This window comes from Dendrobates tinctorius, unplaced genomic scaffold, assembly GCF_039654945.1.
Source record: "Dendrobates tinctorius isolate UK_male_01 unplaced genomic scaffold, ASM3965494v1 ptg000086l, whole genome shotgun sequence".
NCBI lineage: Eukaryota > Metazoa > Chordata > Amphibia > Anura > Dendrobatidae > Dendrobates > Dendrobates tinctorius.
The window spans coordinates 15,119,539-15,191,627 of record NW_027361754.1 but is presented as its reverse complement, the minus strand read 5'-3'; the positions used below and the strand labels follow the sequence as shown (position 1 = coordinate 15,191,627).

At 46.2% G+C, this 72,089-nt stretch overlaps 1 protein-coding gene across 1 annotated transcript; it reads left to right on the top strand.

Moving 5' to 3' along the window:
• The first annotated feature begins 25,336 nt into the window (after window positions 1-25,336).
• On the top strand, window positions 25,337-54,443 carry LOC141097709 (indolethylamine N-methyltransferase-like). Its single transcript, XM_073585086.1, has 3 exons — window positions 25,337-25,532; window positions 44,069-44,276; window positions 53,585-54,443. The coding sequence occupies exons 1-3, from the start codon at window positions 25,382-25,384 to the stop codon at window positions 54,006-54,008; spliced, it is 783 nt and encodes a 260-aa protein (XP_073441187.1). The 5' UTR covers window positions 25,337-25,381; the 3' UTR covers window positions 54,009-54,443.
• The last annotated feature ends 17,646 nt before the right edge of the window (window positions 54,444-72,089 follow it).

The following is a 72,089-nucleotide window of genomic DNA, read 5'->3' as shown; positions in this document are numbered from 1 at the left end:
TGGACAGCCTTTGAAAGTTTCCTCCCGTGCCGAGGCCAGGCTTGTCCGAAGAGTCAAGGCTAACCCAAGGACAACAAGGAAGGAGCTCCGGGAAGATCTCATGGCAGTGGGGACATTGGTTTCAGTCAATACCATAAGTAACGTACTCCACCGCAATGGTCTCCGTTCCAGACGAGCCCCTAAGGTACCTTTACTTTCAAAGCGTCATGTCAGGGCTTGTCTACAGTTTGCTCATGATCACTTGGAGGACTCTGAGACAGACTGGTTCAAGGTTCTCTGGTCTGATGAGACCAAGATCGAGATCTTTGGTGCCAACCACACACGTGACGTTTGGAGACTGGATGGCACTGCATACGACCCCAAGAATACCATCCCTACAGTCAAGCATGGTGGTGGCAGCATCATGCTGTGGGGCTGTTTCTCAGCCAAGGGGCCTGGCCATCTGGTCCGCGTCCATGGGAAGATGGATAGCACGGCCTACCTGGAGATTTTGGCCAAGAACCTCCGCTCCTCCATCAAGGATCTTAAGATGGGTCGTCATTTCATCTTCCAACAAGACAACGACCCAAAGCACGCAGCCAACAAAACCAAGGCCTGGTTCAAGAGGCAAAAAATCAAGGTGTTGGAGTGGCCTAGTCAGTCTCCTGACCTTAACCCAATTGAAAACTTGTGGAAGGAGCTCAAGATTAAAGTCCACATGAGACACCCAAAGAACCTAGATAACTTGGAGAAGATCTGCATGGAGGAGTGGGCCAAGATAACTCCAGAGACCTGTGCCGGCCTGATCAGGTCTTATAAAAGACGATTATTAGCTGTAATTGCAAACAAGGGTTATTCCACAAAATATTAAACCTAGGGGTTGAATAATAATTGACCCACACTTGTGTGTTTAAAATTTATTAAAATTTAACTGAGCAACATAACTTTTTGGTTTGTAAGATTTATGCATCTGTTAATAAATCCTGCTCTTGTGTGAAGTTTGAAGGCTCTAACTTATTTGCATCTTATCAAACCTGCTAAATCTGCAGGGGGTTGAATACTACTTGTAGGCACTGTACATAATTGATAACATACATAAAAACACATTCATAAAAACACAAAAAGCAGCAGCCCAGAGATCCCCCAAAAAGGAACTACTCTACTCAACCGATTTTTATAAAAAACTGGAAAATCCCCATTGGTCATTAAGACCATGTGGTTTCATTGTTCTAAGGGTGGTGATCCAACGACATTCCCTTTGGGCCAATTTATTCATAAGGTTTCCCCCTCGAATACCTAAATGTATCACATCAATGCCTCGAACCTGAAGATCTATAGTTCCTGATGGATGGAATTCCCGATAATGAGCTGGTAAGGTCTTCAATTTAGTTACATCCTCCTTATATAATCCATCCAAATCAGTAAGTCTGGCAGATTTAATGTCCTTGATATGTTCCAATATCCGTACTCGAAGTTGACGTGATGTAAGCCCAATGTAAATGAGTCCACATGGGCATGTGAGATAATATATAACTGATGTAGTCTTACAATTAATCATATGAGTGATCTTGAAATCACGTGTTTTAGATGAGTTACAAAAAAATTCAGTTTTTAGCATATATTTACATGCACTACAGTCTCCACATGATCGAGAACCCCATTTAGGACCTTTTGAATTAAAAATGAAATTTGATTTGGGGGCAACATAATGACTGTGTGTAATGGTTTCTCCTATCGTTCTACTTCTTCTTGCGACAACCAAAGGTTTCTCTTCAATATACTTATTTAAGGCTGAATCTTGTTTTAAAATAGGCCAGAAACGATTAAACACATCCATCATATCGTTCCATCTACCATGATAATTTGTAATAATTCGTAATCGAGAATCCTCCTTTCTTATTCGTCTGCCTTGAAGGAGCATCTCACGATCCAGGTTCTTCACCTGTAGGTATCCTCGATCAATATCCGAATATTTATACCCACGATTCAAAAATCTTGATGTGATGTCTCTGGCCTGTACTTCAAATTCTTCATTAGAATTACAGATCCTTCTAGCTCTAATAAATTGACCCTTGGGAATTGCTCTAATTGTATGTTTCGGATGGGCCGATCTTGCATGCAGTACTGAATTTGTACTTGTCTCCTTTCGAAAAATACTACTATGAATATTCCCTTCTTGATCAACCAGAAGCTGAAGGTCCAAAAATTCAATCTTCTCAATAGAAACCTTAAAAGACAGTTTGATATTCCAGTCATTGGTATTTAAATAAACCAAAAATTTTTCCAAATCAGATCTCTTGCCCTGCCAAATAAATAGGAGGTCATCAATAAAACGCATCCAGCTAACTACAGATGGACTTGGAACATCATATAAATATGCAAGCATATGTTCTCGTTCCCATTGGCCCATAAAGAGGTTGGCATATGAAGGTGCAAAAGACGCCCCCATAGCCACACCCCTCTGCTGTACAAAAAAACGGTCCTTAAATGTAAAGTAATTATGAGTTAGTGCATATTCCAATAACTCAATAAGAAGCTGCATAAGTTCTTTGTCCATTCCTTTATTAGTCAGAAAAAATCTCACTGCTGAGATGCCTTGCTTGTGATCTATACATGTGTACAAGGACTCGACATCTCCAGTTATGAGAAACATATCTGATTCTAAATTGATCCCTTGTAGTCTCTGTAAAACATCCCCAGAATCTTTTACATATGATGGTAGTTCTTCCACACAAGGTTTCAAATAATAATCCAAAAATTTACAAACTGGTTCATTCAAACTGCCACATCCCGACACAATCGGCCTGCCAGGAGGATTAGTCAAGTCCTTATGTATTTTGGGTAGGAAATAAATCGAGGCGGAAAATTCCAAGAGGCGGAAGATGAAATAAGGCCTCTTTCACACATCAGGTTTTCGGCGTCAGGCGCGATCCGGCGCTTTTGACTAAAACCGGATCCGGCGAAATGCAATGCCGGATCCGGTTTCCCCCCCATTGACTTGCATTAGAGCCGGATCGAGCCGGATGGCCATGCGTTTCATCCGATTTTCGCCGGATCCGGCAATGTGACGCGATCCAGCGTCTGGAAAAAACGGCTACTGTAACGTTTTTTGTCTCCGGCGAAAAAGCCGGACACGCCGGATCCGGCGTGTCCGGCTTTTTCATACAATGAAAGCCTATGAGCGTCGCAATGCGCCTGATCCGGCGACAGCCGGATCCGGCGGCCGGATCCGGTTTCTTTGGTCTGAGCATGCTCAGTAGCTCTGCCCACAGGACATATATAAAAGCAAGACAATGGGACCCTCAGCCACACCCAACATGCCACCCAAGCCAAGAACCAGGAGCAGGAGAAGGCAGCAGACATCTGCAGCAGCAGCACCATCAGCACCACCCCAAATGGAGCAGCATGCTGAACAACGGGAGGGGAGTCCAGCAGCAGATGAGAGACGGTAATTATCAAATCCCCCATTCCTCCAAACTAGGGCTATGGAATATCAAGATATTCATTGGCCCTTTGTTTCTCTTTATTCAACAGCCGCCCAATAGATGCAGCAGCAGCAGCAGCAGCAATGGCAGCAGCAGAAACACCACCCACAGCCATGGAGTCTGGCCATGAGGAAGACAGCACATCTTCTGGGAGCCCTCCCTCGCATCATCAGCGTTTGACGGTAAGTTTTTATTTCCAAAATCCATCATCTCTGTAATATATGTCTATTCATTGCCTTTTATTTCAAAACAGGAATCACAAGATGAAGAGGAGCTCCCAGAAGAAGAAGGAAGGGGTGGACAGACACTTGGAGTGGGCTCACAATTGGTAAGTTTTTTGCATCAAACGCAGAAACACAACATCACACTACACACAACACATAGAAAACAATGTTCTGCAGAGCACACACAGCAAACAAATGCCTACATCCAAAGACATAACATTTTTTGTTTTCTTCTCTAGTCTTCCCAATCTGGTGCTCGGCCAAGAGGTCCTCGCAGTGCCTCCCAGGGTCGTCGGCGACAGCAACGCGGCGGTCACCAGCGTGTAAGTATAAATATTTTTGCTTTGTTTTTTTTGCACTTTTTATTTCATTTCTTTTGTGGAGGCTAATTATGTTATTTTTGTCTTTTTCTTTAACAGCCTTCACAGCGTGCTACCGACTCTGACGGTGAGGATGGAGGGATTGATGTGGACCGCCTCATCGATCTCGTCAGAGATAGGGAGCCGCTCTGGAATATGGCTGACCGCCGCCACGCTGACCTGATCGTTACCCGACGACTCTGGGAGGAAATCTGTTCGCTCCTTGTGGACCGCTGGGAGGACCTCGAAGCTCGGGCCCAGATTAAAGAGCGTAAGTATATACAGTACCGGTTGCTTGATTTAAACCAGTGTTTCCCGAACTCCAGTCCTCGTGGTCCCCACGGATCATGTGTTCAGGATTTCTATTTACTTTGGAAATCCTGAAAACATGACCCCTGGGGACCATGAGGACTGGAGTTTGGGAAACACTGATGTTGTATACTAACCACTTTGTCCTTTCTCGTTTCAGGGGAGAGAATTGTGAAGCGGTGGCGGTCTGTGAGGGATCGTTTCAAGAAGGAGTTCAATAAAGAGATGCGGGCCCCGAGTGGATCTGGAGGACGCAGGAGCAAGTACAAGTACGCACGAGCCCTGTCATTCCTCCGGGAGACAATGCTCACCAGAAGGTAAATATTACACACCACATGTGACAAAAAAATGTTTAGATGTAACTTTTTTTTTTCAGCCAGGGCCATACCTTGTCACTATTTTAATTGTTTTTTTTTCTCTTTATTCCACAGCACGGTGAGCAGCACTCGGGAGCCTGCACGATTGGACCCTTCTGAGGCGATCCCTGAGGAGACCGGCACCGAGGGACACTTCGACCGCCCCGGTACATCTGCACCTTCCCAGCCTTCCCACACATTCGACCCATCTGTCCCATCCACCAGCACAGGAGCATCGTGGCCGCCTACATTACATGAAGCTGCTGGTGAGGAGATCGCTTTCCCTTTACCCCACCCTTCTGCCCCTGCCACCTCTAGTACACCTGCGGGTACTGGGCGGCAGCGGCAGAGGGGTCAGGAAAAGACTTATGCGCCAGAGTTCTTGCATCTGAATGCATCTTTCCAGAACTGTCTAAAAGTCTTGTCAGAGCAAATCTCCGCAGGCTATCAGCAGATCAACTCCAGCATTCTGGAGGTGAAGACACTTCTGCAAACCATGCATTCAGAAGCAAGATCTTCGCCAAACCACACCTTTTTCAGGTCTGTTGTGGAGCGCATGGCAACACTATCTCCTACCCAGCAGATGCATGTAATGCATTCATGCCACGCTGCTCTCCAGCAAGTTACCTCCCAACCTCCTCCTCCCACCACAGTAGTTCCTCCACCTGCACCCCCTCCAGCCACTTTCCATCCTCCCCCTCCTATTACATCTACACCCCCTCCAGCCACTTTCCATCCTCCCCCTCCTATTACATACCATCCACCTCCCCAGCACCAGCAATCTCCCCAGCACCAGCAACCTCCCCAGCACCAGCAACCTCCCCAGCACCAGCAACCTCCCCAGTACCAGCAACCTCCCCAGTACCTGCAAACTCCCCAGTACCAGCAACCTCCCCAGTACCAGACATCTCCCCACTTCCAGCAACCTGCCCCGTACCAGACATCTCCCCACTACCAGCAACCTGCCCCATACCAGACATCTCCCCACTTCCAGCAACCTGCCCCGTACCAGACATCTCCCCACTTCCAGCAACCTGCCCCGTACCAAACTCCTTCCCCATACAACTTGCCATCAACATCATCTGCTCCTACAGTCCCTGCCCAACCCTCCACTCCACCACCCACCACCTCTTCTGCTTCCCACATGTCCACCCATTCTGTAGTTTTTTCCACACCTTCACCTCTAACTGTTCCTTCCCCACCACGATCCCAGTCCTCTCTCCACACTCCCAGTGTCGAAGTGTCCCGCAGCCCCTCCAGCAGTATTTCCACCACACACTACACAGATTTATAATGTGTGTATTTAAATAAAAATGACCAGTTTTATGGTTTCAAAGCTTTATTAAACAAGTTTATTAAAATTTTAAAAAAGTTTACTAAAAAAAACATTTTTCAATAAAAGTTAAATTATTTTACACTGGTTGTCTGTCATTTCTTTCTGCTGCGAAAAAGGTTAAATACAGGGTATTTAAAAGGTGAAATGGTATTCAAAACTAGGTATATAACTGTGGGTAAATTTTAGCTTTTTGCCACAGTTGTGTTCCTGGTTGTATTTGAAGCAAAGTATTTCACCTAAAAAGTTGTGTTTATTGTTGGTGATTTCCTAACAATGTACACAACTTTTGTTAAAAGGTGAAATACTTTGCATAAAACACAACCAGGTACACACCTGTGGCCTAAAGCTAAAAATAGAGACCATGACAAGATAGCCAACTTTGGTTGGCAAAGGTATATACTGTTGGTACAGAAGGTACACAAGTTCGGTTAGGGCACAAATCTTTCACACTCTGTCATCCTGCCAGTGTACTCTGCCTTGAGGTGACATAAAGTATAGTGCAAAATTGTCCCTCATTACTGAAACCGTCACAGAACTTCTAGTGGTAATGTCATGGTAATCTTGCAAGGTGGTTTCTTCAGAGGTGTCCTCAATGGAAATGGGTTCCTTGCAGATAACAAAATTGTGGAGTACCACGCACGCTTTGATCACCTCGTCCACAGTTTCTGTCTTGAGGTTGATCGCAGTCAATAGGACCCGCCATTTGGCTGTCAGAATACCAAAGGTACATTCAACCATTCTTCTTGCTCTTGTGAGGCGGTAATTAAAAATGCGTTTTGGTCTTGTCAATCCTCTGCTAGAGTACGGTTTCAAAAGGTGTTCTGACAGCTGGAAGGCTTCATCCCCTACACAGACAAATGGCATAGGTGGACCAGATGTTTGCGGCAGCGGTCTAGGTGGTGGGAACTGGAAGGTGTTTCCATACAGTTTACGCCCCATGGCAGACAGTTTGAAAACTTGAGAGTCATTGGAGCGGCCATAGGCCCCAATATCAACCGCAATAAATTTGTATTCCGCGTCAGCGATGGCCATGAGGACAATTGAAAAATATTTCTTGTAATTGAAATATTCCGATCCCGATCCAGCTGGCTTTACAATGCGGATATGTTTCCCGTCCACAGCGCCCAAGCAGTTGGGAAACTGACATATCTGTTGAAACTTGTCAGCAATTTCAATCCACCTCTCTGTTGTGGGCTCTGGTAAAAACTCTTCAGCTAAGGAGTCCCACAGTGCACAGCATGTGTACTTCACAATTCCAGATATGGTGGAAATCCCGAGTCTGTACTGGAAATGCAGTGACGAAAGGGATTCTCCAGTTGCAAGAAATCTGTGGGGAATTAAAAAACAATAAATTAGTTTTAAATCACAGCATTACATACCAAAACTGAGCTATAACACTTGGAGATACAAACTACCACCAACAAGATTGCAGTGAAAGTGTGCTCTGATGCGATCACATCCAATAAATGTGGCTTACCTTAAAGTCACCATCAGACGCTCTGCGGGTGAAACAGAGAAGCGGCAATAGGTGTCCGCTTTTCTTATGAGGTGTGCAATGCGCTCCACCAAGTAATCAAAATTCTCCATTTTCATCCTAACATATCCAAAAAATTTATCCGGGTTTCGTCGAAGGTCCATGCAGAGTGTAGAATAGACCCCACGCGTCATTCTCTTGGCTGTGATGGGGTGGATCCACAAACGTCGTCTACGATGCCTGATGCGCTGCTGTCTCGCTCTCTCCTTCTCCAGAACAATCACCCTCAAACGATTCGCCTCCGCTATAAAATCCGCCAAATTCTTCAAAATATTTCCAATGACAACATCCATCTTCGCCAGTAACTTGCTCTTCTCTCCAACCTGCACTTTCTCCTCTACAACCTGTCAAAGAAGGGCTGTAGGAACATGCTATATATAGTTTTCCAGTAGCCAATCCCGTTCGGAAGGCCACAAGGGTCAATTTTAAAAACCGGATCCGGCGTAATCCGTCGAAAAACGGATAGAAAAACGGATGAACCGGATGAGACGGATCCGGTTTTGTCTGTCAAGAAAAAGACGGATCCGGCAGAAAACCGGATCCGTCACATCCGGTTTTACTAAACATTTGCTGCCGGATCGCGCCTGACGCCGAAAACCTGATGTGTGAAAGTAGCCTAATAAGAAGAAACACTATTTTATTTTATTTTTATTTTATATATTGCACTTTATATATTACACTTAATATTGTGATATTGTGATATAATATATTCACTGCTTTATGCACTTTGTGCACTATATCGTGTTGGTATTTTTTGCACAATTATGGAGAAATAAATTCCTTTTTTTACATATAAAAATTATTTTATTTATAATTTTTTTATGTTTGATAATATTGTGATTTAATTACGTTTATTATGCATACTTATTGGTTTATGCACATTGTGTATTAATGATGTGTTGGTAGTATAATTTGCACAATTTCGGCACTTTAGTATTTTATTTTTCTTTTTTTGTTAGTTTATGTAATTATGAGTGATTTATATGCACTCATTATAATGATTCTTCTTTGTATGTTTTTCATTAATGGTGTACGTCTAATTTGGAGTTCCATTTGCAATGCATCTGTGATAAATTTGCCCTTAAACGTGCCCATTGTTAATATGGCCACATTGGTACTGTGCGCATCGCTTCCTTCCACTGGTGGCGCATGCCCAGTCGGAGGCCTCGCTTGTGGCGTCATGGGCGGCGCGATCGCGCCTTCTAGTGACGTGACCGCGAGACAGCCGGCGGGAGCGCCGCAGGTGGCAGTTTGCGATGCGCCGTATGGCGCCTATGATTGGTCTGCAAACTAATTATGTTCATTATATAAAGACGCTTTGCTAATCTAGCTCATCACTCCCTGAGGAAGCAAACGTGTGAAACGCGCGTTGGAGTGTGGGGTCACAGCGTTCACATACAGAACATGAATCCAGGTTGGTTAAAGTAACTCTTGCGTATCATGATTGAGACTTATTTTATGTTATAATTATGATTTAGATTTACTTTATACTTAGAAATGCACTATGCACTTTATGGAATTGTTTATAATCAGTATATAATGACACTTGATATATTATTTGTATAGTATGTTTATAATAGTTTGCACATGAGCATTGGATATTTTTGGAGAAACTATATTGCCTGGTCATGGATTATTACAATCTAATAGTGTATGTTGGCCTGTTTCCTCTTATATGCTTTTTTTAATATGATTGTCTTTTATATTTTTTGTTGGTGTCTCCAACTAATAATAATAAAAAAAATTTCAATTTAACAATATCTTGGTAAGATTGATTTTTAAGTGGTCTATTTTGGGTATATATTCTATTGTGTCTACTTAAATAAGTTATGATTATAGTAATTGTAGGGTGAATATAATTGCCTCTTTTTTGCTTGGAATCAACCTGCTTAATGGCCCGCAGCGCCTCCTGAAGGTTAAGTGCACAGTCCCATATACTGTCCTGCACCCTTTGTTCACACCCAAAGAATCTCATTTTTATCTCTACTGCAGTGCGAGTGTCAAAGGTGTCCTTCAGCCTGGCCAAAATTTGCTTGATAGTTATTTTATCGGTGTCTGGCAAGGACTTTACCTCCCTCTGGGCCGCATCAGTTAACTGGCCAGTGAGGATGCTGACCTTTTGACTCTCAGACAAGGGGTACACTTCAAACTAAATAGTTTCTACTTGAAATCGCTCTGGGTCTGTGAATCTCCTGAGTATTGTGGCAACCAGGCCACTCCCGGTATATACGGCATGGATAGTGGCACTATGAGGACTGCGGCTGCAGCCGCCGCTAGATCTCCACCTGGGTTGGACATTTTCTTCCCCCTAGTGAATCTTAGCCGGGTTCTGTGTTTCTGCTGGCTTATCAGTCTGCTGCTCTGTAGGCGGGGTGAATCGAGCGCACAGGGGTTCCGGGTCAGGGCCTCCTGCTTTCCGCACGCTGCGCGGCATGATAATGACGGATACCAAACAATTCAATAAAGTTTATAGCACACAGGACCCGGTGGTTCTGGGATGAAAAATCCTGTTTGTGACGCCAAATTAACACGCCCGTCAAGGCCGGGGGGTACATGGAATGGGGCAGGACAGTTCTTTGGGGAAGGTCACGAGGCTGTGATCCATTTCCATGGTCTTGGCTGTGTCATAAAATGGGGATAGGTATATGGTATAGAGCGGGCCCCCAGAGCAAATATTTTTGACTGTTCAGGTGGTGGTAAACGTTGAGGTGCATAGAATAAGTAAGGGACACAGAGAAGTGCAGTTTTCTTTACCTTTTACTTCTTGGTAGATGAAAATGCAATCCAGGGTACCAGTTACAGATGACAGAAGGAGTCTGGCTAGCCTAGAGGCATTCAGGGGGTCCACCCTGCCAGGTGGGGTTGGGGACCTTTCTGCTGCGCTCTCTTTTCAGGTCCCTGCTGCCTGCATCTAAGCTGCAGCCCTCTCCTGCATGTTGAGTTTAACCTGTATGGCAGACAGCATGAGCCTAACACGGGCTCTGCCTTTTCACTGTCAGCCCCGTGCTCTTGGTCTGCTGCCATGCCTCCTGGTGTTAGGTGTGACCAGGGAGCTTGCCTTCCCCTGCTCTCCAGATTCGGCTAATGGGGCATACAGCACCCGCCCAGCCAAAGATTCTGGCATCTTATTATTATTATTATTATTATTATACATTTATATAGCCCCATTTATTCCATTGCGCTTTACAGGGAAAAGGGGAAATATAGAAAAGTACAATAAACATGTGCAAGACAAGGGACACACGAGTACATAGAGAGAGGACCCTGCCCGCGAGGGCTCATAGTCTACAGGGATGGGTGAGGATACACTAGGAGAGGGTAGAGCTGGTTGTGCAGTGGTTCAGTAGACTGAGGATCATTGCAGGCTGTAGGCTTGTCGGAACAGGTGGGTCTTCAGGTTCTTCTTGAAGGTTTTTGTTGTTGGTGAGAGTCTGATGTGTTGCAGCAGAGAGTTCCAGAGTATGGGGGAAGCACGGGAGAAGTCTTGTATGCGGTTGTGGGAAGAAGAGATGAGGGGGGAGTAGCGAAGGAGATCTTGAGAGGATTGAAGGTTGCGTGCGGGTAGGTATCGGGAGACCATGTCACAGATGTATGGGGGATACAGGTTGTGGGTGGCTTTGTATGTCATGGTTAGGGTTTTGAACTGGAGCCTCTGGACAATAGGAAGCCAGTGAAGGGCCTCGCATAGGGGGGAGGCAGGGGAATAGCGGCGAGACAGGTGGATTAGTCGGGCAGCAGAGTGTAGGATAGACTGGAGTGGTGCCAGAGTGCTGGAGGGGAGGCCAGAGAATAGGATGTTGCAGTAGTCGAGGTGGGAGATGATAAGGGTGTGCATTAGTGTTTTTGTGGTTTCATGGTTGAGGAATGCGCTGATCCAGGAAATATTTTTGAGTTTGAGGCGGCAGGAGGAGACAAAGGCTTGGATATGGGGTTTGAAAGAGAGGACAAAGTCGAGGATCACTTCAAGGCACCAAGCGTGCGAGACTGGGGAAAGAGAGCAGCCATTGACATTGATGGATAGGTCTGGTGGAGGGGTAGTGAGATGGGGGAAAGATGATGAATTCTGTTTTGTCCATGTTCAGTTTGAGAAAGCTAGCAAAAAAGAAGGCTGAAATAGCAGATAGACATTGTGGGATTTTGGTCAGTAAGGAGGTGAGGTCAGGTCCAGATAGGTAGATTTGCGTGTCATCGGCGTAGAGGTGGTACTGCAAGCCGTGGGATTCTATTAGCTGTCCCAGCCCAAAGGTGTAGATGGAGAAGAGTAAGGTTCCGAGGACTGAGCCTTGAGGAACACCGACAGACAGGGGGCGAGGTAAGGAGGTGGTGTGTGAGAGGGAGACACTAAATGTTCAGTCTGTTAGGTATGATGAGATCCAGGATAGGGACAAGTCTGTGATGCCAAGAGATGAGAGAATCTGCAGCAGGAGGGAATGGTCCACGAAGTCGAAGGCAGAAGACAGGTTCAGGAGAAGGAGGACAGAGTAGTGTCACTTGCTCTTGGCGGTTAGTAGGTCGTTAGTGACTTTAGTTAGGGCAGTTTCAGTTGAATGATGCGGTCGGAAGCCAGATTGTAACCAGTCAAAGAAGGAACAGGAGGAGAGGTGGGAGGACAGTTCAAGATATACATGCCGTTCCAGTAGTTTTGAGGCATAAGGGAGAAGAGATATCGGGCGATAGTTAGACACAGAGGATGGGTCGAGGGAGGGATTTTTGAGGATGGGTGTGATTGAGGCATGATTGAAGGATGAGGGAAAGACACCATTTGTAATTGAAAGTTTGAAGAGGTGTGATAGAGTTGGGATGAAGACTGTGGCAAAGTTAGGGATGAGGTGGGATGGGAGCCGGTCAAGCGCACAAGTGGTGAGGTGTGATCTTGACAGGAGGGTGGAGAGCTAATCTTCTGTCATTGTGAAGAAGCTGGTTTTGGAAGAACAGGGCTGAGCGGCTAAGAGGGGCATGGGGGGCTGTGGGCCAAAGCTTTCTCTGATCATATCGATCTTCTGCTTAAAGAAGGAGGCAAAGTCTTCAGCAGAAATGAGAGGAGGAGGTGCTGTGGGACGGAGTAGAGAGTTGAAAGTGTTGAAAAGCTGTTTAGGGTTGTGAGACAGTGAGGATATGAGGGATGCAAAGTAAGTTTGTTTTGCGGCAGAGAGCATGTATTTGAAGCTGGCAAGGGACTGCTTGTATGCGTTGAAGTGCTCGGTAGAATGGGCTCTCTTCCATCGCCGCTCAGCAGCCCTGGAACTCTGTCTCAGTTCTTTGGTCAGGCTGGTCAGCCAGGGCTGCCTGTTGATTTTATGAGTTTTGCTCTGAGTGAGGGGAGCGGCCGAATCAAGCGTTGCTGTTATTGTGGTGTTGTGAATGTCAGTAGGTTGTGGTCGGACAGGGGGAGGGGCGAGTTAGTGAGATTAGTGAGGGAACAGAAATGGGTGAAGATAAGGTTCAGTGTGTGACCATCTTTGTGAGTGGCCGCCGAGGACCACTCACAAAGAAGAGTCTTGAGGAGATCATTTGCATATTCCCAGTGCCTTCTGGGATAAGTGAAGAGTCTCCGCGAGCTCAACGATCACTGGGTTTTGGCTGTTGCAGCTGAAAAGAGGAAATCGTAAAACCGCGCGCCGATATTTTGGCTCATCTTTCATCGTTTTTAAGAAATCTCAATATGGAAGAGGCCAGGAGCCATTTGGTGAGCTGCATTTCTTGCTACATGTTCACAGACTTACCAGTGGAAAAGCCAAACTTCACATGCCACAAATGCAAGCTTGTGTCCCTGTTGGAGGAAAAGTTGCAAAATCTCGAAGAGAGGTTAGCTACATTGAAGATCATTAAGGAAGGTGAAGAGTTCTTGGACAGAGCAGAATTATCTCTTCATGTTACAGAAAGAGAAGAAATTCGAAGTGCACCTGAAGAAACAGAGGAATGGAGACATGTGACCCAGAGAAGCAGGAGGATCAGGAGGCAGTCAGCACCCATACTTTTCAGGAACCAGTACCAGGCTCTCACGCAGGAAAACGATGAAGAAATACATCAGGATAAGACTTTGCCAACAAACAGCAACCTTGTATGCCTTCAGAGTCCTCCTGGATGGAGAAAGAAAAATGTTGTGAAGAAGAAACGGAGAGTGGTGGTCATGGGGGATTCCCTGTTGAGAGGAACAGAGGCCGCTATCTGCAGACCGGATATAACTTCAAGAGAAATGTGCTGTCTTCCAGGTGCAAAAATTAAAGATGTGTCTGACAGGATATCAGGACTCATCAGACCTACAGATGACTACCCATTCCTGCTACTATATGTGGGGACAAATGACACCGCAAGAAATGACCTGGAAACCATCTGCAGAGACTTTGAAGACTTAGGCAAGAAAGTGAAAGAACTGGGAGCGCAGGTGGTCTTCTCTTCCATCCTCCCAGTGGATGGCCATGGAACAAGGAGGTGGAATAAGATTCTGCAGGTGAACAACTGGCTACGTCGATGGTGCCGTCAGCAACAATTTGGATTTATGGATCACGGAGTGAATTACTTTTATGATGGACGATGGGGTGCACCTTACGAAGACTGGAAAACATGTATTTGGAAGTCGCCTTGCTACACTTGTAAGGAGAGCTTTAAACTAGAACAACATGGGAAGGGAAGCAAAAGACCAGAACAAGCCATACACCTGACAAATGCTATTGAGAAGTCTGCTATTAGAAGTGGAAAGGAAGAACAAAGACAAAAGAATCTAATTAATAAAAAAATTGGAGAAAGAGAAATCAATCACAAATAGAGTTGAGCGATACCGTCCGATACTTCAAAGTATCGGATCGGAATGGATCGGCCGATCTTAAAAAAAAGTATCGGTATCGCCGATTCCGATACCGGAAGTCCCATTCAAGTCTATGGGACTTCCGGTATCGAAATAAGAAAAACCCTGTTTTTGCCTTGTACAGCCTCTCTGGGGTCTGTACGGGCCTTTCGGGGGGCTGTGCCGGCCTGCCGGGGGGGCTGTGCAGGCTCCGGTGGGCTGTGCCGGCCTGCCGGGGGGCTGTGCAGGCTCCGGGGGGCTGTGCCGGCCTGCCGGGGGGCTGTGCCGGCCTGCCGGTGGTCTGTGCAGGCTCCGGTGGGCTGTGCCGGCCTGCCGGGAGGCTGTGCCGGCCTGCCGGTGGTCTGTGCAGGCTTCGGGGGTCTGTGCAGGCATCGTCCGATGGGACTACAAGTCCCATCGGGCGATGCCTGCTACCATGACAGTGATTGACACATTAGCCAATGATGGGACAGTAGTAGTCCCATCATCCGGCTAATGTGTTGAATGTAAAAAAAAAAAAAAAAAAATTACATGCTACATACATACAACATGCATACTACATACATGCTACATTCATACTACATACTACATACATGCTACATTCATACTACATATATACTACATGCATGCAACATGCATACTACTTATATACTACATGCTACATACATACTACATATATGCTACATACATACTACATATATACTACATGCATGCAACATGCATACTACATGCTACATACATACTACATATATGCTACATACATACTACATATATACTACATGCATGCTACATACATACTACATGCTACATACATACCACATACATACTACATACATACTACATGCATGCTACATACATACCACATACATACTACATGCATGCTACATACATACTACATGCTACATACATACTACATATATACTACATGCATGCTACATACATACTACATGCTACATACATACCACATGCTACATACATACCACATACATACTACATACATACTACATGCATGCTACATACATACTACATGCTACATACATACCACATACATACTACATGCATGCTACATACATACTGCATGCTACATGCATGCTACATACATACTACATACATACTACATGCTACATACATACCACATATATACTACATACATACTACATACAATACATTCATACAATACATACATAGACATACAGTACATATAACATAGAGTAACATACTTACCAATACTTGTCACATTGTTCCCCGAAGCCATTGTCTTTTACGGAATAAATATTAACATAACAAACCACAAAAATACTCACCCACGATCCGAAGCAGTCCACGAGTGTGTCCCACGATGATCTTGGGTAGAGAACTGCAGCATCAGTTGATGCTGCCGTTCTCTACGGGCTGCAGGAATCCAATGACGGAAGGTAGGTATCCTTCCGCACTGTATTCCTCCGCCACTTAAAAAAAAAAAGTCCCTAGTCTCACTTTATGCCATTGCTGTGTGGGAATTTCCCACGCAGCAATGGCATAAAGTGAGACTAGGGACTTTTTTTTTTTAAGTGGCGGAGGAATACAGTGCGGAAGGATACCTACCTTCCGTCATTGGATTCCTGCAGCCCGTAGAGAACGGCAGCATCAGCTGATGCTGCAGTTCTCTACCCAAGATCGTCGTGGGACACACTCGTGGACTGCTTCGGATCGTGGGTGAGTATTTTTGTGGTTTGTTATGTTAATATTTATTCCGTAAAAGACAATGGCTTCGGGGAACAATGTGACAAGTATTGGTAAGTATGTTACTCTATGTTATATGTACTGTATGTCTATGTATGTATTGTATGAATGTATTGTATGTAGTATGTATGTAGTATATATGTGGTATGTATGTAGCATGTAGTATGTATGTAGTATGTATGTAGCATGCATGTAGCATGCAGTATGTATGTAGCATGCATGTAGTATATATGTAGTATGTATGTAGTATGTATGTGGTATGTATGTAGCATGCATGTAGTATGTATGTAGTATATATGTAGTATGTATGTAGCATGTAGTATGTATGTAGCATGCATGTAGTATATATGTAGTATGTATGTAGCATGTAGTATGTATGTAGCATGCATGTAGTATGTATGTAGTATGTATGTGGTATGTATGTAGTATGTATGTAGTATGTATGTGGTATGTATGTAGCATGTATTATGTATGTAGCATGCATGTAGTATATATGTGTTATGTATGTAGCATGTATGTAGTATGTATGTAGTATATATGTGGTATGTATGTAGTATGTATGTAGTATGTAGTATGTATGTAGTATGTATGTAGCATGCATGTAGTATGTATGTAGTATATATGTGGTATGTATGTAGTATGTAGTATGTATGTAGTATATATGTGGTATGTATGTAGTATGTATGTAGTATGTAGTATATATGTAGTATGTATGTAGCATGCATGTAGTATATATGTAGTATGTATGTAGCATGTAGTATGTATGTAGCATGCATGTAGTATATATGTAGTATGTATGTAGCATGTAGTATGTATGTAGCATGCATGTAGTATGTATGTAGTATGTATGTAGTATTTTTTTTTTTTTTTAAACATTTAACACATTAGCCGGATGATGGGACTACTACTGTCCCATCATTGGCTAATGTGTCAATCACTGTCATGGTAGCAGGCATCGTCCGATGGGACTTATAGTCCCATCGGACGATGCTTGCACAGACCCCCGGACATCAGCACAGCCCCCCGGCAGGCCGGCACAGCCCCCCGGCAGGCCGGTACAGACCCCCACAGGGTGCACAGACCACCGGCAGGCCGGCACAGCCCCCCGGCAGGCCGGTACAGACCCCCACAGGGTGCACAGACCACTGGCAGGCCGGCACAGCCCCCCGGCAGGCCGGTACAGACCCCGGGCAGTCCACACAGCCCCCCGGCAGGCCGGCAGAGACCCCCGGAAGGCCCGAAATGACGGCGCATCATGATGCGCACACACCGCGCATCATGATGACGTCAGGCTGTCAATCAACTTTGAACTTCCGACTCCGATGCCGACTTCCGATATTGAAAAAAATATCGGAAGTCGGTATCGGAATTCCGATACAGCAAGTATCGGCCGATACCCGATACTTGCGGTATCGGAATGCTCAACACTAATCACAAACTAAAATGTTTCTATACTAATGCACAAAGCATGGGCAACAAGCAAGGAGAATTGGAACTACTAACACAGGAAAAGAAATAAGATGTCATTGGAATCACTGAAACTTGGTGGGACGATACACATGATTGGAATACAAGACTTGAAGGATACAACTTATTTGCAAGAAACAGACTTGATAAACGAGGAGGAGGTGTCGCATTGTATGTTAGAAACGCGTATATCTGCACAGAGATTGAAGCTTCAGAGACTGGGAGTTCTGTGGAAACTGTTTGGGTAAGAATACAAGGACAGAACAATGGAAAGGACACCATTGTAGGCATTTATTACAGGCTGCCTGTGCAAGCTGAAGATATGGATGAACTCTTTATGCATCAAATGGCCAAGTTCTCCAAAAAATATGACATAGATTTCAACTATCCAGACATTTGTTGGGAATCTCTCTCAGGCAAAACTAACAGGTCAAGGAAATTCTTATCCTCTCTTGCTGACAACTTTATCTTCCAAAAGGTAGGGGAGAAAACAAGGGGAACTGCTACCTTGGATCTAATCCTTATAAACAGGGAGGAAATGGTTGAGGAGGTAAAAGTGGCTGGGACCCTAGAAGGTAGCGACCATGCTATTTTAGAATTTTGGATAACTAGAGGAGGAAGACCTGTGAAGACTCAGACGTCAAGGTTAGATTTCAGAAAGGCAGATTTTAAGGGATTCAGAAAGAGAATTGGAGGAATCCAATGGCTGGATATCCTTAAGGACAAAAATGTCCAGGAAGGATGGGAAATCTTGAAAAACGAAATTCTCACAGCACAATTGTTAACAATTCCGAAAAGAGGGAAGAATAGGAAGCATTTAAGGAAACCAGGATGGATGAACACAGAACTTAAGCACATGCTAAAAAGGAAGAAAAAAATGTTTATAAAATGGAAAGAGGGAGGCATATCTAAAGAAGAATATAATGCTGTCTGCAGAACTTGCAGGGCACAAATCAGATTAGCTAAAGCTGAAAATGAATTGAGGTTTGCAAGAGATGTCAAAAGCAATAATAAAGAATTTTGGGGATATGTCAAAAGTAAAAGAAAAGTCAAAGATGCTATAGGATTTTTACAGGATGAAAATGATGAAATGGTAAGACAGGATGTTGAGAAGGCCGAACTTTTAAATTCCTATTTTGCATCTGTTTTCTCTCAGAAAGGAAATGTAACATCAACTGTTCTTCACTGTCCTATTAAGGGAATAGAAGAATCCAGGCTATCTATAAACAGAAAGATAGTGAGGAAACACTTAGCTAACCTAAATAAATTCAAGTCTCTGGGTCCAGATGAATTACACCCCAGAGTACTGAAGGAGATAGCAGAAGAAATTTTTGAACCCCTCTCCATAATCTTTGAAAATTCTTGGAGAACAGGAGAAGTGCCAGAAGACTGGAGAAGAGCAAATGTTGTTCCTATCTTCAAAAAGGGGAAGAAGGTGGACCCAGGCAACTATAGGCCGGTGAGTCTGACTTCTATACCAGGAAAGATCTTTGAACAAATTATTAAACAACATGTATGTCAGTACCTGGATAAGAATGAAGTGATTAAACAGAGTCAGCATGGGTTTGTAACTAATAAGTCATGTCAGACTAACTTAATTTCCTTCTATGAAGGAATCACTGATTGGGTGGATCAAGGAAATGCTGTAGATATAGTATATCTTGACTTCAGCAAAGCATTTGACAAAGTATCTCACACAATCCTTATTGAAAAAATGACTAAGTATGGAATGGACAAGGCAACTGTTAGGTGGATTCATAACTGGCTTAGTGATCGGACCCAAAGAGTGGTCGTAAATGGCTGCACATCCAGTTGGAAGAATGTCTCAAGTGGGGTACCACAGGGCTCTGTCCTGGGCCCTGTATTGTTCAACATCTTTATCAATGATTTAGATGAAGGAATTGAGGGTAAACTGATTAAATTTGCTGATGACACAAAGCTAGGAGGGATAGCTAATACTAGAGAAGAGAGAGAGAGGATTCAAAAAGATATAAATAAACTGGAGAAGTGGGCAGCAACTAACAGAATGGTTTTTAACAGGGAAAAATGCAAAGTACTACATCTGGGCAATAAAAATAAAAAAAGCATATACAGAATGGGAGGAATAGGGCTAAGCAACAGCACATGTGAAAAAGACTTGGGTATACTAATAGATAACAGACTGAATATGAGTCAACAGTGTGATGCAGCAGCAAAAAAGGAAAATGCAATTCTAGGATGTATTAACAGAAGCATACAGTCTAGATCACATGAAGTCATTATTTCCCTCTACTCCTCTTTGGTCAGACCTCATCTGGAATATTGTGTCCAGTTTTGGGCACCACATTTTAAAAAAGACATCAACAAACTGGAGCAAGTTCAGAAAAGAGCGACCAGAATGGTGACTGGTCTGCAAACCCTGTCTTATGAGGAAAGGTTGCAGGATTTGGGAATGTTTAGTTTGCAAAAGAGAAGACTGAGAGGAGACTTAATAGCTGTCTACAAATATCTAAAGGGCTGTCACATTGTAGAAGGATCAACTTTATTCTCATTTGCACAAGGAAAGACTAGAAGCAATGGGATGAAACTGAATGGGAGGAGACAAAGATTAGATATTAGAAAAAACTTTTTGACAGTTAGAGTGATCAATGAGTGGAACAAGCTGCCACGAGAAGTGGTGAGTTCTCCTTCAATGGAAGTCTTCAAACAGAGGCTGGACAGACATCTGACTGGGATGATTTAGCGAATCCTGCTTTGAGCAGGGGGTTGGACCAGATGGCCCAGGAGGTCCCTTCAAACTCTACGATTCTATGATTCTATGACCATTGAGTGAGGCCAAAGGATGCAGTCAGTGATAAAAGTTTAGAGGCAGCTGAGGTGGAAGTGTCAATGGGGATGTTAAAGTTGCCCATGATGATGGTGGGGATGTCAGCAAAGAGGAAATGGAGTAGCCAGGTGGTGAAGTGGTCGAGAAAGGTGGAGATGGCTAGTTCTGGGGGGCGGTAGATGACAGCCAATTGGGGGTTGGAGGGGGAATAGATGCGGATGGAGTGCACCTCGAACGAGGGAAGAGTAGCGGAGGGTGGAAGTTGAATTGGGGTAAAGGAGCAGGTATCAGACAGGAGCAAGCCAACTCCTCCACCACGTTTGTTGCTGGGGCAAGGGGTGTGAGAGAGATGGAATACGCCATAGGAAAGCGCAGCTGGAGAGGCTGTGTCAGAAGGAGTGAGCCAGGTTTCAGTGATGGCAAGGAAGGAGAGTTTGTTGGTGATAAAGAGGTCATGGATAAACGACAGCTTATTGCAGACAGACCGTACGTTCCATAAGGCACCAGGTAAGAGAACCGGGGGAGTAGGGGCTGGATGAATAGGTATGAGGTTATCATGGTTGCAAAAACGTGTAGAGGATCATGGGAGGGTGTTAGAAATGAGTGTGGGGATGTGTTGAGGAGGGCCAGGATTTGGGGATACGTCGCCAGCAATGAGGAGTAGCAGACAGAGCGTTAGAAGGTGGGAGCAGGATAGGACATGATGTGGCCATGTGTGTCTGGAGAAAAAGGATTGTATGTGGAGGAACAGTTCTGAGGAAAAGGTTAGGTGGCTGGGGAGGATGGAGGGGGAAATGACAAGTTCCTTACTAGGTGGGGGATTACAGTAGATCGGACAAAATAGAGAAGTATGGGGGTGAAAGTGAGAAGAAATCGAAACATTGTTGTGGTTATCTATTCTGTTACCTTTCAGTCAAATTCCAGTACAATTCTAGTCCAATTCAGAGTAGTGTAATAATTAGAAAGTTGTAATTTGAAAGATTGATTTTGAAAGATGCATGGTCAGACACGTCTGGTCAGACGTATGGCCCTGAATATATGTGCAAGTGAGAGGGGTCAGCTGTGAGGAGGTTGTGGGAGTGATTGCCCAGACTATATGTTCTGACTCAAAGAGAGGTGATAAAAAAGGGGGGAGGGATTGACTACTCAGGTATGCATGGAAAACACAAGAGGAATGAATACATTATGGATACAAAACAGTGCAATACCAGGGTAACATAGTAACATAGTTAGTAAGGCCGAAAAAAGACATTAGTCCATCCAGTTCAGCCTATAAAATTCTGTCAGAATAAATCCCCAGATCTACGTCCTTCTAAAGAACCTAACAATAACTGTAAGGTACAATATTGTTACGCTCCAGGAAGACATCCAGGCCTCTCTTGAACCCTTCGACTGAGTTCGCCATCACCACCTCCTCAGGCAGGGAATTCCAGATTCTCACTGCCCTAACAGTAAAGAATCCTCTTCTATGTTGGTAGGAAAACCTTTCTCCTCCAGACGCAGAGAATGCCCCATGTGACCGTCACCTTCCTTGGTATAAACAGATCCTTGGAGAGATATTTGTATTGTCCCCTTATATACTTATACATGGTTATTAGATCGCCCCTCAGTCGTCTTTTTTCTAGACTAAATAAACCTAATTTTGCTTATCTCTCTGGGTATTGTAGTTCCCCCATCCCCTTTATTAATTTTGTTGCCCTCCTTTGTACTCGCTCTAGTTCCATTATATCCTTCCTGAGCATCGGTGCCCAAAACTGTACACAGTACTCCATGTGCGGTCTAACCAGGGATTTGTACAGAGGCAGTATCATGCTCTCATCATGTGTATCCAGACCTCTTTTAATGCACCCCATGATCCTGTTTGCCTTGGCAGCCGCTGCCTGGCACTGGCTGCTCCAGGTAAGTTTATCATTAACTAGGATCCCCAAGTCCTTCTCCATGTCAGATTTACCCAGTGGTTTACCATTCAGTGTGTAATGGTGATATTGATTCCTTCTTCCCATGTCTATAACCTTACATTTATCATTGTTAAACTGCATCTGCCAACTTTCGGCCCAAGTTCCCAACTTATCCAGATCCATCTGTAGCAGAATACTATCTTCTCTTGTATTGACTGCTTTACATAGTTTTGTATCATCTGCAAATATCGATATTTTTCTGTGCAAACCTTCTACCAAGGGTAGGATTATGTGCAATTCATATACACAGACAAGGCAAGAAAGTTGAATGGATGAGTGAGCATACCAAAGCAGGATTATATGCAATTCATATACACAGACAAGGCTGGAAAGTTGAATGGATGAGAGAGCATACCTGTGGGTAGACAAAACAACTCAATTAGATGACACAGGTGGTGGTGAGGATGAAGATAATACAGCAGTGATGAATGGGTAAGTGCATCATGGAATTCTAGTCTAATTCACAGTAGTGTAATAATTAGAAAGCTGTAATTTGAAAGATGGATTTTGAAAGATGCATGGTCAGACACGTCTGGTAAGACGTATGGCCCTGAATATATGTGCAAGTGAGAGTGGTCAGCTGTGAGGGGGTTGTGGACGTGATTGTCCAGACCACATGTTCTGACTCAAAGAGAGGTGATAAAAAAGGGGGGGAGGGATTGACTACTCAGGTATGCATGGAAAACACAAGAGGAATGAATACATTATGGATACAAAAGCAGTGCAATACCAGGGTAGGATTATGTGCAATTCATATACACAGACAAGGCAGGAAAGTTGAATAGATGAGTGCGCATACCAAAGCAGGATTATATGCAATTCATATACACAGACAAGGCAGGAAAGTTGAATGGATGAGTGAGCATACCTCTGGGTTGACAAAACAACTTGATTAGATGATGCAGGTGGTGGTGAGGATGAAGATAATACAGCAGTGATGAATGGGTAAGTGCATCATGGAATTCTAGTCTAATTCACAGTAGTGTAATAATTCTAAACCTGTAATTTGAAAGATGGATTTTGGAAGATTCATGGTCAGACACGTCTGGTAAGACGCATCTTATTTGTCAGCGCTCCGCTCCGGGGTCAACTCCACGCAGCTTCAATTTCCCAGAGCCCTTTACTCCACTCCTCTCCCTTCCCTCTCCACAGACCAACCGCTCAACAGAATTAACTGACTCCTCCTCCCAACTAGAGCTCCCCCCTCTGGCCTGGAGCAGGAATTGTGATGCATGCTGTGTATTACCTGGCATGGGGACCCCCCCTGCCTCCAGGCATGAACCCTAAGAGGGAGGCAATGTCACTGTGACAACCAGACTCTGGGGTGCCACATCCAGCATGTCCGGGCCCTGATTAGGTGAGTGAACTCTCACTCACCAAACTGACAGCTCAGCACACAACCCCAGATGGGATGACTGACCTGTCTATCATGATACTGACAGCTCAGCACACCCATACCCGAGAATGGATAACTTAGCTGCCACACATCACACTGAGTGGAGGAATCTTAACACAGTAGTTATAAATATTAAAGAGGGTTTGTCAGCACAAAATAACAGATCAAACCAGGTTCAGCACCTTGTTGCGGACACAGCCCTTTTAAAAACTTATTGTGCTTTTAGTGTCTAAATCCATGGCTGAGTTTGTGAAAAAATTTTCTCTATTCATTTATGTTAATGAGATGTTCGGTGCATGTTGGGAGTGAGCAAACAGTTCAGTGATTACAAGAAATGAGAAGATCATTCTCTAGGCATTTTCTGCTCCGAAGCAAGTCAATAGCAAGGTTCAATAGACATCCATAAGATGTCGGGCATATTTTTAGCATTTCAACAACATTTTTGTTTAAAAAGTTGAAAGCGTTTTTTTCATTGTTGGATGAAGTAAAAAAATATCATCTGGAAAAGGCAAGTAAAAAAAGCCCCCAAAAATATGGAAAATATCTCAAAATAACCAGAATATAGTAAAAAAAGACAATTCAGGAAAAAAAAGCATTCTGGTATCCTGAAGTGTCTTTGAAAAATGTCACAGTGTCTGCAAATGGAGATTCTGGCTTGGCTTTTATCCTAAGTCATGTAACTAGGCTCGTTAAAGGGTCAACATTGACTTTTAGGATTGCTACCTCCAATAGGTGGCACTAGAGTTCTAGTCCTCTTCCTCTCTGAAGAGACAATTTGCATAATTAGCATATTTCCCAGAGGAGCATTGCGGCTTTAAGTGTCCTCACCTCGACATGCTTAGCATGTTATTCTCCGCAAGGAGAAATGATACTTCTTGGATATCGGTCAGACGCCTCTCTCACAGCCAAACCAGATCTTCTCCCACTTTGCACTGATGAGGGGCAGCACCCCGATACACAGTGTCTGCAAATGGAGATTCTGGCTTGGCTTTTATCCTAAGTCATGTAACTAGGCTCGTTAAAGGGTCAACATTGACTTTTAGGATTGCTACCTCCTATAGGTGGCACTAGAGTTCTAGTCCTCTTCCTCTCTGAAGAGACAATTTGCATAATTAGCATATTTCCCAGAGGAGCATTGCGGCTTTAAGTCTCCTCACCTCGACATGCTTAGCATGTTATTCTCCGCAAGGAGAAATGATACTTCTTGGATATCGGTCAGACGCCTCTCTCACAGCCAAACCAGATCTTCTCCCACTTTGCACTGATGAGGGGCAGTACCCCGAAACACAGTGTCTGCAAATGGAGATTCTGGCTTGGCTTTTATCCTAAGTCATGTAACTAGGCTCGTTAAAGGGTCAACATTGACTTTTAGGATTGCTACCTCCAATAGGTGGCACTAGAGTTCTAGTCCTCTTCCTCTCTGAAGAGACAATTTGCATAATTAGCATCCTGCCTGAATAAAACATTGTTTGCACATACTCTAAAACCAACTTGTTTATAGAAAGATCATACAAATTCCACGTGAATATACGGTAATCCCATGACTCTTACGTTAAGATGCAAGACTCATCACCTGATAATTAATTCTTAGAAGCGTTGCAAATTATATAAAGACCTCAACAGACATTTAGAGACAAGCAACTCATCCGTGACATAAGACTACACAATGGATTCCTCTAACTATAAGATCTACCATGAAGATGGCTTTGATGCCAGACTAGATCTGGAAACTTATTTTTCAGATAAACCTGAAATGAATTTTGGTGATGATTCCATAATATTTCCCCTTGAAAATCTTACAAAAACTTTTGCAGAGGGTACGTGGTTTATTAATCTTTCTAAACTGAACAAAAATGTAAATGTAACACTTTTGTTTTTGCTCCCATTTTTCATGAGCTGAACTCAAAGATCTAAGACTTTTTATATGTACACAAAAGGTCTTTGTGGAGGGAAGGGGCAGAAAACTAGTGAGTATCTGGTGTGACCACCATTTGCCTGATGCAGTACAGGAAATCTCCTTTGCATAGAGTTGATAAGGTTATTAATTGTGGCCTCTGGAATGTTGGTCCTCTCCTCTTTAATGGCTGTGTGAAGTTGGTGAATATTGGTCGGAACTTCAACACGCTGTTGTATCCAGAGTGTAAAAATAACTCTGCAATATGATTCTCCAGGTCAGTTCAATTATTGTGACTCTAAACTGGTCTTTTTTTCTATATTTGAAATGGTGACAAAAATGACGAAATTTGTAAAAAAAAAAAATAATATTCGCTTGTGTTGACAATTTCCAAGACTCGTAACGTTTTCATTTTCTGGCCGATTGAGCTAGGTGAGGGATTGTTTTTTACATAATCATCTGATGTTTTTAATTTTGTAGATATGACATTTTGATTGCTTCTTTCTGAATTTATTTTTGTAGAGTTCCAACAACTGGAAAGCTGTAATTCTGTTATTTAGATTTTGCTTTTAATTTTTAGAGGTATTATGGCCATATTTCAATAGATAGGACTTTTGCAGATGTGGTGATGTAGAATATGTATATATATATATTTTTTTTCTTATACAAATAAATATGTATATATTCAGCAGATGAGGCCATGCTGTACGTTATAGATCCTGAGCCCGTACCATGAAAGTGCAGTAAATGTGTAGGTAACAGGAACCAGATGGCTGTCCCCTTGGTTCCGACCCAGACACTCTTCGGGGGTCCTCCTCCCTATACTCCCCAATCCTGTAAGCTCGCCAGTCCTTGGGCGAGGGTCTCAATATATTGGGATTGGTCTGTGGGGGTATCAATTTTTGTTGCCATATGAACTGGTCTTGTTCGTATCGCTCGGGAGGTTTGCTGGCTGTTGACCGCTCTGAGAGTCTTAGTTCGACTGGGGTGGGGCCTTCTGGGGTGGTGGACGGTGGTGGGTTAACTGGTTCGGGTGGGCTAATTGTGTCAGTTGGCTCATCATTGAGTGGAGGGCCTCTGGTTGTTGGGGGAAAGTCTTCGTCGTCGTCCGGGTCCCAAAACACGGGCAGCGGTTCAGAGGCCGGAGGGGCAGGTTCAGGTTGCTTCGGGTCAGTGGAAATACATGGGCGTAACATATTACGATGCACAATGCGGGTAGGCAGCGTTTCATCTTTTTCAGGTCGCGTTTCGTACACAGGTCCTTCAGGATTGATACTGTCATGGTTTGAACAGGGTTCTTGCCCTGCACTCACAGGGTTAAGTGTTCGTGGCCTCTTTCTGGATCTGGGAGGGGTATTTATACTCACTCTTTACCAGGGTTCTCTGTCAGCTATACTGTTGTTCTGGTGTGTCTGATCCCTGGTGTGCGTGTATTCTGCATTGCTTGTTTGCTTCCCGTGTATGACCCGGCCTGTTCCCTCACTCTGTACTCCGTCTCTCGCTTTGGTACTATTGTCTTCTCCGGTTCTGACCTCCTGGCTTGGCTATCGTTACTCCGTTACAGTTTGTCCCTATTGTACCGTCTATTGCCCGTTCTGGTTTTCTGACCTATTGCTACGTCCTGACTATCCTTTCTGTCTAAACCCTGTGGTACTGTATTTCTATCTTGTTCTTTGACCCTGGCTTCATCTGGTTTCTGTCTCTGTCTATGCCCCTTGGTAACATTGTCCTGTAGTTACCTTTCTAGGAGTTTCCCTGCAGCTCCTAGATCTGTGGAGCTTAGGCCACGCCCCCATCAGTCATGTGCTTCAGGTCCTGATACTCTGAAGCACGCATCGTCACCGCTGCTGCCCTGCTCCACAGGTATCTTTGAGTACTGTCTTTGTACTCAGGACATCCGCACTGGCTCAGTGAGCAAGTGCAGTGCGGTGTTCCTGACATTATAGCTGACCATTTCAGTTCTTTTTTTTTCCCCCTCTGAAGGAAAAAAAAAAAAGTGTGTTATCCTCATGGATCCCATACAAGCTCTGGCTGATCAGGTCATGCACCTGACCCAAATGTTCCACAAACTTAATGTGGAACAGTGCACGATGGCCCAGACCCAGCAACAGTTGGTGGATACTGTGCAGGGGGCCTTCGCTGCAGGGGCTCCTAGTGCTGGGGATAGAGATGTGTCATTGGCATTCCCAGAATCTCCAGTCAAATTGCCAGACCTTTTTTCAGGGGATAAAAAGGAGTTCAGGTCTTTTAGAGAAGGATGCAAGCTTTTTTTTTCTCTGAGGCCCCGCTCTTCCGGGGATGAGTTCCAGAGGGTGGGGGTCGTCATTTCCCTACTTTGGGGGGCTCCACAGGCATGGGCTTTCTCTCTCTCTTCCTCTGCTCCTGAACGCATGTCTGTGAATTTGTTCTTTGAAGCTCTGGGGCACATTTATGATGAGCCTGATAGAGTGCGTCTGGCAGAGGATATGGTGATGAGTGTGACACAGGGAAGGAACTCTGCTGAATGGTTCTGCTCTGAGTTCAGACGCTGGGCAGCGGAGGTCTCCTGGGATGATGCTGCCCTCCGGGGTTTGTTCTGTAGAGGCCTGTCCGAACGTTTGAAAGATGCCCTAGCCCTTCATCCTCCACCGGATTCTTTGGAGAACGCTATGAACCAGGCTGTCCGCATGGACCGTAGGCTGCAGGCAAGAGGGGTCATGCTGCAGGAGACCCCTTTATTCTCCAATCTGAGAGACTCTGCATCTAGTCCTGAACCCATGGAGGTTGGTGCCACGTCATTGGAGGAAAAAGAGAGGAGACACCGAAGAAACAACCAATTGTGCTTTTACTGTGGATCTGCTGGACATTGGAGAAGGAACTGTCCTTCTTGCCCTTCTTCAGTGAAGCCGTCAGGAAAATGACTGAGTCTGGGTTACAATCGAGGAGGTTGCCCAGACTCCCAGGTACCCTTTTACTCACTTACTAAAATTCTGCTTCCGGTGGAACTGGAACTTACAGGCGGTCCGGTTGGGACTACCGCCTTTGTTGACTGTGGTTCTTCTATTAATCTGATCGATGCCAAAGTTGTGACTTTTCATAAGATAGGGACAGTCAGGTTAAAAGATCCTGTTAAGATCGTGGCAATTGATTCTTCTCCTATCACCCAGGAGGGAATTTGTTTCATGACTGATACCTTTTCTCTGAAAGTGGGTTCCACTCACGTGGAAAAATTAAGATGTTTTGTCATAAATAATCTGCCAGCTGGACTGATACTGGGTATGCCTTGGCTTCAACGTCACAATCCTACTATTGACTGGGTCACAGGGGAGATCATTCAGTGGGGTTGTATGGCTAACGGTCTATGTTGTAACTTGACAACCCTTGTCACCCCAGTAAAATCTGTGTCAGTGTCGTCTGTCGATCTGGAAGGTATTCCGGAGTACCTGAAAGATTTTGAAGACGTATTTTCTGAAAGTGAGGCTGAGGCGCTACCACCACATAGACCCTTTGATTGTGCCATTAATCTAGTCCCTGGAGCCAAGTTACCCAAGGCTCGCCTGTTCAATTTATCCGGGCCCGAACATCTAGCCATGAAGGAGTACATTACTGAGAGTCTCCGCAAAGGGCATATCAGGCCTTCTGTTTCACCTGTGGCAGCGGGCTTCTTTTTTGTTAAGAAAAAAAATGGTGGTTTGCGGCCGTGCCTCGACTTTCGGGAATTAAACAAAATTACTGTGAAAAATACATACCCTCTCCCCCTAATTCCTGATCTATGTAACCAACTCACCGGGGCCAAGTGGTTCTCTAAACTGGATTTACGTGGGGCATATAACCTTATAAGAGTCCGTGAAGGGGACGAATGGAAAACAGCATTCCTGACGACTGAAGGGCTGTTCGAAAACTTGGTTATGCCCTTTGGTCTCACCAATGCTCCTGCTGTTTTTCAGAATTTTATTAATGTAATTTTCTCTGATTTAATCGGTCGTTTTGTGGTTATCTATTTGAATGACATTCTGGTGTACTCGGTGGACAGTCAATCTCACTTGCACCATTTGCGGATGGTTCTCTTGAGACTGAGGGAGAATCATTTGTATGCCAAGCTGGAAAAATGCTCATTTTTCATGCAAGAAGTATCCTTTCTGGGGTTGATTGTGTCAGGGGAGGGGTTCCGCATGGATCCTAAGAAAGTCCAGGCTGTTACGGAGTGGGTGCAACCTCATGACTTGAAAGGGTTGCAACGAATTTTGGGCTTTGCCAACTTTTATAGGAAATTTATTAAGGGCTTCTCGCAGGTGGTAAAGCCGCTAACGGACCTCACTCTCCAGGGAGCTGATGTAAAAAATTGGTCTGTAGCTGCAAAAAACTCTTTCATGACATTAAAAAAGTGCTTTTCTTCAGCCCCTGTATTGGTACAACCCGACCCGTCAAGACCTTTTGTCGTGGAGGTTGACGCCTCAGAAGTGGGGGTGGGGGCAGTTTTGTCTCAGGGCCCTCCTACCCTTACTAACCTGAGGCCTTGCACCTTCTTCTCTAAAAAATTTTCCTCTGCCGAGAGAAATTACGATGTCAGCAATAGAGAGTTGTTGGCGGTAAAGTTGGCTTTTGAAGAATGGAGGCATTTCCTGGAGGGGTCTGTTCATCCCATTACAGTCATCACTGATCACAAAAATTTGGCCTATATCGAGTCTGCCAAGAGATTGACCCCCAGACAGGCTCGGTGGGCGCTTTTTTTTTCTCGATTTCAGTTTACCATCACATTCCGCCCGGGATCTAAAAACATCAAGGCTGATGCCTTATCCCGAAGCTTTGATTCGGTGTCCCCTCCAGAACCTCCCTCCTTCATTCTTCAGCCAGGAGTAGTGGTGGCCGAAATCTCATCTGAGTTACAGAGAGGGATTTTGGAGGCCCAGGCTCGGGCTCCTGGTGGTAAACCCCCAGGTAAATTGTTTGTACCGGAACGTTTCCGTCTCGGACTTATGCAGGAATTTCACGATTCGGTGTTGAGTGCTCATCCTGGGATTGCAGCTACCCGGGGGGCAATTGCGAGGGATTTCTGGTGGCCCTCTATGGTAACAGATATTAAAAAGTTTGTGACTGCATGTGGGGTGTGCGCTCGTTCTAAAAGTTCTCAGGTCCGGCCGGCCGGGGAATTGGTGCCTTTGCCAATTCCGGATAGACCATGGACACATTTGTCCATGGATTTTATCACAAATCTTCCTCCTTCCAGGGGCAACTCGGTGATATGGGTGGTGGTGGATAGGTTTTCAAAACAAGCTCACTTTGTACCTCTCCCCACGTTACCATCTGCTGAAACCCTGGCCCGCTTATTTATGCAGCATATAATTAGGTTACATGGAGTGCCTATGAATGTGGTGTCAGACAGAGGGGTACAGTTTGTTGCCAGGTTCTGGAGGGCTTTTTGCAAAAAGCTGGGGATTTCGTTGTCCTTCTCCTCTGCCTACCACCCAGAGTCTAATAGACAGACGGAGCGCACGAACCAATCGTTGGAGCAGATTCTGAGATGCTTGGCCTCTTCCAGGCAGGAGGACTGGTGTGAGGTATTGCCCATGGCAGAGTTTGCATTCAACGGTCGTGTGAGTCAGTCTACTGGGAAGTCTCCTTTTCAGGTCAACTATGGGTTTAACCCACATTTTGGAGAGTTTTCCCGTATGAATTCAGGTTGTCCTGGTGCTGAGGATGTGACACAACGTCTTAGAATTCTTTGGAGGGAGGTTCAGAGGAATATTTCCAAGGTCCAGGAAAACTATAAGCGGTTTGCTGACAGGAGGAGGGGGCCAGGTCCAGCATTTGCAGTAGGGGAGAAGGTGTGGCTATCCACCCGCAATATCAAGCTTAAGATACCTTCTATAAAGCTGGGCCCCAAGTTTATTGGCCCATACAAAGTTGTGGAGGTTGTTAACCCAGTAGCCTACCGACTGCAGCTGCCCACCTCTTTTAAAATTTCTAATGTCTTCCACAGGTCCCTGTTAAAGCCTGTGGGGATGGTGAGAGAGGATCCCTCATCAAATGCTCCGCCAGTGCTGGTAGAGGGGCAGCTGGAGTATGAAGTAGGGCGCATTGTTGACTCCCGGTGGGTGCGCCGGAGACTCCAGTATCTGATACACTGGAAGGGGTACTCTCTGGAGGATCGGTCATGGGTTCCGGCCAGTTCGGTGCATGCCGATCGTCTGGTGCGGGCTTTCCACGCCAGATACCCAGACAAGCCTGGGGGTCCAGTGGCCCCCCATTAAGAGGGGGGTACTGTCATGGTTTGAACAGGGTTCTTGCCCTGCACTCACAGGGTTAATTGTTCGTGGCCTCTTTCTGGATCTGGGAGGGGTATTTATACTCACTCTTTACCAGGGTTCTCTGTCAGCTATACTGTTGTTCTGGTGTGTCTGATCCCTGGTGTGCGTGTATTCTGCATTGCTTGTTTGCTTCCCGTGTATGACCCGGCCTGTTCCCTCACTCTGTACTCCGTCTCTCGCTTTGGTACTATTGTCTTCTCCAGTTCTGACCTCCTGGCTTGGCTATCGTTACTCCGTTACAGTTTGTCCCTATTGTACCGTCTATTGCCCGTTCTGGTTTTCTGACCTATTGCTACGTCCTGACTATCCTTTCTGTCTAAACCCTGTGGTACTGTATTTCTATCTTGTTCTTTGACCCTGGCTTCATCTGGTTTCTGTCTCTGTCTATGCCCCTTGGTAACATTGTCCTGTAGTTACCTTTCTAGGAGTTTCCCTGCAGCTCCTAGATCTGTGGAGCTTAGGCCACGCCCCCAGCAGTCATGTGCTTCAGGTCCTGATACTCTGAAGCACGCATCATCACCGCTGCTGCCCTGCTCCACAGGTATCTTTGAGTACTGTCTTTGTACTCAGGACATCCGCACTGGCTCAGTGAGCAAGTGCAGTGCGGTGTTCCTGACATTTACGATGTAGGACCCGATAGGGACTCTCTTCCCAGCGTGGCTCCAGTTTGTTCTGGGGGCGTTGATCTAGTACAAGTACATGGTCCCCGCTTTGGAGGTGGGGAGGTGGAGTTGCATTCTTTCCTGGGTGTTCCAAGTCTCGGAGTTTGGTATGTGTGATTCGATGAAGAGTTTCCAGCTGGTGCCGATGATTTTGGACCCATGATGATACTCGGGTGCAGGTCCCAAAAAACATGCTCCCTGATCAGAATGTATTTGTTGGGGGCAGCCGTAGACTTGTATGAAGTTTCTGCAAATTGCGGAGGCAGCCGACTCCGCGGTCTGGTCTCGAGTGGGGATGACCACAGCGAACTTAGTGAAATGGTCCACCATGACGAGGCATTGTTCTTACCCCTGGAATGTGGGACCAATGGTCAGGTAATCCACCGTCAGGAGCTCGAGGGGTGCTGAGGTCACGATTGTCTGTACTGAGGCTCGCTGTGTGGGCGATTTGGCTAACTCACATAGGCGACAGGTCCGGCAAATTTCGTCCACAATAGCCGGCAAGTGTGGGTGGTAAACTCTCTGTTGCAACCATTGCAAGGTCTTTTTAGCTCCGAAATGAGCCCCTTTTTCGTGGGCCTCTCAAGCCAGTTCGTGGAGTTGGGCTCCGGGCGTAGCTGCCTGCCAAAGCGTCATGAAAGTTGTTTGTGATGTTATTTTATGAAACAATAGTCCCTTTCGGATAACCAGCTTCTCTTATTGTCACAACATCAGCGACATGTCTTGAGTCAAAGTTTGTCTTTGGGGATCAGTGGGCGGTTGGCCAGCGGCCACCCACGTCTGGAGAAGTCTGACTTCTTCGTCTTCTTGTTGCTGTTGGATCCACTTATCCCGAGATTGTTCCAGCAAGCCCCTTGGGGTCTCTGGGGGAGATACTTTTTGGGTGGTAGCTGTGAGCACGGCAGCGGTGAGGGCGAACGATATCTCTACCCCTTCTAATTCGTCGTCTCGACTCTTCCCTGGGGTTGTATGTTGAATCCTGGAGAGGGCGTCAGCATGGACATTCTCGGCCCCTCTTTTTTAAATAATTTTATAGTTGAACTTCGCCATACGGGCCACCCATCGTTGTTCCAGAGCCCCCAAATTGGCATTTTCCAAATGGGCCAGCGGGTTGTTGTCGGTCCGCACCACTACCTCGGAGCCCGCTAGGTACTCTGCAAACCGCTCCATCATGGCCCACACCACTGCGAGGAGCTCGAGTTTAAAGGAGCTGTAATTATCAGGGTTGCGCTCGGAATCATGGAGTGAGCGGCTTCCATACGCGATCACTCTCTCCCGGCCATCTTGAACTTGTGACAACACAGCCCCCAGCCCGTGAAGACTCCCGTCAGTGTGTAGGATGAACGGTTGCGAGAAATCCGCATAGGCCAACACCGGAGCATCCGAGAGCGCAGCCTTGACGTTTTGGAAGGCCTCTTCCTGAGGTTGTTGCCACTGGATTTTTTGTCCATTTGCCCCAGCCGGAGCCCCCTTCAGCAGGCCATGCAGGGCTCGAGCTCGACATGCAAAATTCTTTACGAAATGACAGTAGTATCCGGCCAACCCCAGGAAGGCCCGCACGTCTTTTATCGTCTCGGGGGTAGGACATCACTGAATAACAGCAACCTTTTCCCGGGACAGCCTCACACCCTCTGCTGTTGTGAGTTCATTTTCCCCTTCACCGTCGATGTCTGATGAACTCCCTCTTCTGGTGAAGGAAGGTAGTGAGGCTGATTACCAAACACCTGATCTGGTAGATGATGACTGGGTAACAGGAATTTCTGACTGGATATAAGGCAGCCGATGCCCTTCTGAGTCGCTGGTGATTTCTCTGCTGGATTCTTGGAGACCAGTCTGATTCCTGCTTCCCAAAGATAAGTTTTTGCTCTGCTATTGAACTTATTAGTTTTGCTTTGTTTTCCTTGTTTTTTGCAGTTCAGCCTTCCCCGTTCGGGGGTGTGCTGAGTTCCATTTTTGTCTCTGATCAGTTTGTCTCTTTGCTCTGTCTTCAGAATTTACCTGAGTGCTGATATAGTCTTTTTGAAGTCCAAGCGACTTCAGGGCCTGTTTTTCCTATCAGACGGTTGGGACATTTTTTGGTAGGGTTTTTTACGGATTGCAGACAGCAGCTTTTCTATCCTGTCCTTTTTAGCTAGCTTGGGCCCCATCGTTTGCTCAACCTATCTTTCTATCTGTGTTAGTGTTTTCCTCTTGCTTCACCGTCATTATATGTTGGGGGCTGCCTATTGCTTTGGGGTCTGCTCTGGGGCAGTTTAGATTTCCCCTTTCTTTCTTTAGGCCTTTTTAGTTCTCCGGCTGTGATCGAGGGGTCTAGGGCATCGCAGGAACCCCCCACGGCTACTGTTAGTTGTTGTGGATAGGATCAGGGGTCTGCAATCCGATAGCTACCAACCTCTCCGGTTTTCTGGACTTAGCTTGTATTTTTGTTTTTTCCTCCTTCGGTGACTCATTCATAACAGAATCACCATCCATACCGCAGATCCTAGGGTACTCAATAGCAGGAAAGAATTGTAAAAAAAAGAGTTTGTCAGAATTTTTTTTTTATTTTTGTGTATATTTTTTCCTCTATGTCTCTGAGGCCGTAGGGGGAATTTTTTTTTTTCCTTTCTCAATGGAGATGAAGCAATTGTCAGATCGTGTGGAGCAGCTCACTGCTGAAGTGCGGGGAATTTCCGCCTATCTTGCTCATTCACATGCTGCTGAACCAAAGATCCCTACTCCTGATGTGTTTTTTGGGGATCGGTCTAAATTTTTGAATTTTAAGAATAATTGTAAATTATTTTTTGCCTTGAAGCCTAACTCGTCGGGGAGCTCCGCGCAGCAGGTTAAAATTGTCATCTCTTTGCTGCGCGGCGATCCCCAGGATTGGGCGTTTTCTTTGAAACCTGATGATCCTATTCTTACTAATGTGAATACATTTTTTCAAGCCTTGGGGTTGTTGTATGATGAACCTAATGCTATTGATCAGGCATCAGGCTGAAAAGGCCCTGTTGGCATTGAGCCAGGGTCGGGATTCTGCAGAGTTGTACTGTCAAAAATTCCGAAAGTGGGCGGTCCTTACTACCTGGAATGATGGTGCCTTGGCAGCTCTCTTTCGGAAGGGTTTGTCAGAGACCGTATAGGATACTATGGTGGGATTTCCTGTTCCCTCTGGTCTTGACGATTCTGTGTCATTAGCCATTCAGGTTGATCGGCGTTTGCATGAACGCAAAACCGCACAAGAGGTGTTGCCACCTGTTGAACAAATGTCTGAACATATGCAATGTGATAGAGTTTTGTCTAGGGCGCAACATCAGGAGTTCAGAAGGCATAATGAGCTGTGTTTCTTCTGTGGTAATGCCTCGCATATTATTTATGTCTGCCCTAAACGAGAGAAACGTTTTGCACACACATTTGCTGTGGGTGGTGTTCAACCTAAGTTTCTTCTGGCAATTACTCTGATCTGCTCCCTGTCCACATTTTCCGCTAAGGCTTTTGTGGATTCGGGAGCAGCTCTGAACCTGATGGACTTGGATTTTGCTAAACGTTGTGGATTTCCTATGACACCTCTGCGGACGCCTATCCCTTTGAGGGGTATTGATGCTACTCCTTTGGCGAAGAATAAACCTCAGTTTTGGACCCAGGTGGTAATGGGGGTCGCCCCGGACCATCAAGAGAATTGCAGATTTTTGGTGTTGCATAATTTGCATGATACCATTGTTCTGGGGTTTCCCTGGTTGCAAATCCATAATCCAGTTTTGCATTGGAAATCTGTGTCTGTGGTGAGTTGGGGTTGTCGGTGTGCCCTTAGTGATGCTCCTGTTTTCTCCACCTCTCCCCAGTCGCATGATGTTCCTGACTATTTGGCTGATTTTTATGATGTATTTAGTGAGAATGAGTCTGCGTCTTTGCCTCCTCATAGGAGTTATGACTGTGCAATTGAGCTGAGCCCAGGGTGTAAATTTCCCAAGGGTCGACTTTTCTATTTATCTGTTCCCGAGCACGAGGCTATGCAATCCTATATTAAGGAGTCGTTGGAGAAGGGTCATATTAGACCATCCTCTTCACCCTTAGGTGCTGTTTTTTTTTCGTGGCTAAGAAAGATGGGTCATTAAGGCCTTGTATTGACTATCGTTCCCTCAACAAAATTACTGTTAAATATCAGTATCCGTTACCCCTGATTTCTGATCTATTTTCCAGAGTTAAAGGTGCTTGCTGGTTTGCAAAGCTTGACCTCAGGGGGGCGTATAATCTTATTCGCATTAAGCATGGGGATGAATGAAAGACGGCGTTTAATACTCCAGAGGGACATTTTGAGTACCTGGTGATGCCTTTTGGGCTCACTAATGCCCCTTCTGTATTCCAGTGCTTCAGGAATGATATTTTCCGAGACTTGGTGGATAAATTTTTGATCATCTATCTGGATGATATTTTGATCTTTTCCAAGGATTGGGACTCTCATGTGGAACATGTTCGGACTGTGTTCCGGATTTTGAGGGAGAATTCCCTGTATGTCAAGGGATCGAAATGCCTTTTTGGTGTACAGAGGATTTCATTTTTGGGATTTATTTTGTCTCCGTCAACTATTGAAATGGACCCGGCCAAGGTACAGGCCATTTATGATTGGGTTCAGCCCACTTCTTTGAAGGCCCTCCAGAAGTTTTTGGGTTTTGCAAATTTTTATCGTAAATTTATAGCTAATTTTTCTGGTATTGCCAAACCATTGACTGATTTGACTAAGAGGAGTGCTGATGTGCTGAATTGGTCTCTGGAGGCTGTTTCTTCCTTTCAGGAGCTGAAGCGAAGGTTCACTTCTGCTCCGGTTTTGGGGCAACCTGATGTCTCACTCCCGTTTCAGGTAGAGGTGGACGCTTCTGAGATTGGTGCAGGAGCTGTTTTGTCCCAAAAAGATCCGGTAACATCTAAAATGAATCCCTGTGCTTTCTTTTCCCGAAAGTTCTCCCCATCCGAACGTAACTATGATGTGGGGAATCGGGAATTGTTAGCCATGAAATGGGCATTTGAGGAGTGGAGACATTGGTTGGAGGGAGCTAAACATCAAGTCGTGGTCCTTACTGACCACAAGAATTTGATTTACCTGGAGTCGGCCAAACGCTTGAATCTTAGACAGGCTAGGTGGGCCTTGTTTTTCACACGTTTTGATTTTGTGGTCTCTTTTCTTCCGGGCACTAAGAATGTCAAGGCAGACGCCCTCTCTAGGAGTTTCTTTGCTGATTCTCCTGTTGTGACCAAGCCTGCTACCATCTTAGGTGAGGGGGTCGTTCTTTCTGCCATCTCGCCCGATTTGAGACGTGCTCTGGAAGAGTTTCAGGAGGACAAACCTGAGCGTTGTCCCATTGGAAAATTTTATGTTCCTGACCAGTGGAGGAAGAGAGCGAAGTCTGAAGTTCATTGCTCTGCATTGGCTGGTCATCCAGGTATTTTTGGTACTAGAGATTTGGTGAGTCGGTCTTTTTGGTGGCCCGCCTTGTCTCGTGATGTCAGGAATTTTGTGCAGTCCTGTGGGACTTGCTCTCGGTCTAAACCTTGTTCTCGCTCTAGTGGGTTGTTGATGCCTTTGCCGGTGCCCAGGAGGCCATGGACCCATATTTCAATGGATTTTATCTATGATATGCCTGTCTCTCAGAGAATGACTGTTATCTGGGTAATTTGTGATAGATTCTCTAAGATGGTCCATCTTGTACCACTCCCTAAGTTGCCATCTTCCTCAGAGTTGGTGCCCTTGTTTTTGCAACAGGTGGTTCGCTTGCACGGGATTCCTGAGAACATTGTATCTGACAGAGGAGTTCAGTTTGTGTCTAGATTTTGGAGGACTTTCTGTTCCAAGCTAGGAATTCAGTTGTCCTTCTCCTCTGCTTTTCACCCTCAGACCAATGGGCAGACGGAGAGAACAAACCAGACTTTGGAGTCGTATTTGAGATGTTTTATTTCTGCTGATCAGGATGATTGGGTTTCATTTTTGCCCTTGGCTGAATTTGCTTTAAATAATAGAGCTAGTTCTGCCACTTTGATGTCACCTTTTTTTTGTAACTTTGGGTTTCATCCTCGATTCTCTTCAGGGCAGGTGGAGCCTTCTGCCTGCCCTGGTGTTGACACTGTGGTGGAGAGAAAGCAACAGATCTGGGACCAAGTGGTGGATAAGTTGTCTCTCTCCCAGGAAAAGGCCCAGCGGTTTTCCAACCGGCATAGGACCATTGGTCCCCAGTTTAAGGTGGGTGATATGGTTTGGTTGTCATCAAAGAATATCGCTATGAAGGTGGCTTCTCCAAAGTTTAAACCTAGATTTATTGGACCTTACAAGATTTTGGAGATTCTTAATCCAGTCTCTTTTCGATTGGCTCTTCCTGTTACATTTAAGATCCATAACGTGTTTCATAAGTCTCTGTTAAAGAGGTTTGTGGAGCCAGTAGTTCCTGTGGTGGCACCTCCTGACCCGGTATTGGTTGAAGGTAATGTGGAATATGAGGTTCAGAAGATACTGGGTTCTCGCCTGGCTAGACGGAGACTCCAGTATTTGATTAAATGGAAGGGTTATGGCCAGGAGGATAATTCTTGGGTCCCTGCATCCGATATTCATGCCGAAAGATTTGTTCGTGCCTTTCATCGGGCCCATCCTGATTGCCCTGGTGGCGTGGATGAGGATTCGGTGACCCCTCCTCAAGGGGGAGGTACTGTTGTGAGTTCATTTTCCCCTTCACCGTCGATGTCTGATGAACTCCCTCTTCTGGTGAAGGAAGGTAGTGAGGCTGATTACCAAACACCTGATCTGGTAGATGATGACTGGGTAACAGGAATTTCTGACTGGATATAAGGCAGCCGACGCCCTTCTGAGTCGCTGGTGATTTCTCTGCTGGATTCTTGGTGACCAGTCTGATTCCTGCTTCCCAAAGACAAGTTTTTGCTCTGCTATTGAACTTATTAGTTTTGTTTTGTTTTCCTTGTTTTTTGCAGTTCAGCCATCCCCGGTCGGGGGTGTGCTGAGTTCCATTTTTGTCTCTGATCAGTTTGTCTCTTTGCTCTGTCTTCAGAATTTACCGGAGTGCTGATATAGTCTTTTTGAAGTCCAAGCGACTTCAGGGCCTGTTTTTCCTATCAGACGGTTGGGACATTTTTTGGTAGGGTTTTTTACGGATTGCAGACAGCAGCTTTTCTATCCTGTCCTTTTTAGTTAGCTTGGGCCCCATCGTTTGCTCAACCTATCTTTCTATTTGTGTTAGTGTTTTCCTCTTGCTTCACCGTCATTATATGTTGGGGGCTGCCTATTGCTTTGGGGTCTGCTCTGGGGCAGTTTAGATTTCCCCTTTCTTTCTTTAGGCCTTTTTAGTTCTCCGGCTGTGATCGAGGGGTCTAGGGCATCGTAGGAACCCCCCACGGCTACTGTTAGTTGTTGTGGATAGGATCAGGGGTCTGCAATCCGATAGCTACCAACCTCTCCGGTTTTCTGGACTTAGCTTGTATTTTTGTTTTTTCCTCCTTCGGTGACTCATTCATAACACTCTGCCGAGACGACATGGCCCATATACTCAATCTGGGAGGGAAATAGGTGGCATTTTTGGGGTTTTACCTTCAACCCGTACTTTTGCAACCGGCCAAGCACCTGCCCCAACCGCTTTAGGTGGTCCTCAAATGTGGCAGCATAGACGATGATATTGTCCAGGTATATCAACGTGGCCTCAAAATCGAGATCTCCCATTCACCGCTCCATCAAACGCTGTAAGGTCCTGGGGCGTTGGCCAGTCCGAACGACATTCGATTTAACTCAAATAGTCCCATAGGCAGTATGAACGCCGTCTTGGCCCTATCTTTTTCTGACATGGGCACCTGCCAGTACCCACAGGCCAGGTCCAAAGTCGAAAAGTACGTCGCCTTCCCCAAGGCGAACAAGGATTCTTCTATGCAGGGCAGTGGGTATGAGTCTTTAATAGTGCAAGCATTCAGCTTTCGATAATCCACACAGAATCATAAGGTACCATCCTTTTTACGGACCAACACAATGGGGGACGCCCAGGGGCTTTGGCTTTTCCGCATCACCCCCTTTCGCAACATTTGGGCCAACAAAGTTTTCACCTCTTGGTAGAGTTGTGGAGGAATCTGTCGATATCGCTCTCAGATGGGGGCCGCCCCTGCCGTGGGATTTTAATGAGTGATGGCGGTGGTACATCCAAAATCTTCCTCATGACTAGCAAATACTTCATGGTACTGTCCGAGCAGTGTTTTTATCTGGGAGAGCTGGGCTGGAGTTAGTCCGGAGAGCTCGGCCCGCATCTGTTCCAGGATGTTTCGACCCTTCTCCTGAGCAGAAATTTCGGTGGCCTGTAGAGTCCGAATCGTTATTTCCCAAGGATCCTCGGATTGCACTCTCAATTGAACCGCAGGAGCCGGCAGCACTTCTTCTAAAGGCCTTACTAGCTTGGCCAGTTCGGTCCGAGCTTTCAGGACGATGTCTCGGTCTTTGAGGTTGACGCAGCGCACCAGGACGGTCCCTTTTTGCACTGTAGTCAGGGAACAGGCCACCAGTATGCCAGGAGGTAAGCGCTCCGAGTAGCATGGCTCCACCTGCATCTCCACACCCTCCAAGGGTATCGAGGCTCGAATTGGTAGGGCCACCACAGTCTGCCCAGGAGGTAGCACAAGCAGGGGAGCCGCTGGCACAATGACTTTGCCCAGAGCCTCGCCTTCCCGGCAGTCCTGATGTACCCACACTTCCCGCACCAACTGCTGGAATACCTGTCCCTAGGCCGTGCGAGAACCCCACTGCTTCAGGATCTTATGCGTGGAATCATTGAGGAGAAGGTTGCCGAACTCCCGTAGTATGTTAATGCCTAGGATGACTGGTTGCTGCTTGTCGGTTTCTCCTTGAGTCAGTACCACCCCTCTGCGACCAAGGGATTTACTGCACAACATCACCTGCACCCACACCACTCTGGCAACAGGGACCGGTAGTTGATTGGTGGCTACTAGTCTGATCATTGGCCCCCACTGGAGTCTCGCTGCCTTGGGGAAATTTTGCCCGGCCCTCTACTTCTGCCCAAACAACAGGACATTTTGCGACCAAATCTTCGGGACTTCCACCACCCCTAGTTGTGGTTTTTGGCTCCGAGCGGCATCCCCCTAGCCCGGAGCCCTCTGGTTTAATGGCCGCTGGGGTGGATATTTCCCACGCCACGGACACTCTCAGGCGAAGTGGCCTGGTTCTACGCACTCATAACACCGGACCTGCGCAGACCGACCGCCCCGCGGGGAGCGGGACTCCCAGGGGCCAGGATTAAAACTAGGCCGTCCAGTCCCGGCCTTGGTCCTTCTCTTCACTTCGGCCAACTCGACCTTGATGTTTTTCAACTCTTGTTTCATCTCCTCCACCCATTGAGGCTCCTCGACTGCATTCACAGAAGCCTCCACACTCCGGACCTTCCCCACGGGGACTGCCATCCCCTGCTCTTGCTCTCAAGCCAGTGCTTGACTTCCCACCTCTGAAAAGTCTATACGGGGATTCATTTTGACCTGCTCCCGTAAAGGCCTGTTTTGTTAACTGGTCTCGCAGTCCAGTCACCAGTAGGTCACGTAGGGTAATGTCAATAGGTCCTACCCCTACACCGTTCTTTCTTTCAATAGCCGTATGCAATTCTTGGAGGACATTCATATACTGGGTGATAGTCTCCCCCTGTCCCTGCATCCGACTGAACAACTGGGCCCTTAACTCTCCCACATTAGTTGGATCCCCATGGGTCTGTTCTACTATCTGCAAAACTTTATCAAAGGTGTTTGCTTTGTCCCGAGGGCCTCAACATTACTGAATTCCAAGCCTCCCAGTCTGATGCCATGAGAGCTACTTCGGCTTCCAGGTCAGGAGTCATTGGGTGCATCCAAAAGAGTCCGCTTGGTCCAGCTCCATAGCATAGTATTGGAGCCGCAAAACCTAGGCAGGTTGTTCAGCATAGCCCCCAATGAAATGCTGGAACGGGGGCCCTCATTATCTGTTGAGTTCACAGCCCTGCCCTGGTCTGGGGCACCATTGTCCGCGCTCAGAGACTGCATCCTGCCGACTATGCCAAAAGTAGGTAACAGCAGGTTCACAGGATGCAGTGACGAGACGCGAGACTGAGTGTTGTTTTGGAAAGTAAAGTTTATAAACTGGAGCCACTTGGGCTATACTGAGCAACCAAAAAGGGGGTAACACCAATTGTCCTTGCAGGGACTCAACAACAATAAAACACTTTTCTTTAATGAGAATGCGACTGACTCGGCAAGGCCGGTTACTATAGAGCCACGATACGGCCAACTACAGGTCCTTATTTCCTAAAGTCAACTTATCCGTTCTGACATCCCTCGGTGTCGCTGATGTGGCTGCTTTGACGTCACAGCCGCTGGGCCCAGCTGCTGAGGATCTGTCGTCGTCTTCAGGCATCTCAGCACCCAGGAGTTGGGGTACAGCAGGCCCTAAGGAAGACTTTAGTTGAGGTAACCCCCTGTAGCAACAGTGGGGTCCTGTTCGTTAGCGAGTCCACGGGGACTCCAGTCCCCCCAAGCAGGGTAGTGATGTAGTCTTGAAGAGTGGCAGTTGGTAGGCCATGCGCACGGACTGGGCCTGTGCAAAGAGTCCCTCCGTAGGCGAGGAGCTGGCCCCAACTGCCGACTGCAGGGGGGTAATGGCAGCTGTGGGCAGTGATGAACAGGCCGCAACCAAGGACTGAGGTGGGGCGGCAGCAGGCATGCCGCACTGCAGGCTGAAGTGACGCATCAGCGGCTGTGGGTGACAACGGGCAGGCCGCAACGGGCTGGAGTACAGCGGCAGCCGCTGAGGACAACTGTGGGCAGGTCGCAGCCCCAGTTTGGAGAGGGGCGACAGTCTCTTGCCGGTAAGCTCGGTACCTCCTCTCTGAAGGCCACCGTAGATCTCCTCTCTGCTGCTGATCTTTCCTCTGGTCACCGTCAGTCACTCTGGCTCTCTCACACTCCCACAGTCTCTTGCTCCATGTCTGGCGTACTACCAACTCTTTTCCCGGCGTGCTCCCTGCCCCTTTTATACTCGCCCCGCCCCTTGCTGTCCTGTCACTCTTAGTAGCCCACTCTCTTCCGTTGTCCCCTGGGTACCGTTTCTTTAGGAACCCAGAGGGCGGTCCGCTCGTTTCCGGCCCAGACACTCTGCGGGGGTCCTCCTCCCTACAAATGTAAAGCAGGTCATAATAGTTTAGTGATCTTCCAGGTGTGCAGTAAATGGATAAGTAGTGCATATTCATGGGTGGGAAGGGATTAGAGGTGTGCTGTTCTCTCTTGTTGCATTTATCCAACATTTGTCCAAAGGAAGTGACAGCGCAGCAGCCCATAAGTGGCCACTGATGATCTGTAGGTGTTTTTATTTTGCAAGGGGGTCTACTTCATTTAGGAAGCGATTGTTAATGTAGTAGATAACCTTTTTAGGATATGTATAGTGGACATAGTGAATATAGGTAATGACGAATCATGACTTCCTTTTGTATGCATATAACAATATTCAGACATTTTATCTGCAGGTCACATTAAAGGAGACATTTTGATTGAGTTCAGTGTTAGTTCCGCAATTCACCACTTATACGCCGTCTGTGAATTCTTTAAACATATCATTGTGCTGAAGGCCAATGACAGATGCATCATGGAGCTGAAAAGATGGATGCATGAACGTACAGGAGCATTTGAGTGGGAATATGCTGCGAAACATCATGCAGACATAGAAGGAAAAAGGTGAAATATATTGTACTGGTAGTCTACAAACAAAACGAAAACATGTAAAATATTGTATGTCTTCCACCAACCCTATTTTAAAATGTTATTCTATTGAAATTTCAACTGTCAGTAAAAATGTCTACTTTTAGCAATTTGGTTGAAAAGATTGAATCACTGAATTCTTCTGAAATGACAAAGTATGCCTGTGATCACCACACATTTGATTCAGAGGTATAATCAAGAGAATCCTATAAGTACAGCCCTGCATTTGCCTCCATGTATGCCACTGATATAGTGACAAATATCACTCATTAGCCACAATTTAAAGAACAATATACCAATTGTAGGGATTCTCGCTCTCAGGGGGGCATTAGACTTTTCATAGGCACCGGATTCTTGTGTACAGACAGTGTGAGGATTGTTGAACTCCATAAACTTGTACAACTCTTTAAAGGAAGCCAGCCTTATCCTGGAATATACATAACAAAAATCACAAGCAACATAATAATGGGATTTCACATATACTCTGTCCCACCTGGCTTTCCTACATACTCTCCCCCTCTTCCCAAAGCTGAGGACCATCTGAGCAGTTTTCCACTGTTTTGTATGCAGTTAAAATAGTTTTGTTGAAAGAGATTATTACATTTTTTTTGTCCCCATTGAGTGAATGCAGGCTTATGAAAGAATATTTAGAATTGAGAGTCCTCAGTGGTTGATACTAGAGTTGAGCGACTTTTGGTTTTTTAGGGTCGAGTTTCGTTTCATGAAACCCGACTTTTCCAAAAGTCGGGTCGAGCAAGATCGGCCGACTATAGGGAAAAGTCGGGGTCGTCCCGAAACACGAAACCCAATGTAAGTCAATGGGGAATAAAAGTCGGCAGTGAGAGGAGGACAGGAAACACACCTACAGTGCCCATTTGAATGCCAAAAGCATCAATTCTTATTACTTAAGCTTGTAATTTACTTCATATTACTAGTTACGCACAGAAAAATGGGGGTTATTTGGCTACAGTTGTGGGGGGGAGGGCTGGCTCCAGGTTTTCGTGGGCCCAGGGCCACCGCCCGGGTCACCGCTGCTGTGACACATCCCACTGACACCGGCCCGGTACCGAGTACCCCACAGCCCTGGGAGGGCGACCCATATGCCGACTGCTGATCGGGCGGCGTTATTCCCACGAACCTCCAAACAGCGTCCATGAAGGCAAAGTTTTTGGTTTCCGGGGGCAGTATGATTGCAAAGCTGAACCTTAAAGGAATGTCCAAAAGGGCACCACCAGTAGTGGAGCCTGTGGCTTAATTGGACTGCACCCGGGAAACCACTACCATACAAGCTACAGAGAAGATGGACAGATTGCAAGCTTTGTCGATTCTGTGTGTGGTGTTGTATGTCCATTTGTAGTTGTGCTAGCGATTTCTCAGCTTTATTCCGTTAACGACCGAGACTCCGGCATGGCCCCACGGTACGCGTCAAGCTTACTAGAGGGATACGCGAGGCTGTGGCACATTAGATCGAGCAATAACAGGTCTAGCATTCCCGTACATGTCCGGGGCTGCATGCACGCTACACTGAAAGGACCAGCTTTTGTCGCTTACAGGTGCAGATAACCTGCTGAACTCCGTTAGTGATGGGGATCTGGGATTCAGATTATTCCCCGCGAACGATGATTTCCCAGTAAGTTCAGGTCAACCGCAATTCCGGAGTTAGGCCTAACCGTCATTCCTGAAAAAATTACGTGTCCAAACCACAGGTGCTCTAGCTTGCTTAACAGCTCGGCAGCCGTTCTCAGGCCCAGTATGGATTCAACAACATTGTAGAAAGTTGATAAAGGATACAGTTTCACCGGATAACACGTATATATGTAGCCTAGTTTACACATTAAAAATATATGTCTATAGATCAGGAGGCAGACTCAGATGTTCTCAGGCCCAGTATGGATTTAACCAGATTGTACAAAGTTGACAAAGGGTACTTTATCACTGGATAGCAGGTATATATAGCATAGTTTAAACATGTAAAATCTCCGTGTTCTCAGTATGGATTACACAGCAATCTAAAAAGTGGGAAAAAGGAAATGCATTGGAGGCGTATACAACTATATACTTTTGGTGTTATTTTTAAATCTTCATAGATATTTCTGTCTCAGTAATACAGTCCAGCCTCTCCGCAATAGGAAATGAGATGCATACAATTAGTGACATAAAGGATATTGATTGCAGAAATCTAGGAATTATTATTCACGGGAAAAACCTCCGTCACAATTCTCATAGGCGATGCTGACCCTCAATTAATCTGTGAGTTGAGACAGTGAAAACATTTTTTTGTGAATAAAGTCTTGCTGTATCGCACTTCCGTTGATTCCGTCATTGTTACTCATCTCAATCTAATTTTTAACACAGGGAGCGATGTAAACATGGTGCTCACTGGCTATCATGATCTGTCATGTAACTTTGGAGTGCAAAAGACAGAAGCCACAGGCCGTAGGCGATTCTATTTGATTGGCATGAGAGGGCACATTTTAAAATGTGCGCCAGAATGTCACACGTTTGTGAGCAGGAAAAATGTGAAAGCTGATGATAAACCACCACTGCATGTCATTGTGAGTCGACGTCCACAAGAAATGGAAGCCATTGATCATCTGGAGCTAGAGCCCGGACAGCAGGACAGGGCATAGCTACATCTTAACCATCATCTTTCAGTTCAATCAATTTGTAGTGGCAGTCCCAGTGAAGAATTTGACAGCCCAGACTACACAGCGGAGGAGCAGGGAGAGGTAAACATTGCAAATGCTGGGGCCCTGCCCAAGCAAGGGGGGGCACACTCGTGGGCGTCGGTACTGGCACTGGGCCCCTCATAGTACGGCGGTGTGTCTGACGGCGGGTGTGCACCACCACCGTCAGAGACACTTGATTGCACTATGAGGGACCCTGTGCCAGTGCCCGCGCCCAAGAGTCGGCCCACCCACCGGTCCAGGGCAACGGCACTCGCACGGTTTCAGGCGCTAGGTGGTGACCCCGGCCATTGGGGGGGGCAGCCCAGTTAGGGAGGTTTACAAAGTGGCATATGTTGATGTGGGACATTCAGCTGCTGCAAAAGGCGAAATAGATCAAGTTCGAGGAATAGGAGGATAACCAAAGCAAGCCATTTTTCTGGCAACCTATGTGTCATCAAGGGAAGGTGGGACAAAATCCTTGGAAACACATACATGGTTCATTTTAATGAAGGTTAGATCATCCACATTTTGGGTTGACAGACGGGTCCTTTTTTCTGTCAGGATTGATCCAGCTGCACAGAAGACTCTTTCCGATAGCACACTTGCAGCTGGGCAAGCGAGCTCCTGTAAGACATATTGTGCCAATTCAGGCCAGGTGTCCAGTTTAGCGGCCCATTAGTCAAAGGGGAATGACCTGTGTGGGAGAACATCGATATGGGAGGAAAAGTACTTTGTAACCATAGTTGACAACTGCTGTCTCTTGTCACTTTCCATCGATGCAGTATTACCAGTTGTGTGAGCGGTACTTGAAAAATCAGTCCACAACATTGTCATGAAACCCCTGTCTCCAACGCCACTTCTGCTGTGTGCACCACGAACACCTCTGCCAAGCTGGCCCCGGCCCGTACGGCTCGTGTGAGAACCATCACCGCTGCTGTGTGCTGGGAATGCCTCAACCAACCGATTTACCAGAGTTGCTTGTTTATTAGCCAATATTAGGTCAACGTTCTCCTGTGGCATGATGTTTTGTAATTTGTCTTTATAGCGTGGATCCAGGATGCTGGCCAACCAGTACTCGTCATCGTTCATCATTTTGGCAATGCGGGGGTCCCTTTTTAGGATCTGCAAGGCATAATCTGACATGTGGGCCAATGTTCCCAGTGTCAATGATGCACTGCGAGTGATGGTTGGAGGAGCACTTTCTGGCAAATCCACATCCCTCCAGTCACGCACAAACCCTGTACCAGACCTTGCCACGCCAACATTTTCACTTGCCCCATGAGATGCATCCTCCTCCCCTAAGTAATCATCCCCATCATCATCCTCCTCCTCCTCTTCTTCCTCCACCTCATCCAGGAGAGGTCCCTGAGCAGACAATGGCTGAATGTCATCAAGGATTCCCTCCTCGGCAGCATTGGCTGCAGACGCCTGCTCCTTAAGGTGCGTCAAAGTTTGCATGAGCAGACGCATAAGTGGGATGCTCATGCTTAGGATGGCGTCATCTGCGCTTACCAGCCGTGTGCATTCCTCAAAACACTGAAGGACTTTACAGAGGTCTTTGAGCTTCGACCACTGCACACCTGTCAACTCCATGTCTGCTCTCAAAGTGCCTGGCCGTGTATCCTCCCACAAATGCATTATGGCCTGCCTCTGCTCGCACAGCCGCTCAACCATGTGCAGGGTGGAGTTCCACCTTGTTGCAATGTCAATAATGAGGCGGTGGTTGGGAAGGTGGAGCAATCGCTGCAGCTTCTGCATACGAATGGAGTGTACAGGCGACCGGCGGATGTGCGCGCACAGTCTTCGCACCTTCTGGAGCAGGGCTGTTAACTCCGGATAATTATTGAGGAAGCACTGCACCACCAGGTTCAAGGTGTGAGCCAAGCAAGGTAAGTGGCAGAGTTTTGAAAGGGCTATGGCTGCCACAAAATTACGGCCGTTATCACTAACTACCTTGCCTGCCTCAAGATGTACACTGCCCAGCCATGACTCAGTTTGTCGCTGAAAGTACTCGGCCAGCACCTCGGCGGTGTGTCTGTCGCCCAAACACATCATCTGCAACACAGCCTGCTGACGCTTTCCACTAGCTGCTCGATAGGGGGACACCTCGTGTGCAACAGTGGCAGCTGCAGATGGAGTGCTCGTACGACTGCGCTCTGTGGACGAGCTTTCGCTTCTGGAGGAGGAGGAGTAGGAGGGTCGAACGCCTACAGCCAATTGTTTCCTATACCGTGGGCTAGGCAGCACTGTCCCACCACCGCTGTCCCCTGTGGACCCTGCATCCACCACATTAACCCAGTGCACAGTGATGGACACGTAACGGCCCTGGCCATGCCGACTGAACCATGCATCAGTTGTGAGGTGCACCTTTCCACTCACTGACTGCTTGAGTGCATGGACAATGCGGTCTTTCACATGATGGTGGAGGGCTGGGATGGCTTTGCGAGAGAAGAAGTGGCGACTGGGTAGGTCATAGCGTGGTACTGCATAGGCCATGAGTTCGCGGAAAGCTGCGCTTTCCACCAACCGATAGGGCATCATCTCTAACGAGATTAGTTTGGCAATGTGGGCGTTCAAACCCAGTGTACGTGGATGAGAGACTGAGTACTTTCTTGACCTACTCATAGTGTCTGGGAGGGTGAGCTGGACTTGAGAGCTGCATATGGTGGAAGTAGCGGTGGACAGGGCGGACTGAGAGAGGGTTGATGATGGTGATGGAGTTGGTGTTCTTTCTGATGGCCTAGATTCAGTCTTTCGTTGATATAACAGTGGGATTCCCTGACTGCTGTGGCCTTGCAACGACACCTCAACATTTGCTGCTGTGCTAACCGGTGGGCTTACAGTGGGGGAAACAATGTAGCGTTGCTGACTACCTTCTTTGTGATCAGTTGCACATGTGGTACTTGAGGTTTGGTGTTGTGTCCACGCTTGCAAGTGCATGGTGGTTAAATGTCTAAGCATGCAACTGGTATTCAAATTTTTCAGATTTTTCCCTCGGCTAAAGGTCTTTGCGCACTTCTTACAGATAACCTTGGCCTGATCATGAGGATTTTGTTCAAAAAAGTGCCACACTGCACTCTTCCTACTTTGGCAGACATTTTGCGGCCTAGCACGCTGTGATATTTTGACCCTCTGGACAAGCTGTCCAGCAACTCTTTTGATATTTGGAGCCTGTCTTTGGAGTGCTCCGTGCCTGCCAGATAACAGCTGTTGCGATGTCGATGACTGCTATGAATGCTCCTCATCTGAGCTATTGGAAGCAGCACCCTCTTCCCCCAATGGATGCCAATCTGGGTCAACAACTGGGTCATCCATCACCTCCTCTTCAATGTCATGTGCACCTTCCTCTGTGTCACCGTGTATGGTGGTATAGTGTGCGGGAAGGGGCACCTGAGTCTCATCAGGGTCAGAATCTGGCTCTGTACACTGCGAGGACAATGTAGTGCTCTGAGTGAATGTACCAGCAGAATCATCTATCAGTGGCTGTGCATCAGTGCACTCCATGTCAGATTCATCTTGGCCTGGGTAATTCACCATTTCACTTGATAATCCAGGCATGGTATGTGAAAACAGCTCCATGGAGTAATCAGTAGTATGGCCTGCGTCATCCTTCAATCTTGGTTGGGGTGAAGGACACAAGGAAAGGTGTGGTTCATGAACATGAGCCTCCAATGACGACTCAGTGCTTTTATTTTTTACAATTTCAGAAGAGGAGGCGATAAAGCTGGAGGATGAGTCAGCAATGTAACCAAAACTTTTTCCTGAAGCTCTGGCTTTAAAAGCGGTTTGCCAACTCCTAGAAAAGTAAGCCTTCGAGGCCTTGTGGAGCCAGTCAATGACACAGGCTCAACACCTCCTACATTCGGTCCTATTTTGCTTTTGCCACTACCATCAGATCCACCACCAACACCAGCATTTCCAGCTGCCAACCCCCACCCAATTCCACGGCCTCTTCCACCAGCCTTCCTCATTTTTGGTAGAAATGTAGACAAAATCCAACAAACTATATAGTAATGTAAAACAAGGTACAAGGTGTCTATAGGACAGGGGAGATTTTGAATTTCTGCACACACTTGTGGACACTGGACACTTTTGGATTGTGTGAGGCCCACTGAATATCACAGCACTATGTCACAGGCTCGATGTCGCAGGTGTGAAAAATGTCACTAGAGGATAACGGAGATTTTGATTTTCTGAACACACTTGTGGACAATGGACACTTTTGGATTGTGTGAGGCCCACTGAATATCACAGCGCTATGTCACAGGCTCGATGTCACAGGTGTGAAAAATGTCACTAGAGGATAACGGAGATTTTGAATTTCTGCACACACTTGTGCACACTGGACACTTTTGGATTGTGTGAGGCCCACTGAATATCACAGCGCTATGTCACAGGCTCGATGTCACAGGTGTGAAAAATGTCACTAGAGGATAACGGAGATTTTGAATTTCTGCACACACTTGTGGACACTGGACACTTTTGGATTGTGTGAGGCCCACTGAATATCACAGCGCTATGTCACAGGCTCGATGTCACAGGTGTGAAAAATGTCACTAGAGGATAACGGAGATTTTGAATTTCTGCACACACTTGTGGACACTGGACACTTTTGGATTGTGTGAGGCCCACTGAATATCACAGCGCTATGTCACAGGCAGAAATTGGCTAGTGTATGACAAACTACAAGGTGTATATAGAATTGGGCAGAATAGGAATCTCCCTAGAGTGTAGGTCTGTAAGAACGGAACAAGTCCTCCACTTATCCTTACAGATTGACACACAGATAGCTTCACTGTGGCCGTGATAACAGCCGTTACACGGTACTGAGAGGAGCGTGCACGTACACGGCTGTCCGGTGTACGTAAAATTGTCAAGCTCCATGTTTTTTAAGTATACGGACTGACACACGCTGTCTCTCTATAGTTTTGAATGTGATCAAACAGCAAATATATTTAACTGTTTGAAAGCTAGACAAAACTAGAAGGTGCAGGTCTGTAAGAACGGAACATGTCCTCGACTTATTCTTACAGAGTGACACACAGATAGCTTCACTGTGGCCGTGATAACAGCCGTTACACGATACTGAGCGGAGCGTGCACGTACACGGCTGTCCGGTGTACGTAAAATTGTCTAGCTCCGGGTTTTTTAAGTATACGGACTGACACACGCTGTCTCTCTATAGTTTTGAATGTGATCAAACAGCAAATATATTTAACTGTTTGAAAGCTAGACAAAACTAGAAGGTGCAGGTCTGTAAGAACGGAACATGTCCTCGACTTATTCTTACAGAGTGACACACAGATAGCTTCACTGTGGCTGTGATAACAGCCGTTACACGGTACTGTGTGAGGAGTGTGCACCGCTGTATGGTGTGAAAAAATGCACGCTCAGTACCTCACCAGGACAAAAAAAAAAAATTGGGATTGCTTTTAAAAAAGCAGTTTGCAGAGCAGTGAGTAAACAGCAATGCAGCCGTCAGGAAGCCTTAGAAGGCAGCCTAACAACCAACACCGCTGATCCAGCAAAATATAGCCTCCCCTTGCACTGCACACACAGTGACTGGTGTGTTGTACAGGCAAAATCGCTAGCAGCAGAAGCAGTTTTTGGTGTCTTCTTCCTTGCCTAACGCTCTCCCTACAGAATCAGCAGCAGCAGCAGCTCTCCCTATTCTGAGATCAGCATGAGGAACATGGCGGTCGGCGTGTACGCCCTTTTATACCCCCTGTGACGCCCACCAAAGCAAGCCAATCACTTGCATGCCCTTCTGAAAGATGGTGGTGACCCCTGCCTATGTCATCACGTTGCCCACAGTGTCCGTGGATCCTGATTGGCTGAAAAAGAGCGCAAAACAAACTTTTGAAACGCGACTTTGGCGCTTAAGTCGCCGACCTCATGGCCGACCTCATCCTAGGGTCGGGTTTCGTTTCATGAAACCCGACTTTGCTAAAAGTCGGCGACTTTTGAAATTTTTCGACCCGTTTCGCTCAACTCTAGTTGATACCTTTTAATGGCTAACTGAAAAGATGGTAACACATTGCAAGCTTTCGAGACTACTCAGGTCTCTTCATCAGGCTACACTAATACAATATCTGAAGAATCACATATTTATACACAAAACATCACAACACATCTATGTATCACATGTATCAAAATGCAGGCTTCTGGATATTTTTAGTATACGTATACTACTGAAGCTCCCAGGGTATGCATCACACATAGTCACCCAAACATACTCTCCCCCTCTTCCCATAGCTGAGGATTAAGCACCATCTGTGCAGTTTTCCACTGTTTTGAATGCAGTTAAAAAAGTTTTGTTGAAAGAGATTATCACATATTTTTTTGTCCCCATTGAGTGAATGCAGGCTTATGGATACTTTTAGTATATGTATACTACTGAAGCTCCCAGGGCATGCATCACACATAGTCACCCAAACATAGTGTGAACTTTCAAAACTAAAATGCGGTGCAGCAATCTTGGCTAAATTTAAGCCTTTCCCAAAAACTGAAAACCCATAGTCCAGTTCTAACCATTGACTCCTGTTGGGCCCTAATGCTTTCCTAATAAAAATGGCTGTGATACAATCACATTCTTTATGTTTCCATTTATTTTAGTGACCAGTTTCAGGACAAAGATGGGAAAGTGCGAACAGCCCTTCGACATGTTGTGAAATGTGACTTCGAAAAAGAAAATATTGTAGAACCTATAGATCTACCACCAGCAGACTGCATCATCATTGCTTGGTTCTTAGAATTTATTAGCAAAAATCAAGATGAACTTAAAAATTATCTTAGGAAGATCTCAAAGTTGCTGAAACCTGGAGGACATCTCATATTTATTGCAGTTTTAGATGCAACATATATTACAATCGGGAAAGACAAGTTCCATATGCTCAAATTTGATGAGGATTTTGCCAGGAAAGTTCTAGTTGAAGAAGGTTTTGCTATTGATACCTGTAAGGTTAAGAAGAGAACGGTTGTGAGTGACCTTATGGACTATAAGAACGCGCTATTCATTGCAGCTCGCAAAGAGAAGTAGAAACATAAACTAGGTCTGTATGCCAAGAGTTTCTAAGTAAAGCTTTAAAGTGGAATAATCATAAAATACCTACAGATACATATAAAGGTATAAAAATGTAACTGCTTAGCCGTTAGTATAAGAGCTGCTGTTTAGGACGTATCCCAGGAGAAATATACCGTATTTTATTTGATTAAAACACCAATTCATTGCGGGATGACACCGATGGTTTATTGTACCAAAGATGTTATAGATGTCACATAGATGCAAAATACAGATGAACATTAGTGGATGCCTAATATTCTAAGTGAACACAAAAAAGTGTGTATAAGGTAACAATCAAAAGATTATGTGTAGAGCAATACGCTGGCTAACAGATTGTTCACTGATTTTATTTGCTGTTCTGTTCTCCATCTGGTTCATATGAATAATGAAATAAAGCAAATGATTTCTTAATTATTTGTTTGTGTCCTTTACTAAGGTAAAATTTTAGCTGCTTACTGATTCTAAGATTTTACAGAATTTGATTTAAGGCTCATACCCATTTGCGAGAAAAAAAAAACGGTCCGATTTCCAGACACAAAAAAGAATGAGTGCTACGCGAGTGTCATGCAATTTCCATGTGATTTTTCCACGGAACATCCAGATGACATGTGTACGCAATCGGTATGCAATGCAATTTTAACAAAAGGTTTTACATACAGCAGTTCTCTCTATGTTAAAATAGCATTGTTAAAAAACTGTACTGTACTGCTCAAAGAAATAAAAGGAACACAAACAGCCTGCTGCAAATGGAAGTGTTCCCTTTATTTTTTTCACTATATATATACTGTATATATATATATATATATATATATATATATATATACACTCACTGGCCACTTTATTAGGTACACCTGTCCAACTGTGTGTTAAGACTTAATTTCTAATCAGCCAATCACATGGCGGCAACTCAGTGCATTTAGGCATGTAGACATGGTCAAGACAATCTCCTGCAGTTCAAACCGAGCATCAGTATGGGGAAGAAAGGTGATTTGAGTGCCTTTGAACGTGGCATGATTGTTGGTGCCAGAAGGGCTGGTCTGAGTATTTCAGAAACTGCTGATCTACTGGGATTTTCACGCACAACCATCTCTAGGGTTTACAGAGAATGGTCCGAAAAAGAAAAAAAATCCAGTGAGCGGCAGTTCTGTGGCCGGAAATGCCTTGTTGATGCCAGAGGTCAGAGGAGAATGGGCATACTGGTTCGAGCTGATAGAAAGGCAACAGTGACTCAAATTGCCACCCGTTACAACCAAGGTAGGCAGAAGAGCATCTCTGAACGCACAGTGCGTCGAACTTTGAGGCAGATGGGCTACAGCAGCAGAAGACCACACTGGGTACCACTCCTCTCAGCTAAGAACAGGCATCTGATGGCTACTTTCAGCAGGATAATGCGCCATGTCATAAAGCTCGAATCATCTCAGATTGGTTTCTTGAACATGACAATGAGTTCACTGTACTCAAATGGCCTCCTCAGTCACCAGATCTCAATCCAATAGAGCATCTTTGGGATGTGGTGGAACGGGAGATTCGCATCAGGGATGTGCAGCCGACAAATCTGCGCCAACTGTGTGATGCCATCATGTCAATATGGTCCAAAATCTCTGAGGAATGCTTCCAGCACCTTGTTGAATCTCTGCCACGAAGAATTGAGGCAGTTCTGAAGGCAAAAGGGGGTCCAACCCGTTACTAGCATGGTGTACCTAATAAAGTGGCCAGTGAGTGTACATGTCAGTGACACACATACATATATACATAATATATATATATACAGTACATCTAATATATAATATTTATATACAGTATATACATATAATATATATATATATATACACACACATAAAACATGTACAGTTAGGTCCATATATATTTGGACAGAGACAACATTTTTCTAATTTTGGCTCTAGACATTACAACAAAGAATTTTAAACAAAACAATTCAGATGCAGTTGAAGTTCAGACTTTCAGCTTTCATTTGAGGGTATCCACATTAAAATTAGATGAAGGGTTTAGGAGTTTCAGCTCCTTAACATGTGCCACCCTGGTTTTAAAGGGACCAAAAGTAATTGGACAGATTAAATAATTGTAAATAAAATGTTCATTTCTAGTACTTGGTTGAAAACCCTTGTTGGCAATGACTGCCTGAAGTCTTGAACTCATGGACATCACCAGACGCTGTGTTTCCTCCTTTTTGATGCTCTGCCAGGCCTTCACTGTGGTAGTTTTCAGTTGCTGTTTGTTTGTTGGCCTTTCTGTCTGAAGTTTAGTCTTTAACAAGTGAAATGCATGCTCAATTGGGTTGAGATCAGGCACTGACTTGGCCATTCAAGAATATTCCACTTCTTTGCTTTAATAAACTCCTGGGTTGCTTTGGCTTTATGTTTTGGGTCCTTGTCCCTCTGTTGTATGAAACGACGATCAATCAGTTTGGCAACATTTGGCTGGATTCAGTATAGCTCTGAATACCTCAGAATTCATTCGGCTGCTTCTGTCCTGTGTCACATCATCAATAAACACTAGTGACCCAGTGCCACTGGCAGCCATGCATGCCCACCCATCACACTGCCTCTGCAGTGTTTTACAGATGATGTGGTATGCTTTGGATCATGAGATGTACCACGCCTTCGCCATACTTTTATTTTTCCATCATTCTGGTAGAGGTTGATCTTGGTTTCATCTGTCCAAAGAATGTTCTTCCAGAACTGTGCTGGCTTTTTTAGATGTTTTTTAGCAAAGTCCCGTCTAGCCTTTTGATTCTTGATGCTTATGAGAGGCTTGCACCGTGCAGTGAACCCTCTGTATTTACTTTCATGCAGTCTTCTCTTTATGGTAGATTTCGATATTGATACCCCTACCTCATGGAGAGTGTTGTTCACTTGGTTGGCTGTTGTGAAGGGGCTTCTCTTCACCATGGAGATTATTCTGCGATCATCCACCACTGTTGTCTTCCGTGGGCGCCCAGGTCTTTTTGCATTGATGAGTTCACCAGTGCTTCTTTCTTTCTCAGGATGTACCAAACTGTAGATTTTGCCACTCCTAATGTTGTAGCAATTTCTCGGATGGGTTTTTTCTGTTTTTGCAGCTTAAGGATGGCTTGTTTCACCTGCATGGAGAGCTCCTTTGACCGCATGTTTCCTTCACAGCAAAACCTTCCAAATGCAAGTACCACACCTCAAATCAACTCCAGGCCTTTTATCTGCTTAATTGAGAATGACATAACAAAGGGATTGCCCACACCTGTCCATGAAATAGCCTTGGAGTCAATTGTCCAATTACTTTTGGGCCCTTTAAAAACAGGGTGGCACATGTTAAGGAGCTGAAACTCCTAAACCCTTCATCCAATTTTAATGTGGATACCCTCAAATGAAAGCTGAAAGTCTGAACTTCAACTGCATCTGAATTGTTTTGTTTAAAATTCATTGTGATAATGTCTAGAACCAAAATTTGAAAAATGTTGCCTCTGTCCAAATATATATGGACCTAACTGTATATGATACAGTATATATAGTATACATAGCCATAGTATATTATATATACAGTATATATGTAATATATATAATACTAGCTGAAGAGCCCTGCGCTGCCCGGGCATAGTAACTAACTGTGGTTAGTTATAGCAAATTATAATTATCCTCCATCCCATAGTCCCGTGCCCATATACCCATCATACATATCCACGATCCCATAGGCCCGTGCCCATATACCCATCATACATATCCTTCATCCCATAGTCAAGTGCCCATTTACCCATCACACATCCTCCATCCCATAATCCCATGCCCATATACCCATCATACATATTCTCCATCCCATAGTCCCATGCCCATATACCCATCATACATATTCTCCATCCCATAGTTCCATGCCCATATACCCATCATACATATCCTCCATCCCATAGTCGAGTGCCCATATACCCATCACACATCCTCCATCCCATAGTCCCATGCCCATATACCCATCATACATATTCTCCATCCCATAGTCCCATGACCATATACCCATCATACATATTCTCCATCCCATAGTCCCATGCCCATATACCCATCATACATATTCATCATTCCATAGTCAAGTGCCCATATACCCATCACACATCCTTCATCTCATAGTCCCATGCCCATATACCCATCATACATATCCTCCATCCCATAGTCCCGTGCCCATATACCCATCATACATATCCGCCATCTCATAGTCCCGTTCCCATATACCCGTCATACATATCCTCCATCCCATAGTCCAGTGCCCATATACCCATCACACATCCTCCATCCCTTAGTCCCGTGCCCATATACCCATCATACATATCCTCCATCCCATAGTCAAGTGCCCATATACCCATCGCACATCCTCCATCCCATAGTCCCGTGCCCATATACCCATCATACATATCCGCCATCTCATAGTCCTGTGCCCATATACCCGTCATACATATCCTCCATCCCATAGTCCAGTGCCCATATACCCATCACACATCCTCCATCCCTTAGTCCCGTGCCCATATACCCATCATACATATCCTCCATCCCATAGTCAAGTGCCCATATACCCTTCGCACATCCTCCATCCCATAGTCCCGTGCCCATCTACCCATCATACATATCTGCCATCCCATAGTCCCATGCCCATGTACCCATCAAACATATCCTCCATCCCATAGTCAAGTGCCCATATACCCATCGTACATCCTCCATCCCATAGTCCTGTGCCCACATACATATCTGCCATCCCATAGTCCCGTGCCCATATACCCGTCATACATATCCTCCATCCCATAGCCCAGTGCCCATATACCCATCACACATCCTCCATCCCATAGTCAACCATTATGTCATCATAATGAGCGGTGGCAGGGCTTGCAACCTATGATGACATCAGTGTCGCCATGGCAACCATTGTGACATCATAATGAGGGGCGGGGCTTGATACGCACACACTGCTTCCCCAGTATGCAAATAGGGGCATTATGACATCATAATGAGGGCCGGGGCTTGACACACACACACTTTTTCCCCAGTATGTAGATGAGAGCAAAATTGTTTGGTGAATTGGAACACGCGTGGTTAAAATTTCACCTCACAACATCGCTTAGGACGCTCTCGGGGTCCAGACGTGTGACTGCCAAATTTTGTGGCTGTAGCTGCGACGGTGCGGATGCCTATCCCGGACAAACACACACACACATACATTCATACATACATACATACATACACACTTTGAGCTTTATATATTAGATTTATATCTACATATATAAATCAATGCATGTGTGTATGTGTGTATCGGCCATGCCCACTCCACGTAGCCCCTCTCGATCACTAAGCATCTTTAATTTCACCAGAGCTGTTTAAAAGAAGCTGAGCTGTGATTGGTTGCTATGAGCAACAGTTTTCCCACTCCACAACACCTCAGCAGACAATGACCGGGTGGGAGAATTCTAGCATCCCCAGGAACATAAGCTCCCAGCCATTGTTTGCCCCCAGAAAGGAGCAGAGAGCACATGACAGAAATGAATCACTCTCTCCAGTGCCCATACACCCATCACACATCCTCCATCCCAAAGTCCAGTGTCCATATACCCATCACACATCCTCCATCCCATAGTCCCATAGGCACATCTTCCCTCTTAAAGGGATCCCCGGTATGGAAGTCAGGGCATATTCACTCTGCGCTCTGGTTCTGACCCCAGGCCCCTCTTAAAGGGATCCCCGGTATGGAAGTGAGGGCAAATCCATTCAGCGCTCTGGTTCTGACATCAGGCCTCTCTTAAAGGGAGTTCCGGTATGGAAGTTAGGGAAAATCCCTGAGCGCTGATTCTGATACTAGGCTTCTATTAAAGGGATCATTGGTAAGGAAGTCAGGGCAAATCCATTCAGCGCTCTGGTTCTGACGCCAGGCCTCTCTTAAAGGGATTTCCGGTATGGAAGTTAGGGAAAATCCCTGAGCGCTGATTCTGATGCTAGGCTTCTATTAAAGGGATCATTGGTATGGAAGTTAGGGCAATACCACTCAGCACTCTGGTTCTGACCACAGGCTGACGGGATGATGTGGGATATTAGGGGTAGTAGTCCAGTGGCCCTGGCTGATGGGATGAAGGGGGATATTAGGGGTAGTAGTCCGGTGGCTCTGATGGGATGATGTGGGATATTATTGGTAGTAGTCTGGTGGCTCTGGCTGACAGGATGATGTGGGATATTAGGGGTAGTAATCCGGTGTCTCTGACGGGATGATGTGGGATATTAGTGGTTGTAGTCTGGTAGTTCTGGCTGATGGGATGATGTCCGATTTTAGTGGTAGTAGTCTGGTGGCGCTGGCTGACGGGATGATGTGGGATATTAGTGGTAGTAGTCCGGTGGCTCTGATGGGATGATGTGGGATATTACTCGTAGTTGCCCGGTGGCTGTGGCTGACGGGATGATGTGGGATATTAGGAGCAGTAATCTGGTGGCTCTGACGGGATGATGTAAGATATTAGGGGTTAGTAATCCGGTGGCTCTGACAGGATGATGTGGGATATTAGTGGTAGTTGTCCGTTGGCTCTGACAGGATGATGTGGGATATTAGTGGTAGTTGTCCGGTGGCTCTCGCTGATGGGATGATGTGGGATTTTAGGGGTAGTAGTTGGGTGGCTCTGATGGGATGATGTGGGATATTAGGGGTAGTAGTCCGGTGGTTCTGGCTGACGTGATTATGTGGGATATTAAGGGTAGTAGTCTGGTAGCTCTGGCTGACGGGATGATGTGGAATATTAGGGGTAGTATTCTAGTGGCTCTGACTGATGGGATGATGTGGGATATTAGGGGTAGTAGTGCGGTCGGCTCTGGCTGACTGTTTGAATCTCTTTAGTTTGTGTCTATCCACCATTTTCTTGTGGTGTTCTGACTGCTGGTCTTTTTCCTCTGGTGCTGGGTTTGTCTTGGTTCTGGTGATTGTATCACTCTTTATTAACCAGCACCTGTCTCCCAGTCATTGCTGGACAACAGTGTTAATCCACTTGAGTTCTGGCTTGGTGCTTTGCTTTGCCTTCTGTTTGCTTTAATTTGTGCAGTGCTGGGACCTCTACTTCTGCTAGTCTTAGTTTCTGTTTTCAGTTGGTTTCTGCAGCCTTCTGTGTTTTCTATTAGAAGGTGACCCGTTTTTGTACCCAGTCCTTAGATCTTTCAGGGAACCCTCTCCCCCTATCTATAGGTCTTTGCTTGAGATTAACTTAGGATCATCGGTGGGTCTATTCACAAAGAATCATAGGGTATCAGCCTAGTCATAGTCCAGGGTCAGTTTTCCCCCTTCTACCCTAGTCCTGTGTCGCAGATCCGTAACAGTTTGCCCAGCCCAAAAGAGTATAAAAAAAAACCTCCTGAATTTCTGCAATATGAACAGTGTTCAAGATCTTGCTCAATGCCTGCAAGGGTTAACATTGGAAGTTGCCAGCTTACAACAGCACGTGAGTAATTGCCCTGGAATCCGCTCTGAAGAACCTAAGGTGGGTTTGCCTGAATATTTTTCTGGTAAACGGCAGGAATTTTTTTCATTTAGAAATGCATGTTTACTTTTTTCAGCTTAGACCCAGGTATGGACGCACCCAGGATCAAAACTAGAGGGGGCAAGCCATGGTCGGGCGCGCTGTAAATTTTAGGCCACGCCCACGACCACACCCATTTCACAGCTGGTCACACCCATATCCAAGCCCCAACCGCACCCATTTTGCACTGCTGATCACACTGACTGGTACTGATGGCACAGTAGCTGGCATTATGGGCACAGTGGCTGGTACTGAGGAAAAGAAAGAACAGAGAGAGAGAAAGAAAGAACAGAGAGAGAAAGAGAGGGGAAAGAAAGAGCAGAGAGAGAGAGGGGAAAGAAAGAAAGAACAGAGAGAAAAACGAGAAGGAAAGAAAGAACAGAGAGAGAAAGAAAGAGGGGAAGAAAGAACAGAGAGAGAAAAAAGAAAGAAAGAATAGAGAGAGAAAGAAAGAAAGAACAGAGAAAGAAAGAGGGGAAAGAAAGAACAGAGAAAGAGCGAAAGAAAGAGGGGAAAGAAAGAAAGAACAGGGAGAAAGACAAAGAAAGAACAGAGAAAAAAGAAAGAACAGAGAAAGAAAGACAGGGGGAAGAATGAAAGAAAGAGGGGAAAGAAAGAACAGAGAGAGAACACAGAGACAGAAAGAAAGAGAGGAAAGAAGAGAAGTAAGAACAGAGAGAGAAAGAACAGAGAGAGAAAGAAAGAACAGAGAGAAAGAAAGAGGGGAAAGAAAGGAAGAAAGAACAGAGAAAGACAGAAAGAACAGAAAGAGAGAAAGAAAGATTAGAGAGGGAAAAAAATAACAGAGAGAAAGAAACAGAGAGAAAAAGAAAGATTCTGTAAAGATACTATAGCAGCCCGGCTCCCATTGTAGTGCCTACCTGAGCCTCCGGTGCAGAACATATCATGATCCGCTCACATGGCCGGCATCCCCGATTCCAAGGCGATCCTGCTGTCTGCGCTGTCAGAGGACACAAATGGATATGAAGCATTCCCTGAAGTGCCTCCATGGTTCCATCACAATCTCCTCCCGGAATTATCTCCTTTCCGGTTAGCTTCCAGCACGTCATTCCGGTGGAATGTCCCATGTGAGTTTTAATGTGCTCCTTGGGGCTCCGCCATGTACTCTTGCGTCCGCGGGAAAAGTAAGCTCCCAGCCGGCACAGCGGGGCAGAATCTCAATCGGGACTGTCCCGCTGGATCCGACAGTTGGGAGGTATGAATGCTCCCCACCATACACCTTTTACACGCACGGCTCCGCACACCTCATACACACATTGTTCCACTTTGTATGCCTCGTACACACATGGCTCTGCACCCGTACACCTCACGCACCCACTCAGTGCACACATGGCTCCACTCTGTAAACCTCAAACAAATGCGGCTCTGCTCCATACACCTCATTCACACACGGCCAAGCTCGTTACACCTTGTACACACATGGCTCCACTCCGTAAACCTTGTACAAATGCGGCTCTGCTTCATACACCTCGTTCACATGCTGCTCCGCTCCGTACACTTCATACACACACATGGCTCCACTCTGCAATCCTCCTACAATTGCGGCTCTGCTCCGTACACCTCATACTCACATGCTTCCACTCCATAAACCTTGTATGAATGCGGTTCTGCTCCATACACCTCGTTCTCACCCGGCCACGCTCCGTACACCTTGCACACACACTTGGCTCTGCTCCATATACCTTGTACTCATGCGGTTCCGCTCCGTACGCTTCGTACACAAACGGCTCAGCTCCGTACACCCACGATTCCGCTCCGTACACCTCGTACACACGTGGCTCCGCTCCGTACACCTCGTACACACGCGGCTTTGCTCCGTACACCTTTTAAACACATGGCTCTGCTGCATACACCTCGTGCATACATAGCTCTGCTACATTCACCCTGTAAACCCCTCTTGACCCCACATATAAACTTCCCCTCATCCAGCACCATGACGACCAGCAAAGCAGAGTCCTGCATACACGGAGGCCCCTGATCATGTGACCCCTGACTCCTCCCTGTTGTGACCTCATCACAGGTCCTGTGGAGCCCAGCGATGTCATTGCTGGGATTTAGCAGTGAGGGGCTGTGGTGGGTGGCAGGGGTGCGCTCTGGGAGGGTGAGGATAGGGTGCATGGCGGCGGGAAAAGTAATCTCGCTCTCCACTACCGTGGCCAGGAGGTGTTGTTTCATTGTGCACCCCTGCAACTAGGTGGGGCAGCTGCCCCCCCTGCTCCACGGTGGGTACACCCATGGAACCAGGTCTTCAGGGACTGAATTACAGTGTGTGCGGATTATTATGTCATTATTGCTAGGCATCGAGTTTCCCCCACTGCACAGGGGGAATCTCAAGCCATGTCCTCCTCTCCCATTCCTCTGCGGCCACAGAGATTCCTGCTCAGCAGAGACGTCGGTCCTGGCGTTTTGCCCAGGCTGATGCTTGGCATCTGGTTGCTCCTTCAGGCTCTGCTATAACACCATGCTTGAGTCAACAGCAAGCAGATGCTTCTGGGACTAAGTCCTGTCTTTTGCTTACTGAGCATACCCATGGGATGACCTCTCATTGGACGTCAGAAGTCATATGCGCAGGTCCCGTTCCTGCTCAGATTGGTCCACCGGGAAAGTCCCGGATGGACGCCGTTATAAAAGAGTCACATGTGCGCTAGTATAGACAGTTATTATAACTTGTGTGTGTGATGATGGATGCATGGAACTGGTGATTGACTCATTATGAAACGCCTCCCTTTGATACGCATGTTGTAGGGTTATCTTAGTCTGAGTCAGTGCCTTGTAGTGGCTAAGCCTAGCACGACAGTGCTTCCAAGTCACAGCTCCTCTCTTAGCGCCATATTGTGCCATCCAGCACAAGGCACCTAAGTAGCTGCATCTGCCAGGGCGGCACCATGCGCAGGTCTAGCGCTTTCCTTACCCAGTCAGGGTGGCTAGTGGCGTCTGCCAGACCGGTGCAGTGCACACTTAGTGCATTATTATTCGCTTTCTCTCTTGCTGGCACCGCTGCAGCGGCGCCGAGCTCTAGTGGACTAAAAGGACTCTAACCCCGTATTCTTGGGGCAGAGTCCTGTGTCTGTATTCTAGCGCTCATCCGGCCGAGCCTTGTGAGCTTAATAGGCTTCGGCATTTACATTGTACGGCTTCACGGTTCTGTGAAGCAACAGAGCACGCTCCTGTACACACTGGGTGATGCTAACCCGCGTGTGTTCATTTTCTATTTGCCGTATAGTTTTTGCCATTACCGAGCAGCAGTTCTACATCTCTGCACAGTGGACCCCAGGATGCGAACGCACCTCATTATCATCTTTATTATTTGGTGCATTCCGCCAGCCAAACAATTATTGCGAGGTGAGCCTCAAGTTTGGGCATTTTCATTGCGTCCGGATGACCCTTGTTTGATGTCAGTAGAAGTGTTTTTTTATGCTATGGGGGTATTATATGATGATCCTGATCGGGTCACTACAGCTGAGGCAGAACTCAGACGGCTGAAACAGGGTTCTGGCGACGCTGAGAGATATTGTACCCAGTTCATACGATGGTCTGCAGAAGTCAGCTTGAATGATCCAGCACTCAAAAGTCAGTTTTTAGCAGGCTTCAATGGCAGGGTTAAAGATTTACTCAATGCATATCCTGCACATGCTACTTTGGAAACTGCCATGCAGTTGGCTATCCGGGTGGATAGAAGATTGAGAGACAGGCAGAATGAAGGGAAGGCTCTTATATTGCAGGATCCAGTCTCTCAGGAGAGCCCTGTTGACTGTGGGGAAACGATGCAACTTGGGGTGATGTCCTCTCGTTCTCAGGAAAAGGAGAGAAGGTTCTCTGAGGGGCTATGCCTTTATTGTAGTAAGGCTGACCATTTTAATATGTAGTGTGAAGGTCGCATAAGCAAGGAAAAGAGAAAAAAAAAGATCAATCAGAGTAACCACCCCCGTTGGCATTGCATTTTTACGGTCCACAGGAGTTTCTTTTTCTACCTGTCGTGGTCATTCTATAGGATTTTCAAGTGATGATGGACTGTGGTTCTGCATTTCATTTGATTGAACAACAATTTCTAGACAAGTGTAAGATTGATTCTGTACCTTTATCATGCCCTTTTCCTTAGTGGTGTTACCCTGGTTAAAAATGCACAATCCTGTACCGGACTGGTCAGCTAGTACGATAAGATCCTGGGATCAGGGGTGTTATGGGAAATGTTGTGATGTACACATTGCTGCTGTTGTGGAAAGTGAGCTACCTTAAGCCAATCAGGAATACTGGAAAGTATTTTCAGAAGTGGAGTCACAAGCTCTACCACCTCATAGAGATTACGATTGCACTTTTGAGTTCGTCCCAGGTGCTACTCTCCCTAAAGGCCCTGTCACACACAGCGATCTCACTAGCGAGAATGCTGATTTTGTGACGCATCAACGATCTCGCCAGCGAGATCGCTGTGTGTGGCAGGGATCAGCAACTGGCCCCCCTGTCGGTTATCGCTGATCGTGCTCGATCGGCCTGGGCCGTTTTTCGATCGCTGGTGTCCCGCTGGCCAGCACGCATCGCTGCGTGTGGCAGCGAGAGACCAGCGATCAGCGATGCTGGACGCTGATTTCTAAGGTAAACATCGGTTATCCAGGAGCCGCAGCTCCTGGACACCCACTGTTTACCTTGGAAACCGGCGTACACGCTGGTTTCTAATGTAAATATTGGGTATCCAGGAGCCGCGCGGCTCCTGGATACCCGATGTTTACATTAGAAACCAGTGTCCAGTGTCGCTGGTCTTGATCGCTGGAGGGACTGTCTTGTGACAGCTCACCAGCGATCAGCCTAACGATGTCCCAGCGATCCCATCATGTTGGATCGTTGGTGGGATCGCTGGGACATCGTTATGTGTAACGGGGGCTTAAGAGTTGTTTATTTAATCTGATGATTCCCGAGTGGGAGACCTTAAATGAATACCTGCAGACTAGTCTTGCTGCAGGTCATATAAGACACTCTAAGTCCACTGTGGCCTTGGGATTCTTTTTTTCAAAAAAAAGATGGGGGTATTAGGCTAAAGAAACTACTGCTCTCTTCTCTTATTCTTGGCGCTCCTCTGACCGTTTACTCACACCGTCCTAGCTTATCATCCTCCATTGGAGGTCTACAACAACATTCTGAGGCCATTGATCGGTAGGAGTGTTATTGTTTATTTGGATGATATTTTGATCTACTTGCCCGATCTGGAGTCGCATTAGCAGAGAGCCCGTGAGGTTCTGCAGATTCTGAGAGAAAACACACTCTTTGCTAAACTGGAGAAATGCGAGTTTGCAGTACAGAAAATTGGCTTTTTGGGATACTTTGCTTCCAGTGATGGGCTTGAGATGGACCCGGTGAAGGTTCAGGCGGTATTGGAGTGGCCAAGACCTGAATGCTTGAAGTCGATTCAGAGATTCTTGGGGTTTGCTAATTATTATACAAAATTCATAAAAAAAATTCTGTTATCGCAAAACCCCTTACTGCTCTTACTAAGTAGGGTTCCAACACTGTACAATGGTCCCCTGAGGCCGTTAAGGCTTTTGAGCATCTCAAGGAGATGTTCAGATTTGCTCCTGTTTTGATCCAGATAGATGAGACTAAGCCCTTTCTGGTAGAGGTGGATGCCTCATCAGGTAGGAGTGGGGGCTGTTCTGTCACAGGAAGGAGAGGATGGAGTGCATCCCTGCGTGTTCTTTTCTAAGAAATTTTCAGAGGCGGAGCTCAACTATTATGTTGGGAACCGAGAATTGCTGGCTAGAGTTGAGCGACTTTTGCTTTTTTAGGGTCGAGTTTCGTTTAATGAAACCCGACTTTTCCAAAAGTCGGGTAGAGCAAAATCGGCCGACTATAGGGAAAAGTCGGGGGTCCGACTGAAACACAAAACCCAATGAAGTCAATGGGGAATTAAAGTCGGCAGTGAGAAGAGGACAGGAAACACACCTACAGTGCCCATTTGAATGCCAAAAGCATCAATTCTTCTTACTTAAGCTTGCAACCTTAATTAACTTCATAATACTAATTACGCACTGAAAAATGGGGGTTATTTGGCTAAAGTTGTGGGGGGGGGTAGGGCTGGCTCCAGGTTTTCATGTGCCCTGGGCAAAAGAGCGCCCCTTTAACACATACCACAACTCATGATGCTCCGATACGGCAGAGAAATAGCGGTATAGTACAATGAAAAATACTTCACTTTTTACATCTCATGACGAGGCCCATCTATTTCTCCATACAGAATAATTGGTCCCATATAATGTTTGAAACAGTATATGATGAGCTCCACATAATGCTACAGTATATGTTGTTCCCCATGGATGAAGCTCCACTGTCTTATGGGCCCAAATAATGCTCCAAACATAATGGGCCCCATTTCTAATGCTCTAGTGTATAATGGGCCCTGTAAATGCTGCTCCAGTGTCTGATGTCCACCTTTGGAATGTTCCAGTGTATGGGGGGCCCCATCTATCATTCTCCAGAGTATAGTGCTCCCCAAAATTGCTGTCCCAACATTGAAAACAATGAAATAAGTCTCCTCGCTAGGGAATCCCTGTACTAGTCTGGACTCCTCGTCGTTCCCATCTTCCATCTCACTGCACAGTATTTCAACCTTGCAAGTGCTGTGATCCTGAGCAAGCAGGGGGGGGCCCACTCATTGGCGACGGCACTGGCACAGCGCCCCTGATAGTACGGTGGTGTGTCTGACGGCGGGTGGGCCGAACCTGCACTTTCATCTGCAGCTTCCTCTTTGTCACCGTGTAAGATGGAGCTGTATATGGAAAGGGTAACGTGAGTTTCATCAGGGTCAGATTCAGGCCGAGTAGCATGCGAGGGGAATGTAGTGGTCTGGGTCAATATACCAGCAGATTCATCGAGCAGTGGCTGGGCATCAGTGCACTTGTGTCGCCCCCAGGAGTACGGTCGCCACAGTGGCATTACCTTCCTCCTAGGGAGTGTGATGTCTTGCTTGGGAGCAACAAAGGATCTCTCTAGCAGGTTAACTGATTGGGCGGCGTTATTCCCACGAGTCACGACCCTCCAAACAGCGTTCATGAAGGCAAAGTGTTTGTTTTACGTGGGCAGTATGGTTACAAAGCTGAACCTTAAAGAAATGTCCAGAAGGGCACCACCAGGAGTGGAGCCTACGGCGTAATTTGACTCAACATGGGCAACCTCAACCATCCAGCCACAAAAAAGATGCACACATTGCAATCTTAATTCCATTAACGAACGAGACTCCGTCATGCCCCGCGGTCCGAGTCCGGCTTACTAGAGGGACACGCGAAACTCTGGCACGTGAGATTGGCCAATAACTGGTGTGTCATGCCCTTACATGTCCGTGGCTGCATGTGCGCTACACTGAAAAGGCCAGCGTTTGTCGCTTACAGGTGCAGATAACCCCACAGAACAACATTAGTAATGGGGATCTGTGATTACAATTATTACCCGCGAACGATGATTTCCCAGTAAGTGCAGGTCAACCGCAGTTCCGGAATTAGGCCTAACCATCATTCCTGAAAAAATGAAAAACTTACGTGTGCAAACCACCGATGCTGTAGCTTGCTTAACAGCTCGCCAGCCGTTCTCAAGCCCAGTATGGATTACACGTGATTGCACAAAGGTGAGAAAGGGTACCGTATCCACGGATAACATGTATGGATAGCATAGTGTACACATTCAAAATATATGTCTATAGATCAGGAGGCAGGCTCAAACGGTGTCAGGACCAGTATGGATTACACGTGAATTCACAACGGTGAGAAAGGGAACCGTATCCCCGGATAACATGTATGGATAGCATAGTGTACACATTCAAAATATATGTCTATAGATCAGGAGGCAGGCTCAAACGTTGTCAGGCCCTGTATGGATTACACGTGATTGCAAAAAGGTGAGAAAGGGAACCGTATCCCCGGATAACATGTATGGATAGCATAGTGTACACATTCAAAATATTTGTCTATAGATCAGGAGGCAGGCTCAAACGGTGTCAGGCCCAGTATGGATTACATGTGATTGCACAAAGGTGAGAAAGGGTACCGTATCCCCGGATAACATGTATGGATAGCATAGTGTACACATTCAAAATATATGTCTATAGATCAGGAGGCTGGCTCAGACGGTGTCAGGCCCAGTATGGATTACATGTGATTGCACAAAGGTGAGAAAGGGTACCGTATCCCCGGATAACATGTATGGATAGCATAGTGTACACATTCAAAATATATGTCTATAGATCAGGCGGCAGGCTTAAACGGTGTCAGGCCCAGTATGGATTACACGTGATTGCACAAAGGTGAGAAAGGGAACCGTGTCCCCGGATAACATGTATGGATAGCATAGTGTACACATTCAAAATATATGTCTATAGATCAGGAGGCAGGCTCAGACGGTGTCAGGCCCAGTATGGATTACATGTGATTGAACAAAGGTGAGAAAGGGAACCGTATCCCCGGATAACATGTATGGATAGCATAGTGTACACATTCAAAATATATGTCTATAGATCAGGCGGCAGGCTTAAACGGTGTCAGGCCCAGTATGGATTTGACGGCCCAGACTACACAGCGGAGGAGCAGGGAGAGGTAAAGATTGCAAATGCAAGGGGGGCCCACTCGTGGGCGTCGGTACTTGCACTGGGCCCCTCATAGTACAGCGGTGTGTCTGACGGCGGGTGTGCACCACCACCATCAGAGACACTTGATTGCACTATGAGGGACCCAGTGCCCGCGCCCAAAAGTCGGCCTACCCACCTGTCCAGGGCAACGGCAGTCGCACGGTTTCGTGCGCTAGGTGGTGACCCCGGCCATGGGGGGGGGAGGGCAGCACAGTTAGGGAGTTTTAGAAAGTGGCATATGTTGATGTTGGACATTCAGCTGATGGAAAAAGGCGAAATTGTTCAAGTCCCAGGAAGAGGAGGACCAAAGCAAGCTATTTTTCTGTCACCCTATGTGTCATCAGGGGAAGGTGGGACAAAATCCTTGGAAACCCATGCATGGTTCATTTTAATGAAGGTTAGATCATCCACATTTTGGGTTGACAGACGGGTCCTTTTTTCTGTCAGGATTGATCCAGCTGCACTGAAGACTCTTTCCGATAGCACACTTGCAAATGGGCAAGCGAGCTCCTGTAAGACATATTGTGCCAATTCAGGCCAGGTGTCCAGTTTAGCGGCCCAATAGTCAAAGGGGAATGACCTGTGCGGGAGAACTTCGATATGGGAGGAAAAGTAGTTTGTAACCATAGTTGACAACTGCTGTCTCCTGTCACTTTCCATCGATGCAGTATTACCAGTTGTGTGAGCATTAATCAGTCCACAACATTGTCATGAAACCCCTGTCTCCAATGCCACTTCTGCTGTGTGCACCACGAACACCTCTGCCAAGCTGCCCCTGGCCCGTATGGCTCGTGTGAGAACCATCACCGCTGCTGTGTGCTGGGAATGCCTCAACCAACCGGTTTACCAGAGTTGCTTGTTTATTAGCCAATATTAGGTCAAGGTTCTCGTGTGGCATGATGTTTTGTAATTTGCCTTTATAGCGTGGATCCAGGATGCTGGCCAACCAGTAGTCGTCATCGTTCATCATTTTGGCAATGCGGGGGTCCCTTTTTAGGATCTGCAAGTCATAATCTGACATGTGGGCCAATGTTCCCGGTGTCAATGATGCACTGCGAGTGCTGGTTGGAGGAGCACTTTCTGGCAAATCCACATCCTCCAGTCACGCACAAACCTTGTACCAGTCCTTGCCACGCCAACATTTTCACTTGCTCCACGAGATGCATCTTCCTCCCCTAAGTAATCATCCCCATCATCATCCTCCTCCTCCTCTTCTTCCTTCACCTCGTACAGGAGAGGTCCCTGAGCAAACAATGGCTGAATGTCATCAAGGATTCCCTCCTCCTCTTCCTCCTCGTCAAAATTGGCTGCAGACTCCTGCTCCTTAAGGTGCGTCAAAGTTTGCATGAGCAGACGCATAAGTGTGATGCTCATGCTTAGGATGGTGTCGTCTGCGCTTACCAGCCGTGTGCATTCCTCAAAGCACTGAAGGACTTTACAGATGTCTTTCAGCTTCGACCACTGCACACCTGTCAACTCCATGTCTGCTCTCAAAGTGCCTGGCCGTGTATCCTCCCACAAATGCATTATGGCCTGCCTCTGTTCGCACAGCCGCTCAACCATGTGCAGGGTGGAGTTCCACCTTGTTGCAATGTCAATAATGAGGCGGTGGTTGGGAAGGTGGAGCAATCGCTGCAGCTTCTGCATACGAATGGAGTGTACAGGCGACCGGCGGATGTGCGCGCACAGTCTTCGCACCTTCTGGAGCAGGGCTGTTAACTCTGGATAATTGTTGAGGAAGCACTGCACCACCAGGTTCAAGGTGTGAGCCAAGCAAGGTATGTGGCTGAGTTTTGAAAGGGCTGTGGCTGCCACAAAATTACGGCAGTTATCACTAACTACCTTGCCTGCCTCAAGATGTATACTGCCCAGCCATGACTCAGTTTGTCGCTGAAAGTACTCGGCCAGCACCTCCGCG

Coding starts and splice junctions, on each gene's coding strand:
- LOC141097709 (XM_073585086.1), top strand. CDS start 25,382: ATGGATTCCTCTAACTATAAGATCTACCATGAAGATGGCTTTGATGCC. Junction 25,533..44,068: donor TACAAAAACTTTTGCAGAGG/GTACGTGGTTTA, acceptor TTTTATCTGCAG/GTCACATTAAAGGAGACATT. Junction 44,277..53,584: donor GCAGACATAGAAGGAAAAAG/GTGAAATATATT, acceptor CATTTATTTTAG/TGACCAGTTTCAGGACAAAG.